Source organism: Atractosteus spatula (genome assembly GCF_055471065.1).
Source record: "Atractosteus spatula isolate fAtrSpa1 chromosome 10 unlocalized genomic scaffold, fAtrSpa1.hap1 SUPER_10_unloc_5, whole genome shotgun sequence".
Taxonomy (NCBI): Eukaryota; Metazoa; Chordata; class Actinopteri; order Semionotiformes; family Lepisosteidae; genus Atractosteus; species Atractosteus spatula.
The window spans coordinates 1,453,564-1,525,401 of record NW_028296625.1 but is presented as its reverse complement, the minus strand read 5'-3'; the positions used below and the strand labels follow the sequence as shown (position 1 = coordinate 1,525,401).

At 40.9% G+C, this 71,838-nt stretch overlaps 3 protein-coding genes and 5 non-coding genes across 8 annotated transcripts in view; 7 read left to right on the top strand and 1 right to left on the bottom strand.

Moving 5' to 3' along the window:
- Positions 1-3,912, top strand: part of LOC148812151 (uncharacterized) — an 8,788-nt gene extending 4,876 nt beyond the window's left edge. The window contains exon 3 of the mRNA XM_088908680.1: positions 3,842-3,912. Coding sequence (XP_088764806.1) covers positions 3,842-3,912 — 71 coding nt within the window. The remainder of the gene's footprint in view (positions 1-3,841) is intronic.
- Positions 3,913-11,369: 7,457 nt separating this feature from the next.
- LOC148812150 (scavenger receptor cysteine-rich domain-containing protein DMBT1-like) lies at positions 11,370-33,222 on the top strand. Its single transcript, XM_088908679.1, has 6 exons — positions 11,370-11,400; positions 27,649-27,963; positions 31,122-31,270; positions 31,426-31,561; positions 32,043-32,239; positions 33,073-33,222. Exons 1-6 carry the CDS (start codon positions 11,370-11,372, stop codon positions 33,220-33,222), a joined length of 978 nt encoding a protein of 325 aa, XP_088764805.1.
- Positions 33,223-36,184: 2,962 nt separating this feature from the next.
- LOC148812149 (antigen WC1.1-like) lies at positions 36,185-52,934 on the top strand. The gene is made up of 15 exons (XM_088908678.1): positions 36,185-36,206; positions 40,024-40,335; positions 40,954-41,268; positions 42,197-42,424; positions 42,573-42,671; positions 44,639-44,953; positions 46,312-46,614; positions 46,797-46,865; positions 47,182-47,493; positions 47,821-47,859; positions 48,099-48,245; positions 49,505-49,594; positions 50,362-50,433; positions 51,482-51,553; positions 52,843-52,934. The coding sequence occupies exons 1-15, from the start codon at positions 36,185-36,187 to the stop codon at positions 52,932-52,934; spliced, it is 2,487 nt and encodes an 828-aa protein (XP_088764804.1).
- A 4,137-nt stretch (positions 52,935-57,071) lies between these two features.
- On the bottom strand, positions 57,072-57,165 carry trnai-uau (transfer RNA isoleucine (anticodon UAU)). Its single transcript has 2 exons — positions 57,128-57,165; positions 57,072-57,107 (listed from the first exon to the last, which is right to left on the bottom strand). It is a non-coding gene; the product is annotated as a tRNA-Ile (tRNA).
- A 5,790-nt stretch (positions 57,166-62,955) lies between these two features.
- On the top strand, positions 62,956-63,027 carry trnaa-cgc (transfer RNA alanine (anticodon CGC)). The gene has a single exon. It is a non-coding gene; the product is annotated as a tRNA-Ala (tRNA).
- A 1,318-nt stretch (positions 63,028-64,345) lies between these two features.
- Positions 64,346-64,418, top strand: trnak-uuu (transfer RNA lysine (anticodon UUU)). Its single transcript has one exon. It is a non-coding gene; the product is annotated as a tRNA-Lys (tRNA).
- A 2,540-nt stretch (positions 64,419-66,958) lies between these two features.
- On the top strand, positions 66,959-67,030 carry trnat-cgu (transfer RNA threonine (anticodon CGU)). The gene has a single exon. It is a non-coding gene; the product is annotated as a tRNA-Thr (tRNA).
- Positions 67,031-70,969: 3,939 nt separating this feature from the next.
- Positions 70,970-71,063, top strand: trnai-uau (transfer RNA isoleucine (anticodon UAU)). Its single transcript has 2 exons — positions 70,970-71,007; positions 71,028-71,063. It is a non-coding gene; the product is annotated as a tRNA-Ile (tRNA).
- Positions 71,064-71,838: the final 775 nt, after the last annotated feature.

Below are 71,838 nucleotides of genomic sequence, written 5' to 3'. Positions count from 1 at the left end.
AATGAGAAAGGCACTACGATGTAGATAATGCGTTGACATATGCACAGACACACAATATGTCTCGTTCTTATCCTGTTTCAGTTTATGCTTAATAGGAGTGGAGCAATTCCTCCTGTTTCTCATACTAATATATTCTGACCACCACTGAACATGTAGCCTGGCTCTGATTCAAGAACACCTCAGATGTTCAGCCCTTTTTTTGTTTGCTGGAGATTACGATCAATAAATAACTTTTTTGGGAAAAAACAATTTATCAAACACATAGGCAGATTTTCAAAAAACAAATTAGAGTTGACAAGGTGCCCCTTTGGAATAGTCATCAGAAAATGACAGGAAAGGAAAATTATATAAGCTCTCTCAACGTATGAGAGATTGGCATCTGATTGAAGAAAATCTACCTTTCTCCCCGTGGGGGAATTGAACCTCAGTTTCTCACATGACAGGTAGGGATATTCACCACTGTACTAACAAGGGGGGCTTGCTTCGTGCTTGGAGGCATTTCCTCTTATAGTTACTACTGTTTCAGGTTTCAGCATTTATTTTCATTCCTTCCAGTGGAGCGCATGAAAATGTGTTTCCATTTGTGCCATCCTTACTTCTCCTCTGCTATCATCACTACTCCTTCTCTTGCACTACAAACACCTAGAGAGTCGGTTCTTTCAGCATAATTAATTCGGTTTTCAAAGGCTGGAAGTAGGGCACAAGAGTCGCGAATGCAAACAGCCTTTTTAACTGCTTCCACTGGGAATTGTCATTCATAGACACTGAAGAATTTATTTCTAAGGCAGCAGGTCCAAATGATTTAGCAATTTAAAGGTTTGAGGAAAAATGAAACAACACTTTTCCTTTGTGGGGCAGGCACACAACCACATGAAGAGAACACCATGATCAGCAGGTTTCAAGTCGCAATGGATTTCTAATTCATCATTTTAACCACTCGGCCACAACTTCCACGAGTGCCCCCACTCCCACCGCTGCTACAATCCAACATGGAGTGCAAGATGGCATCCGAAACCTTTTTCATATTTGATCTCTGTTTAAAAACAAACAAAAAATTACAAAATACATGCTAGCAGTCAGACAGGCCTCAGAGGATTTAAGGGTGGCTTAAAGTTTAAATTATAAAGTCTCCCTGTCCGGACATGAAAATGGAACTTTGTTAAAAAAATATAAATAATGGAGAAATATGTACAAGGATTTTTGAAGCTGCACCACACTGCAGTTTGAATAGCAGTTTATTTGTTTTAGATGAAGGAATTGTCTTTGATTTAAGCTCTTACAAATGAGATGAAAAAAACACCCCTGAAGTCCTGCAGTTGAATATAATGCCATTACATGTCAAAGCAGTATTTCACTTCATCCTACCATTCCAACACAAGGAGTATGTGGAAATGATCATACGCTATGATACGTCTCTGATCAAGTTCAAGTTTATTTGTCAAACCAGCCATATACAAGTATAGAGAGGAGCGTGATATTGTTCTCCAGGTCTATGGTGCGAATACATACAAGACACTGACTAGCCAATGCTATAGACAATGTAGCCATAGACATTTCTGACAGGGTACATAAAGTCCAATGTGCATAGTACAATTTACTTTACAGGATTGTGCAAAGAGTTGTGCAAAGAATACATCAGACAGTATGCCTGACATTAGGCAAAAAAGAACTTAAGTTTCCAGATTTGGAGTAAGTGCAGGAGGTACCAGGGTGTTGAGGAGCCTGACAGCCTGTGGAAAAAAGCTGTTACTGAGTCTGGTGGAGCTGACCCATATACTGAGATACCCTTTACCAGATGGTAGGAGGGTAAAGAGGTTGCAAGAGGGGTGGGAGAGATCCTCCACAATACTGGAGGCTTTGTGTGTTGGCAGTGTTTGTGGTATATGTCCTGAATGGTCGGAAGGGAGGCTCCAATGATGTTTCCTGCTGTATTGACAATTCATTGTAGGAACTTGCGGTCTGAGACCTTACAATTCCCAAACTGAACAGTGATACAGTTTGCCAAGATGGTCTCGATGGTACCTCTATAGAATGTGGATAGTATGGGGGGGGGGGGGGTGGTTTGCCCTTCTCAGTCACAGCAGGAAGTGGAGATGTTGTTGTGCTTTTTTAGCTAGGGAACTGGTGTTGATGGTCCAAGTGAAGTCATCTGTGATATGCACACCAAGAAACGTAGTACTTCTAGTTGTCTCTGCAGGGGAGCCGTTTATGTGCAATGGGGAGTGATAAGTGATCAGTGGGGAGTGTTCAACAATTCAGTGGGTTATCAGTCTCTACAGTTGTAAGGCACCTTGAAGGTACACCCCCATGATTAATATTTGTGCATCAGTGAAAGGTACACTCTTGGACAACCTTGAAGGAAACTAATGCTATTAGACATTGGAAGATCTAAAGAGTCTCTTAACACCACTTCTAGCAGCAAACTTAGTTGTTCCCAGGAAGTCTCCCCCATCCAGGTACTGACCAGGTTCACAGCTGCACAGTTTCAGTGCATTTTCAGTTGTGAGTTGCAAGGTGATGTAGCTGCAAAAAATGTTTAATTGGCTGAGAATCAAACCCAGGCCTCTCCTATGACAGGCAAGAATTTTACCACTGAACCACCATGATGATCTCTAAAAGGTTGTACTCAGACATTTTTTACACTCAGTCCTGGACTGTGCGGTCCAAAGGGAACTTTTGGACAAGTGAGAATATTCTCCTATCTGTAAATTTTATTCTGCTAGTGTTGTATAGTGCAGCATTCGGGAATATTCCAAAACTGAGTCAGATCGAATGGTTTAAGAAAACCTGTTCAACTGGAACATGGAAGAATAAAAAATGATAAAACAGTTCCTATGTTAAAACTGAAACAAAACAACAACAACAGAACTGCAGTACATCACACTATAAGCAAAACAAAGACAATAACGTTATGACAGAAAAGAAAACATAGAAGCTGTTAAAACATAACAAAAGAACTGGTATCTGACATCTGTGCTATTGGAATCACATAAAACAGAACCTGAGATCAGTCCGGTTTCGTTCTTCCTGGGGTATCAAGCCAGTCACTAGTTGGTGCTTTTCAACAGGGCTCCACGAATGGTAGCCTCATGTGAAGCCAAATCACCACAGGTGACTTTGATTTGCCCAGCACAAGAGCATGCCCGGTTTTCTGAAGCAGCACTGGGTTACAAGGAGCGATGCTGTTCTGGCCCAAATCGGTATCCACTTGCTTGTGTCGGTACTGCAGTGTGAACTCCCAGATGAGTTGAAAATGTTGGATTGGGAGAAATGGCAGTGAGGCCGTTGCTTTCTGGAGAAAAGATGGATTCAGTGTTTAGTCTCTGCTCCTGCTGCAGTGAGGGGGATGGTTCAGGGATGAAGTCTAAGTCCTGGCTTTCCCTTGCAGAGCTTCACTGGAGAGGCTGTGCAACCCTGCATGTGTCTGCATCACTGATGCAGACCGGTGTATGGGGTGAGACAGGCAGGTTGTCAGTGCTGCAGACAGAAGTGTATTCTTGAAGAGGCATATAAGCAGTGCTCTGTGGCAAGGAAAACCTGTCCCTGCTATAGCACACTCTAAAATGACAGTGCAAGCCTCAGAGCTGTTGCCCTGCTCTTGCAGTGTCTTACAGCTCACCCCATCATCATCTGTAGCCAGGATGTTGAATGGGCTCTCGTTTGGTGAATACACAGGCCTCTCACAGTGCACCTCTGCATCTAAATCATTGGTCACTCCTGTCAGCATAGGGACCCAGGGGCTCAGGTTACTGACACTAGTACTGTCAGCACAGCTGGCTTAAGGCAGAATTCTCATGCTGCTGCTGTCATCTGTCAGCTGGGGCTCTTCCTCCTCTGGCAGTCTGTGGAAGCCAGCTGGAGATGGAGGAAACTGAGATTGTCTCTGAGGTGGTGATATCCCTTCAGTTGTAGAGGACACTGAGGTGGAGGTCCTTTAAGCTGTAGTTGTACGGTGATGTGCTACTGGAGCAGTTATTCATGAGAGTGTGTGGGTCTTTCACAGAGGGTCAGGACAAGCCCCCTGCCTGAAAGTCTCCTGTGTGCATTCACAGGTCAAGAGCCAGGCAGGGGGACAATGGACACAACAAAATAAAAATAAAATAACTACAGTGGTACTAGAAGGTTTGTGAACCCTTTAAAATGTCTGAATTTCTGCATACATTTGACCTAAAATGTGATCAGATCTTCATCTAAGTCATTAAAATAGATAAAGACAACCCAATAAAACAAATAAAATACAAAAGGATATAACTTTTCATTTATTTATTTATCATAAAGTATTTTAGATTAAGCGGCATGGGACCCTATGTAAAATATTTCCACTGGCCCTGATCATGGTACAAAATTTTAATGAGCACCTTTAAATGCATTTCAAAAGCTGCAACATCTGACAAGCTAATTTTTTGATTCTCTGAAAAACCCAAATCGCAGTGTAATTGCTCGGCCCCTTGTAACTTTTCCTTATTGCTACTACCAGTATTCACCAAGCCGTACGCACAACCTGCAAAACAGATTCCTGTCCAGATAACGTAAGGCGATAAGGTGTGCTTGTTTCCGTTCAATTACCCTACTGTACAAAACGGATTTAAACCTTCTGCGGTCACCGCCCTCCATATTCCGTACCACTGTGACCACTGTGTCATCTGTAAGAACTTCTGTGTGGCTCTGTAAGAGGCCTGAGATGTAATTTAAAAAATCAGCAGCATTTATTCTCCGGGCTGCCTTCTAAGTGAGAAAAGCAGGTTATTATAGCTGCCGGAAGACAAACACAACTGTACAAAGGACCTACACTTGGCAAACATTCATCCAATATTCTTTGGACTGTTCCATGCACAGCATTTATAGCCTGTACATGAGTCTATTCTGTCAAGATTAACAAAACAAAATTCTTCATAGTGCCCCGTTGCTTTAAAATAATGAACTACTAATTATTATTAAATTATACGTCCTATCATAACATCGCACAAGTTCCAGGAAAAGTGAGGGGTGTCTATTCACATTGCCACCACCACTATCCTGATTCTCATTGTTCATCATAACCAGCTCTCGGTTTTCAAAGTTATCTTTATCAGGTTCTACTACAGTACCCCTGACCATTAAATTATTTTCTACTCCAGCATTCTCATTGTGTGGATCGGATTGGTCATGTGGAATGTTGTGTCTCTGAATCTTTTGTGTCTCAACAAAAATGCTTTTGCAAGATAAATTATTTTATTAACATACTGACGCTTGATGTTGGTAAGGGGTCAGTCTTTAAACCACTTTTAAAACCGCATGTTTAGTCATTTACATCCATCAGCATTCAGCGCATTTGTACCATAAAACGCCATTGCCAGGTCGTGAAATGCTGCCTTTAGAGCTGCATTCTCTGTAGAAGTTATGTCAAAAAGGAAAGTGGTAAACGACTGGACTTTTTTTGGTAGATCGGTTGTACATCTGCAAAAACAGATTTTAGGCACTTGAATTCTCTCTTTTTACCCGTTTCATTAGTGCTCACCATAGCTAGTAACTGAGCTATGCAGCTCACACACTTTAAAGCATTACCATTTAGCAAGTCTCTAAACCCACTACTAGTTCTATCCAAAGGTTTGGCACGTTTTTAATCCGGACAGTGTTTTGTTAACTAAGGCCTTCCATGAAGAAATGCTCCACTGGGCCTAGTGTCTGCTCCCCCATTTCTCCCACATCTTTTTCCACTCTCGAAAATGCTGCATCTGTGTGATTAAGAAATAGATATTAAGGATTAGTCAGCAATGCTGAATATATCAAAAACAGAAAACTGGGTTACCTAGGAACTTTTAATTATGTTAACATTCCTCCAAAAGAAGTAACTGTTTAAGTGATATGGAACCAAGTTCATGTTTGTTTTGGGGTAACCTTTTAATTGTAACTGATGAAAGAGATGTTTTAAAATGCAACTTGGCACCGCTTAAATAATACTAACCTTTTTTCATGGTTGTGCTGTGCCTTACGTTTTGGGCTCCACTAACATTATTTGAAGCCGGAGCAGTGTCTTTATGAATGAGAAAAAAAAGGGTGTTAGGTGTTGACCATGATACCTAATACCACAAATTACCAAGAAAATAGAAAACTGATGTAAGCAGGACATTTTTTTAATTAGTTAAATTCCCCTTTAAATGTGATTGATAAAAGTGTGTTTTATAATGCATCACAGACAACTCTTTTGTAATACACACTATTTGTCAAAGATTATTTAGAAATGCTCTGCTTCTCTTCCGCACGTTAATTCCCCGTCGAGCCTGCTGCCTGCGGCAGTTGTATAACAGGAGCATCTAATGGAAATGAATAGGTACATGCTCTCGTTAGCAATGGTGTTAAGTTCTCTGCAGCTGACACTTGTGACGCCATTTATGTTCGCTACAGCCATTGGCTTATATCCAGACTCACTCAGAAAGAAAAGAAAGAACACTGTCCACAATACAGATGTACACGGTTGTAATTCTTACCCACTGATGACGGAGAGTTCTGACGACTCCAACACCACAGATTTATTCCCTGTTGAGCCTGTCGCCTGCGTCAGGTGTATATCTGCGTCAGGTGTATATCTGTAATGGAAACGATATGGATGCATGAGACACGCTATCGCTAGCAAAGCTGTAATTTCACTTTCAATAAGACGAATGTACATACCCAAGAAAAATTCATCGTCATCCATCAAGTCCTGCAGTGCAAAGCTTCAAAAAAGGGAATCTTCCACTGTCTGTATCTGCTCTTTGCATGCCACTGTTCTATTTTTCTGAAGTCCAAATATCTCCCAAGACTGACAGACTCGGACACTGCAAGCCAAGTCCTTATGTAGGTTTTTAGGTCACTTCACTGTCCACGCCCGAAACCGTAAAGTTCTGAGAGATGTGTTTTTTAGAGATATGAACCCTAACCCTTTTATGACCTAGCAGTTCCAACTGCAGAGAAGTTGTCAGTAAAATGTAAAGATCTAAACATTCCACAAAAGCTTTACATTTTTTAATCTGATATAATTTTGCACATAATTTTCTTTTTCTTCCCCCAAATCATGAGGTTTGTGGTTGGGGTCTACTATAGCACCCCAACCAATTTAAAAGTGTTTATGCTTAAAATTAGCTGGGGTGTCCGGCATAAACTACCGACTGAGCTGTCTGGACCAGCCACTGACTGCCGCGAAGATGGCCTCTTTGAATGAGGAACATGTCGTTGAGGAAACTGAAGTGGTACATTATTAGTAATATTTTCTGATGGGGGTTTGTTGTTTCAATCTATGGTTAGGTATGTTATTTTCAACACTTGGCTTTTTCGCCAGACAGTGCATCAACCCAGATGGACTTCAGATTTCCTGTCCATTCTGAAAGTGATTCCGGTGATGAGGAACTGACAATATCTGACATGAAAGAGTCACTACAAATGGTAAATATTTTAGGAAAAAGCACAAGTTAAAGTTAAAGTCTTAAAAGTTACAGACATCCAATGACTGTATAACTGATTCATTTGTGCCCAGTCACTGGAAGCTTTAATGCGATTCTTTTCCCATCCTTATTTCTTTGTTCCCATGAATTTACTCTATAGTAAAGGAAAAGTAAAAGCTGGCAACTGCAGGTATTCTTTGTCTGTGATGAACTGCTTGTGCAGAGAGTTATATTAGCTTTACAGGGGGTGTAGTTTGGTGGTAGCGCACATGCCTTGCAAATGTGAGGTTCTGGGTTCAATTCCTGGCATTTCTAGGTGTTTTGTGTTACCACCCTCACATAGCAAACGTCTTTGCTTGTGTTCAGAGAGAGCCAGGTTTATACAATTAAATCTAGATACTCTTGAAGTGCTACAATGTTGCTCTACTGCTTTAAAGGTACTTCCAATGCATTTAGTCTTGTTAACTATCAAATGATTTTAACTAATTTAACGTCATCTACAAGAAAGCCAGAGAAGGTCTTCCGATTTGTCTTGGCTGTTAAAGAAGCACCTGTTTAATCTCAGCCGGGATTTCTTGAGAGCTCGTTCAGCGAGCAAGTCCTCCCTCTGGACTCCGCACTGAGCTGAAAACTGAGTGAGCTCCTCACTGCGTGTCCTTTACTGTTACATGTGCTCTTGTGTAGATTATCTACATGCAGCACAGTGACAAGAACACCTTGAACGTGTTCCGTATGGGAAGGAAAATGATAAAGAGAACGTGTAAAATATCCATGGTACAATTAAAAAACATGAAGGACAAAACAACGACTTTTGAAGATCACAAGAGATTCAAGAAACACAACCATCCCCTTGAATGCTGAACTCTTAAGTTAAAAGACTGATTGTTAACCTACAAAGCGAAGGACATGACCTGTAAATCTCTTCATGGTTTAAAGTTTACGAAATAAAACAATTTCTTTATTTCTTGATAGATGATTTATTGAATTTAAACAAAATCACAATTAAAAACCTTTTGGGTTAAACTGTTATACACACACTCTGACGAAGACAAACATTAGTGTCTTCCAATGTGTGCACGCCCATTTCTCAAAAACAAAAAAAAAATTAATTGAATTTAATTTATTTACTTTTTATGCTTGCATCGTTTTTTAATATTTCCGTAAAATCTTGTCTTCTTACTAGTCTTGATATACATTTTTCGAACATGGTGCAATAATTTTGTTATTAGTTTCAGTTTTGGAAAATTGCGGCCAGAAGCTACCGAAACTGGTAATGTTCACATAATAGCAGCATTTTGGGTGGAAAAAGGTATTTCTTCATATGAATCCTAACACTTTTATGGGCGGCATTCTAGGACTTCTCACTTCAGATACAGCTGTCAATACATCATACATTTCTACTCCATTAATATCAGCAGTGCTATTGCTACCGAACAGTAAATATAGATCTTGGCAATACTTCATGAGATCATTTTTAGAAAATTGTTTATTTTAAGTTTTCCAACAAATCTGAACTGTAATTGTGAAATATTACAGCTGAGAATACAAAAGGAATATGAAGATCAAATTCAATGTGTGAAAATGATTTTCTTGGAAGTTGCCGATGTTGGTCATTATTGATCAATCTAGGTGGTATTGAATTACTAAATTGATTACTTGTTGTAGCTAGAAACGTGCAAAACACTTGCATTTCTTCAAAAAATCAAGATGTTTTAGAGAAAAATAATTGAGTTTTGGCAGAGATTATGTTTACATGGGAATCACGAGAAGTGAGCCACTGGGCAACTACCAATCTTCCGCTTAAGAGAAAAAGTTACAAGAACTAACATTTTGCCAAGTTATAAGAAGACATAGCTAGAGAAATGTGGCAGTGAATGAAGAAGGCAAGGACAGGGTTCAAACCCATAATCTTCTTTTTCATTGATCTTCGATCTTTGGTGACACCTTACCACTTGGCACCGTGCTTTCGTGCTCCAGTAAAACCAGCTCCAGCTCAACCTAAATGGAGGCACACATGTTTCCACGGTAAATTTACTCCTGCTCCCAAACCAATATGGTGCAGCGATATCTGAGAATGGCACTGTCACTGCATGTGAGTCGATACCATGTTCAACCAATGCTAGTAATATTACTGTTGTAACAAAGGAGCAAGAGAGGTGCAGTTGGTAGAGCTGGCGACCCTTAAGTTCAGAATTGTGGATTCAAGGGTCGTTTGTGTCTTTTCTGATCCCTTTAAACTTTTATAGTAGGACAGTGCAAGAAGGACGTGACAGTGTACAGTGACAACCCAATGTCTTATGTGCTTTGTGTAATTCAGCTTTCTTACTGCTTTGGGGCTCGATTCAGATATCGCTGTAAAAGCAAGGGGCAAGCAAAGGTTTTTCTAAATCGAGGGTGATCTGCTCACAAGTAAGTTTAAACACCTGAGCATTTACCGTTTGAAGACAACACTTTGTTGCAATACTTTTGCTTCTTAATTTCACATAATGGTATTTTAGCGGGGCAAAGTAGTCTAGCCCTTGTACAACTTTGATCACTGATTAGAGCTTTAAGTTACGGCAGCTAGAGTAGTAGTAATGGCAAGATCATATTTGGAGTCAAGCATTTCTCATTTCTTATGCAGAGCCGTCGACTCGGAAAGCACTGCCGAGTGAAATAAGGAATTGTGGGTTCAGATTGCTTTAACTGAGAGCTGCCTTGGTCTGTTCATACTGCCTACATGCTTTGAATTGCTGGCATTTTCTGCAAGCGTTCCATTCTGAAGTTTCATGAAATTCCTTACATTTGAGACAACACATTTCATTTGGGTTACCTAATTCATAGTGCAAACTGTATCTGCATGGGAATCCTGTGGCTCATGAAGCCGTTTGTTATTCTGTTGTGAGGTGTGAGGGGCATAATGCAAATCAAGCTGGTGAATAGAAAATGAAACAGGAGTCACTTCTTGAGCTACGAATTCCAGTTGCTTGCTTTCTTCTGTTTCTTTTATATTTCAGTCATTCACTGTCAGCTAGCACTGGAACAATTCAAGAGAGGTAAAAACAGAAGCTGTCGGGAGTGGGATTTGAACTCCACACCCAAGCCAGCTGGAAAGACACATGTTCTTGAGTCTGGTGCCTTAGACCACTCGGCCATCCTGACAAAAAAGACCAAAAGGTGTGCTGAATGCACCAGTAGTTGACTAAACTGAGTTTCTTTGCCAAGTTGCCTTGAATGGATCATGGAAATCAAATATACGGATGGATTCAGAGTGTGCTTTCCAAAGATTGTGTAACATTTCCTTTGCTAGGGCGCAGTTGTCTTCCCAATCTTGATTACCTAAAACCAGGTCCCATCAGTTTTAGCTTTCCTTCCTGGGGAACAAAGGTTGTTTTCAATATTTCTAATTTTGGTTTCAAGATTGCAATTTAGTGTGAAGCACAAAAGCCAGCTGGATAAATCTCTTACATGTCATTTATAATGGCCTTTCAACTAATAGCCCGTGCACGGATCAGACCCCAGCTGTTGGTTCGAGTTACGTTACCCTCTGCAACATGCAGATGAAAAACTAAAATCTGCTTCTTCATTATATACACAGTGAGCAAATTTTTTGAGCCTACAGCCCCCTGCGAACTCTGTATTTGATTGTGGTACAGGACCGGTCTTGGAGAAATGAAGTGAGGAGGGTGTGTTAAAAGGCTCGCAGTATCCATGGGAGGGCTCAAACCACCAGGCTTTCATTTAAAAGCTGAGCCACAAAGACTCAAGTACAGCTTTACACTTCTCGGTCTCAGTGAAATTGATACATTCGGTGAGTTTCCGGAGATTAATTTTTTTAAAGGAAAACAACCAACAGCAGGTGAGATCTGCTGGATTTTTTTCATTCTGTACAGTGATTACTAAAGGGTACCCTGTGAAAATATGAGTTTTGATGAGAAGGGATGGACATACAAAGTCAGCAGACTTGCAGAATTGGAGGGACGGTGAGGGATGCAGGTCCAGCAGCAGCAGAACCTGATCGGTATTAATCAACTCTGATGTGAGCACTGAACTTCCTGATGTTGAGTCAGACATGCTACCGTTGCACCACAAGGTATTGTCCAAGGTTCGTTCGAGGGGTTGGAAGAGATCTGAGCACAGCTCCCCTATTTACAAACCAGATTTTTATACCACACACATTTCACATCTCCTCGCCATGTATGCATGAAACTATGGCATATCCCAAATATTGAAAATGATCAACTTGGTGAATTTCCTCCTACTTTCATTAATTTGAAAAGAACAATCTGTGTCCCTGGATCTGTTATCATGAACACCACCGTAACTTCTTTACCTTCAATCTTCTTTCCGGTTCATGCCATGTAAAATAACATAATCAGTGGAGCTACAGTACTCCTGCAGTTCCAGTGGCGCAATCAGTCAGTGCTTGGTAATTATAACATAGTGCTCAGTGAAGACATGACAAAGTCGTGAGTTTGAGCTTCATCTAGAGCAGCATGTGTTTCTGTCTGGACAGGTAACCAGTGATCCATGTTTTTTAAATGGAGATGGATCTTCTGTTAATTGCGCTCCTGTTGGGAGAGGTCAAGTTGTTAAGTTTACGAGGTGATGGTAAATATCCTGTCCAGGAATATCGGGAGTGTAGGGGTTGGATCTGTAGATGTAGTGAAGACAACAGTGGTGATGGTGCATCTGCGCTTTGTGTGAGAGCCGGGCAGGAAGAACAATCTGTGGTCTGGGAAGAAGAGACTCTCTTCAGAAGAGCAGCGCTCCTGACAGTAGAGAATTAAAAAAAAAATCTTCAGCTCCAGGGCCGCTGATTTTTCTCCTTTGGGGAATTGAAAGATGGTGTAGTATGTGACTTCGTAGCACAACGGTAGTGTGTCTGACTCCACATCAAAAGGTTGTGTGTTCAAGTCACGTCAGGGTGAGCTGTTAGCCTTTCAGGTTCTGCTTTGCTGGAAATGGATTTCTCATGGGGCATTTGAGTTCTAATAATGAGAAATGCTTCCAATTATATAGTGCTTTTCTGGACACTCCACTCAAAGCCCTCTACAGGTAATGGGGACTCCCCTCCACCACCACCCACGTGCAGCATCCACCTGCTTCAATCTGTACCATCAACCACCAGTTCTATCTCTACACCACACAAACAAATCGAAACGAAGTAACATTACAGTATAGGACACGCAGTGAGGAGTTCGTGCAGCGATTACTCTTGAAAACGACAAGAGAAAAGGCACGCTGTACATCTGCGAAACATCATTTCTGACTTTAGAAGTCAAACCTACAATCTTATGATCCAAAATCAGATGTGTTATCCTTTAAACCACTGGCCCATCACATACCTGAATTGCCCCATAGTGAGCTCTGCACTGCTACTATTAATACACCGCCTCATCTAAAATGTGAGAGACGTGTTTTCTACATTTTTATTAGTTTTAAAATATAATCTATTTAAAACAGAAACAGGGTTTATGTGTTGCACTGAAATTCCGATTGATTTCGAATTCAAAGAAAAACTGTTTTCTTCCACAACACCGTGAAATTATCACGTCCTCCAGGCTCTACTTCTCTCTTTAGATAGTAAAGCAGACTTTGCTGGGTGAGCATTTGCTCCAGTAAATTAGGTCACGTATCATGTTAAATCACTTCTTCTAAACACAACATTTCCAGGTGCACGTTTTCTCCATGAGAAAATACATTTTTTCCTAACAAGATCTTGTTTTTTAAATCAAAGAATACAGAAAGAAAAAAAAACAGTGTCGCAAAAGAACTGTGTTGCCCTTGGGAGATGTCAAGCGCATTGGACATAAAAAGTGCCAGATAAAAGCCATTTCTCTTCGTTTCACTTAGTGTCGGAGCTGCCATTGCATGTAAAGGAGGCAACTTGCTCTTGGAGCATGTTCAGTATGCATTGAGCACAGATGTCTCTGAGCGGTGCCATAGCTTAGTTGGCTAAAGTGCCTGTTTAGTAAACAGGAGATCCTGGGTCCGAATCCTAGCAGTGGCATTCTTCCTAGCTTGTTGTGCAGAATGTATGATTTTGGACAATGACATAAAGCTTGATTTAGTTTAATGCAGGTATTCATTTGCTTTCTGAAACAACTTTTTTCCTGAGAAATTCCTAAAGCTTGCCAAGTTATATGAAGACCTAGATAGAGAAACATATTGATGAATGAAAATGGCACAGACAGGGTTCGAAATCATGATCTTCTTTTTTGGTGATCTTTACTCCTGCTCCCAAACCAATATGTGGCTGCGATATCTGATAATGGCACTGTCACTTCCAGCTGTCAGCCTATGATACCATGTTCAACCAACACTAATAATATTACTTTTGTAATAAAGGAGCAAGCGAGGCACAGTCGGTAGAGCTGGTGACCCTTAAGTTCAGAATTGTGGATTCAAGGGCAAAGTGCAAGCAGGAACGTGACAGTGTACAGTGACAACCCAATGTCTTATGAGCTTTGTGTAATTCAGCTTTCTTACTGCTTTGGGGCCTGGAAATATCGCTGTGAAAGAAAGGGGCAAGCAAAGGCTTTTCTAAATTGAGTGTGATCTGCTCACGAGTAAGTATAAACACCTGAGCATTTACTGTTTGAAGACAACACTTTGACAAAATACTGCTGTTTCTTAATTTCACATAATGGCATTTAGACGGGGCAAAGTAGTGTAGCCCTTGTGCAACTTTGATTAGCGTTTGTTATTCGATTTTGAGGTTTCAGGGGCATAATGTAAATTGAGCTGGTGAATAGAAAATGAAACAGGAATCACTTCTTGGGCTAAGAAATCCAAGAAGCATGAAAACTCTCAGGTTTTAACAGTGCAGAACACTCACAAATCGCAGTGTTGCTGCTTTTTTCTGCTGCTTTTATATTTTGGTCTTTGACTTTTGAATGTATACCTTACCGGAAATCTTTCTTCACTTACAGACAGCTCAAAAAGTTCTTAATGTAGAAATCGGAGCCCATTTAAATGTTCCTTTCTGCTAATCACATTTAAGTGTTGATGAAGCATTTTCCTCCCCATCATGTTCTTGATAAGCGGTTTCTTTGTTTCCTCCTATTGTCATTTTCAGCGAGCACCACAAGACAGGAACAATGCACAAAAAAGAAAAAAAGCTGTTAGAAGTGGGATTTGAACCCACGCTTCCATTCAGAGACCAGAACACCCAACCAAGATGAAAGATGTTAGTTCTTGAGTCTCATAACTTAGACCATACAGCCATCCTGACAAGCAAAGACAGAAGGCATGCTGAATCTAACCTTATCTATATTTATCACTAATATTTACAGGAATACTAGCATTAAAACAATCAGTAGCACTATCATCATCAATACTCACATGAACACTAGCATTAATATTAAAACTACCGATTGTACTCACACTAATATTAACATGAAGACACTAATATTAGTATTAGTAGCTGTCTGTGACGTCACACCGCTCTTTGTGATGAAGGCGAGACACAAGCCGTGAACAGTGACGTGGCGCCTGTTGCCGTGGTTACCATACTGATGATTTGTAAACAGTGGAAAAATGTATCTAAAATGTTACCTACACAAATTTATCAACATGGAATATAATTTTTAAGCTCTAGCATACAATTCCTAAACAATCATTTGAATAACAATTCTTTAATTTCGGATTGAACATTATTAACACTAAAGGCACTATGGTAATTGATCGATATAGGCAGTATTGACTGTTTTCTAGATATTTAAAACAGGGACAAAATGGGAAAAGAATCAGTACTCGCCAATCAGTGAAGTTAATAGTTTTTTTCTACGGCTCTTCAGTTGAATTAATTGATTGTCGATAGATAAGTGATCAATATCTCTCCTCTGAGCGCTCAGCGTGCCTCCCGCGGTCTCGCTCTCTGATCCCGGCGCTCTGGCTGGTGTCTGTGACGTCACATCGCTCTTTCTGATGGAGTAGATCGCGTCTCCGCTGGAGGAGACTCCAGTCCGGAGCCCGGGGAGCTTTTCTTACAAATATAATATCTGCAATAATAAAACTTACCAGGCTGTGAGGAGAGGCGATTCATAACAGCTGGAGAAGAAGAACGGCAAACCGAGAAATGAAATTCATTAAGCAGGAAAAAAAAAGATTTACTTTACAGACTATTGCGTTGTATAGCGTAATCCCGTAGAGCAGAAGAGAAAGACCACAAGTCTGTGTAATAAGCGCTTTTAAGCGTTTTACATGAATCTCCACAGAATAGAAGCCAGGAGGATCAGACTCCTGATCCTGGAAGTTCAAGGGCATCTCCTGGTTTTATTTCCATTCGAGCTCTCAGTTCCTCATGCGGTTTGATGATTGAATTAACTGTGTAACTGTTATCAGACTCTCTTTAACTGTATATTTATAAGACTCTCCGTGAGAGACGTGTGGGAGACGCTGAATTCCAGGGCTGGTGTGGAATCACACACAGACAGGTCTTCTGTGTGATCTGAGTCCCACTGCTCAGAGCTACAGACTGGTTAACTGGTCACTATTGTAGATACGCCCATCGGTCTGCTGCTGATGATCATAATACACTGATAAGAGTGGCAATACTGCTGTTCATTAAATAAGTAAAAATAATAATAAGAGATAATCATATATTGCTCAATTGTCTGTCAAACACTTCTGACAGAGGTTTGGAGGCTGACTTACAGTAAAGACAATGAATCAGGACAGTACTACTGAAGGGCTGGAGGGTCCCAGAAAGGGTTAAAAGAAACTTCTTGCTTCTGACCTGGAACAGAGCCCACAGCTGCCAGATCAGTGACCCAGTTCACAGAGAGGAGAACCAGGAGCTCTGCTCTGTCTCTAAGAGGCTGTGAGGAAGGAGAAAAGGGGGAGATGTGACCTGAGTCCAGGCTGTTCTGTCTGATATTATTCATGTAGCAGCACTGATTGTCCGAATATCTTCTGGTTCTGGATTTTCAGATAAAGAGAAGGATGGAGATGAGCTTCTGTCTGTTCAGGAGGTAGGAGTTTGGAAAGTACTGAGGGTCCCAGAGCTCTGTGTGTGAGTCTGAGCTGTGAAGCTGACAGAGAAGGGTTTTTTTTATTCTGCATCTGAAATTTTTTTTCCTTTGCCAAGTGATGTTCCATCCCCTTCAGATACTCTACACAGACTGTCAGAGTGAGAGAAGTGGAGAGAGAGTTAGACAGATAAGAGCACACACAGCGAGAGAGACAGGAAGGGGGAGAGAGAGGAGAAGGAGCAGGAAGACAGTGCAGGTGTTCAACCACACTGTGACCACAGGATACAGGAGGCTTTTCTCAGCTGCTGAGGAGCTCAGGGCTGATGGCCACTCAGGCTCAGAGGCTCTGGCAGTAGTTAGGTCTGAGAGCTTCTCCTCATACTGACACTGGAGCTCTGAGAGTCAGCCTCCATTCTGACAGGAACAGCCCCTCCTGTTCAGCCCTGAGAGACACCCTCAGAGAGCTGTGTGGGGAGAGGACCTGTCACCCTGTTCAGCCCTGAACACTGGGATCTCTGTGTGTCACTCTGTTCAGCACTAGAGCTCCGAACACCATGATCCCCCTTGTGTCTCCCTGTACAGCACCAGAGCTCTTTGAACACTGGGCTCTCCTGTGTGTCTCCCTGTACAGCTCAGTTTTCAGCTGTCTCATCACACTGACACCCACAGCCTCACAGTACAGCCTGGCTTCCTGTCCTATAAGAGTTCAGAGCAGTAAAACCACAAACTCACTGCAGAGTCTGACCTTAGCTCCAGTAAAGCTCTGACGAAACAGGCTCATTTCCTAAAGACATAAAGACATGAAGCGAAGAGAAAGTGCAGTTTTATTGAAGATAATATGTCCTTCTGTTGTCATGTCATTATATGACATTTTTTTCATCCTGACCTAACAGGGATGTTGCCTTGAATCACAGCTGTTCGGCTGTATTAACAAGGACTGATTGTTTCTAATTCATCATTTTGTCATTTTTGTATACTCTGAAACTGACTCCTGCTCTTCTGCTCCTGCAGTTATTATGGTGAAGCTGCAACAAATACTACTCCTGCTATTACTCCTACTACTGCTAATACTCTACTATGACAACAGTTACTACTGCTACTACAACTATGACAGCTACTACTACAGATGCCACTGATAGAACTGCAACTAATAATATTTTACTGCTACTCCTACTGCTACTACTAAAGCTACTAGTACTACTGTTACTACTGCTGCAAGTACTACTGTTACTGCTACTACTGCTGCCACTGACACTTCTGCTACTACTAATAATGAGGAGGTGAGCTGTGTTCTCACTTTTCAGCCTGGGTGTATTAACAAGTACTGATGTTTTCATGTTGTTGTTTTTTTACTTTAAAACTGATTCCTGCTCTTCTGTTCCTGCTTCTGCAGTTATTATAGTGAAGCTGCAACACAGCTCTGCTATATTGTTGAATTGGCAGGGCAGGCTAAAGAGGTTTGGCATGCCATCACATATCCAGGCCAACTTCCACAGGTGCACTATTGAGAGCATCCTGACTGGTTGCATCACTGCCTGGTATGGGAACTGCAACACCCGGGATCGCAAAGTACTGCAGAGGGTGGTGAAGTCAGTGCAGCTCATTACCGGCTGTGAGCTACCAAACATCCAGGATATCTACTCAGCTAGATGTCTGAAGAAGGCCAGGTCCATTCTCAAGGACCCCAGTCATCCCAGTCACAAACTGTTTTCTCTCCTACCGTCCGGTAAACGGTACCGAAGCATTCGGTCAAAGTCCAACAGACTACAGAACAGCTTCTACCTCCAGACAATAAGACTGCTAAATAGCCAACCTGCAGCTCCTTCAGCAAATCACCTGTAATGGCTACATGGACACACAGTTTTCACTGTATTCAGCATAACCGCACTACTTGTATATATTGCATACACCATGGACACATACTCAGCTCTAGCTCTACCCATATTGAGTTTTATTACATTTTTATTACATCTATTATTATGTAACCTTATTTTCATAACCTCAATTTTGTGATTTTTGTGATTTTTGTGAGCTCGCGGAAAAGACACTTCATTGCCAGCAACTACTGCTGCACGCTGTATTGTTGTGCATTTGATAAATAAACTTTGATTTGATTTGATTTGATAGAGTTTAAATACAGCATAACTACTAATACTACTACTGTTACTACTGCTAATGCTTCTACTATTACTACTGCTACTACTACTGCTGCCACTGATACAACAGCAACTGATAAGATTTTACTGTTACTCCTACTGCAATTACTAATGTTACTAAAGCTTGTACTTGTCATGAAAGTGTTCTTTCCGGACCCTATGCAGGTGACACAATCCGGGGTAAAGTGAAGAAAACACAGGGGAAAAAGGCATGCAGGATACGGGAATGAAAACAGGGGGGCATGTCCATGGAGTGCTGGTGGTCGGGGGAGGTGTGGCCGAGGCAAACAATCCAGTGAAGAGCCAAAAGGGAAATCCAAAAACAGGGTAAAGTCCAAGGCCAGGCGATCCATCCGAGACAGACCATTAAAAAAACAGAACAGGATCGGGACCGGCAGGGGAAACGGGAACAGGAACAGAAACTAAAACCTTAGCAGGGTCAGGCGCATCCAGGTCCCGGGCTCGGATGATGCAGGAACCAACGCAGAGCCCGGATTAGCATCAGCGTCTGGCTTTTAAGGGGGAACTGAAAAGGGGCTGGAACAGGGAACAGGTGAGGGAAATGAAACTAACAAGGAAGGGCTGGAGCGCCCTTAAGAGGAGGAGTTGCGATCGTGACACTACTATTATTACTGCTGCAAGTAGAATTCTTACTGCTACTAATACTGCTGCCACTGACACTACTGCTACTACCACTACTACTAATAAGGACAAGGTGAGTTGTGTCCTCACTCTGATCAGCCTGCCGGTATATCAGGGTATCAGTGTTAGTTTAGCTCTACTGTGCTGTTAGAGAGTCTCAGTCTCACAGTCAGCTCCACTCAGAGAGACACTGGGGCCACAGCTGGAGGGGCTGGAACATCTGTGTGGACTGGAGCTGCACAGGGACAGACTCAGGGTCTGAGGGAGTCAACTGGAAGAGCTGCTGTCCACCAAGCTCAGTACAGAGGTGACAATCACTGTTGGGCTTTTCTTTCTTTTTTATTTAAATTATTGGGCTCTGTTCACAGCCACAGGACAGCCAGTTCTTATTCAGTCCACCTTGTCCCTGTATTTCTGTGCTGACCTGAGTGACCTCACTGCCACCTTGAGAACAGACTCTCCTCACACTGTCCTTGACCAGGACCAGAAGTCTCACTGCAGGACACCAGTCATTGGACACTGCCTAACAGAGACAGCAGGACACACAGGACCATATTCAGGACACCAGTCACACAGCTACTAAAACCATTGTCCACTGCAGTGACCATAGTGACTATAGGTGTCAGAATCTCAGAAACAACGTCATTACAGGCATTGTCCACTGTAGTGAACATAACACAGAAAACCAGAATTAAAACCGTCCATTGCAGTACTCCCAGCTCCCAAAAAACACAGGGACACTATCAGTATATCTACTGTCCACTGCAGTGCCCACAGGTTACAGGAACACATTCATTACAGCCACTGTCCACTATAGTGACCACAGTACCAAGAAACAAGGGAACACAGACAGCAAGACACAGGACCATAGTAATAGGTTTACTCCATGCTGAAAAGAGAAGAGAGAAAACACAATGTTTCGGCTGTGAAGCCTTCTTCAGGTGTGGAGAAGGTGTTCATAGCACACCTGAAGAAAGCTCCACGGCCAAAACGTTGTGTTTTCTCTCTTCTCTTTTCAGCATGGAATAAACTTATTACTAGTTCCTTAGCAGACTACGCATGGTGACGCAGCTACCCACCTGAACTACAGGACCATATATACATAATTGATTATCGATACTGATTTACAATTATAATACTTGTCTGCAACTGCAGAGATTTTTTAGTGTTAAAATCTGATCTCTTCCTGCCCCTGTAGCACCTGCAGCTCTGCTGTCTGTGTCTGTGTGTTTCCTCCCTGTTGGGAGTGTCTACAGGGAGAGGAAACAGTGATGTGGCTCTCATATATATGGAGAAGACTGAAAGGGCCCTGTCTGATTGGCCGTCCCGCCTGTGTGAGAGGTTCCTGCTGTCAGTCTGAAAAGGCAGTGCTGTGTGTGATTGGCGGGGTGGGGGGCTGTGTTGTTACTGGGGGGTCCGGGGTGCGGAGCAGCAGTTCAATTGCCCTGTGGGCTCAGGGGTGAAGACAGGGGTCTCAGCTGCGCTCTGTCCTGATGACAATGGAAAGCTGCCTGTTCATCTTCTCTCTCACTGTCCTGGTGCTGCACAGCTCAGTCAGTAAGTGTCCAGTCTTCTCTTGTCTGGATAGACAGACAACAACTGAAATTAAAGTTTCAGATGGAAAAGCAGCAAGAAATCGGTTGAAAAATGTTTAAAGTTGATTTTAATTTCAGCTTTGTGGGTACTTCTCAAACATTACCATAACTGTTTTTGTCTTGGTCTGTGAAATATAATTAGTTGTGTAAATAGATTTAAGGTTTAGATCTTTGTTTTTTTAATTACAGCTTTATGGGATTTAATTAAAATATTGCTGAATTATAAATATAAACTAATTGGAATTATATATTTTTTCTGATTCTACAACTAAAGAAAAATATTTGCCTACAATAATTTTATTTTTTAAATCACAAGTATCAATAATAATTTCACCTTCATCAATGTGTAATTTTATAATGTTATAGTTTTAGATTGAAAAGGAGCAAAAAGTAATCTCTTGTATTCAGAGATTTTATTTTTCAAGAAGCTTTGTGGGAATTTATCAAACATTCTCTAAATCTTTTTTTTCTGAGTTTGAAAGTTTGGAAATAAATAACTGTCTATAGTATTAAAATTACACATTTGATGCTACTAATTCAACTCTGATTTCCCAGAACAGTTTCACTTCAATCACTCATGTCTCCAGTACAATGTAAGTGTCAGTTAACTCCATATTAACATGTTAGTAATACACTATTTCACACTCTGAGAACAGGGTTGGGAACTAGGTTTGTGTCAGGCTGGGTCAGGACTGGAGTTTTGTTAGTAACATGTTACTCTGTACAGCAGAGGTTGGTCTGTATCACCCTCTATTGATTAATTTGTAAAAAAAAATATTTATTGTATAAAACCTTTAAGAAGTTATTTAACTTACCTGTTACTGTTATTATTACTGTTATTTCAGTGATATGCTGGACCACGTGAGAAATTCTTCATTTATATTAAAAAAGAAGAAGAATTAGCAATAAAAATGCTTTTATAATAATATTATATCATACAGGGTAATTCAGAAATATTTACCCTGGGTTGTTTTATTGTGTTTAATTCTGACTCCTCTGTGTGGTATTATTATAGACTTGTCCATTAACACAAGTCTTTTTTAACAATCGAGAGACATTCTGTAAGTAAGAATTCCATTGTACCAGTACATGTACCGGCTACATATGGCAATAAAGTTCAAGATCAAGTTCATTAACAGAGATAGCTGGAGTAGTATTGAGACACTGATATTTTATTAATACATACAGGAGCATTAATGGAGATCAGTGTGTTTTTAAATACTGCAGTATAATAGATACACTGATATTTTATGTTTACAGACTGTTTATTAATAGAGATACAAATGTTATTAAAGACTGGAGTATTAATACTGATAAGTGTGTTATTAAATACTGGAGTATTATGAGACACTGGTATTTTATTTTACAGATTCATTTATTAATAGAGATCAGCGTGTTATTGAGGACTGGAGTATTATTAAGACTGATATTTTATTATTATAGATTGGAGGTAAATGTGTTTTAATCTCTTAAGTATTAATGCTGTCATTATGTGTATTCAGACAGCCCAGGTTTCTATCGTTAAGCTGTTTGATATTCAGTTGCTGTGAAAACAAATATTTCCTGTGGGTGTTATAAGAATAGGTTCCATTATGATAGGACATTATTAGTGTGAATTCTTCACTTTAAAGACATGCAATTATGTTTTGAAAATATAAAACACTGAAGTCATGGGACAATTGGCTCTTTTCAAAGTGTTAAAATAAAATTGATATTAGTATTATCTGGTTTGGTTGTAGCAAAAGTATGATGTGTCTGATGAAGGTTACATTCTTTATTGCTTTATAAGTTATATAATACAGAATTTAACATCAGCTGTGAAAATCATTAGTATTGTAGGTGTATTCTTATTAACTGGGGTCTTATCAGAAACTGAGGTGTAACAGCAATAATTTAACAGCTACAGGACATTGTTGCAAACAATTAAACCTTTTCTGGATGTTCTGGCTTATGCTTATACAAGGTTTGAATGATATTTAACAGCTAAATAATTTAATTTTTGTTTTAATATTAGTTACATAATGACAGGGGTTATTTTGTATATTTTGAAGTTTTAATTAGAATGCTTTTTTATTTGTTCCGTGTACATTAAAATCCTTAAATTATTAAAAACAAGGGTATAATATGGGTAATACAAATACAATTTTTAATTACATAATATCATACAAATTAAATCTTGAGAAATTAAACAGGCAATTACTTAGAGATTCATAACCACAGGACTCGATTTTTTATTTTTGAGCAGTATCTCAGGACACCATCACAATAGCACAGTTGGTGTCAGTATACCCATCTGGTAATTTTGAAAAATGTTGTTCTTTAGTATAATTTAATCAGTCAATCATGTTGACAGGTAAGGGCTAGAGATACATTGTGCACACAGAGAATGAGAATATACACCTCAAAAACATTTCAGCACAACATGTGAAGCCTTGTCAGCCACTCAGCACTGTAGTAACCACAACTCATAGATACCCAGGAACACTGGCAGTAGAGCAACTGACCACTCTAGTGACCACAGTTCCCAGAAACACAGAAACATAGTAATTATAATGACCACTTTAGTGAGCTGTCTGAAGGCCTGGAGTCATTTGAATCACTGATCATTGTAGTGACCACAGGACTCAGACGCCCAGGAACAAAAATCCCAGTCCTCTGAAGTTATAGTCATTATAGCCATTGACCACTGTAGTGACCACAGAACCCAGACACACAGAAACACAAATTCCAGCCCTCTGACGTCACATACTCATTATAGCCACTGTCTATTGCAATGATCACAGGTCCCAATAACACAGAAACACAAGTTCCAGGAGTTAGTACAGTCACTGTCCAGTATAGGAACCACAATATCATGGAATGCAGGACCACAAGTCCCAGCCATCTGAAGTTCTACATTCATTACAGCCACTGGCCACTGTAGTGACCACAGCTTCCTGAAACACAGGAACACAAGTCCCAAGAGTTGGAATAAGGAGCTCCCCCCAGAAAAATACAGGAACAGTCCCAGCCTACTGTCATATAGTCATTTAAACCACTGTCCATTGTAGTGACCAGAAGAATTTTAGGTTGCATGTTTTTTTTCTAATTTAAAAATCAGCTTAATGGGTATTTCTTAAAATCATAATGCTATAAAAATCATAATTGATTTTAATTCTGGTTCTATAAGTAAGGGAAAAAAATGAATTGTCTTAAAATATTTTATTTGTTGCATTAATAAGAATTTTCACCTCCACCAATGTACAATTAATCAAAATCTCACTTCAATTTATGGCCTGTAACCTATTTGTTTTTAATTAAGTTGTATAAATTATGTTATACTCATTTAAACACAATATTATGGAAGCTTAGTAGCATCACAGAGAAAAAATATTTTTGCTTTCAAATGAGAAAAGTATTGTGATTATATGAGATAGCCATGTTATGTAATTTACCAAACCGCTTTATAGCATATGGTGTCATGGGAAGCCAGAGCCTACCCAGCAAGCAACGGGCACAGGGCAGGGTACACCCTGGATGGGGCGCCAGTCCATCGCAGGGCCAGTGCAAGCCAATCATGTAACGAACAGTTCTTTCCGGACCTTATGCGGACGACACAATCCAGAATAGTGAGGAAACACTGGGGAAAAAATCATGCAGGAATATGGGGATGAAAACAGCGGGGCATGTCCATGCAGTGCTGGTGATCCGGGGAGGTGTGGCCAAGGCAAACAATCCAGAAGAAATCCAAAGGGAGAATCCAAAAAAGCACAAAAGTCCATGGCTGGGTAATCCATCAAAAACAAGGAATTAAAAACAGGTGCCAGGTCTCAGAAGTCTCTTTATTCATATGCATATGGAAGTCTGGCTTGCAACCACCAGACTTAAAAAATAAGTAGCTGAAGATGGTCCTTTATACCTTAAAACACAAAGAGTTACTATGACATTCTAAACACATGATGAAACAGCAACAGCTGCCAATTAATTATATCTAAGTTACTAGACTAGACAACAGTTAGTTCTTTTCATATTCTGGGCCTACAGCCATCTTACCAAATACATGTCCTTATCTTACTGACCAAGGACAGGCAGCATCTTTATATACATTTGAGCACAAAGCCTACGTCAAGCCACTAAACTGCATAGTTTGCAAAAACATACAAAAACAAGAAAATGATATTATTATCCCATTTCCTGGGCATCTCTCTTATCTCTTCAAGAGCCTTGATTGGCGACTGCATCTGGCTTTTAAAGGGAGACAGGAAGGAGGCTGGAACAAGGAACAGGTGCAGGGAATGAGGCAAATTAGGCAAACGAGGAAGGCTGGAGCGCCCTTAAGAGGAGGGTTTGCGATCATAACAGTACCTCCCTCCTTTCCAGGCGGCTCCGAAGCTCTAAACAGAAAAAAAAGGATGGAGTCCGGACTGCCAGGGTGCCATCCGTGGGGTCCAGGTGTTGGCTCTGCATTCTGTAATGTTCAGTTCTTTCCGGGTAATCCATCAAAACAAGGGATTAAAAACAGGTGCCGGGTCAGGACTGGCGGGAGGGAACAGGAACAGGAGCAGAAAACTAAAAGCACGACGGAGCCAGGCGCAACCAGGTCCCACGATGTGGAAATCAGATGCAGAGCCTCGAGTGAAGTGAGCGCCTGGCTTTTAAAGGTGAACTGAAACGGGGTAGGAACAAGGAACAGGTGTGGGGAATGAGGCAAACGAGGAAGGGCTGGATCGCCCTTAAGAGGAGGGATTTGCAATCGTAAATAATTCATACAAGGGGACAATTTGGAGGCCATGGTAAAGGCCGAGGGGGGAAATTTGGCCCAGACACCGTGATAACTCCTTTATCGAGAAACGCCTGGGGATCTTAAATGACCACTGAGAGTCAGGACCTTGGTTTAACATCTTATCCAAAAGACAGCACCCTTTACAATATAGTTTCCCCGCCACTATACCAGGACATTAGGACCCACACAGACTGCAGAGTGGGTGCCCTCGCTGGTCCAACTAACACCACTTCTAGCAGCAACTAAAGCTTCCCAGGACATCTCCCATCCAGGTACTGACTAGACTCAACCCTGCTTAGCTTCAGTGGGTAGCTACTTTAGAGCTGCAGGGTAATATGGCTGCTGGCCACAATATGAGGCAGTATTTTGTTTAAACTTGATAGATAATTTCTGAAAAAAGATTGCCTACTATATTAATATCTTGGATTATATACACAATAAGGCCTATTAGGCCTAGGAGAGTCCCCATTACCTGTAAAGCACTTTGAGTGGAGTGTCCAGAAAAGCGCTATATAAGCTATATAAAGTGTAAGCAATTAATTAATAAAATTGTCTTGTGTACAGTAGCATTGACTTTAACATAAGAAAAATATTGTCACACTCTTCTTTTTGGAAAAAAAATATACAGGAGCACATGTACTGTCTTTTGCATACATGAAGTATAACACCCTGTGATTGAGCATTCTTGGGTTAAACACGTCGTTTTTGCTATATCTGTGGAAATTAGAAATGACTTAACTTATGCTACTCCTGATGTGAAAAATTTCACATAGGTTTTAACCTGCTCTTTAAACATTAAATGGAATACCTTAACTATGACTTGATAGTAAAACTTATACATGCTGTTGACTTACTGTTGCTGTTATTTTTAACAGGTTGAGAACACTGTATAAATGTATGTGTATACTGCATTTGGCTGATATTACACACCAAAAGTAATTGTGTTTTCAGGTTAGCTTTCTGATTAATAATGATAGAGATTATTTTTCTGATATAACCAAGTTTAAATAAGAATATTTTTTTTCAAAACTTGTGCGCTGTGCTTTTTAAATATATAATCAAATGCAAGATGTTAATTGTGGACAGAGAAAACTAAATATTTAAATAATTAGTTTTAAGCTGTTTCTCAGGACAACATTGCAATAACATAGTGAGTTATTGTGGTACAGTTCAGCATATAATATGATTATGATAATGAATAATTCAATCAGTGAATCATGTATTTCATGATCTTGAAAGTTCAAAGCTGAAAATGTTTTTTTAAATATACATGTTTAGTTTCCAGAGCAAAAAATGTCTGAATGAAAAAAATAGTTTTAAAATTTGTAATATGCAATAGAAATAGTCATATTGCAAACTAAAGGTGAATGAACACTTCATATTAAAACAAATGTAGTTAAATATTCACAAGAGAATGAGAATATACTGTACACTTTACATATATTTCAGCACAAGCTGTAAAGTACTTGTCAATTATGAGAAGTTTTTTTTTTCCAAATTGTACTTTCTTAACTCTCATGTTCAAATACAATACTTAGTAACTCAACAGTGCTTAAATCTCTTACCTGATACAGACTAGAGGACTAGTTATCATGTAGTTAATACATGTAGAGGTCTGTGGCACACATACTGTACAACAGATGAGGTATCAGCAATTCAGCACTCACTACACAACAACTAACCATGTGCTGCTAGACTCTTCAGTATCAATCACACAGTCAAGTCAAACAGGAAAAACAAAATAAAAATACAAATACCAGGTGTGATTCTAATATGTGTGAATATAAAATATCCTGTAGATGTAGTTATAAGATTGTTGGCCATATACAATTTCTTGTATTATGAATTTGTCTTTTCATATACCCCAGCTTGCTCTCCATAAGACACCCAGACAGCGAGAGAAGCTTGGGGAGAGTGCGCAGGGTCAGCCGTTTATACAGCACCCCTGGAGCAGTTGGGGTTAAGGGCCTTGCTCAGGGGCCCAACAGAGTAGGATTCCTCTACCAGCCACAGGATATGAACTGGCAGCTTTCTAGCCACAGGCGGAGATCTTTAGCCACAGAGCCACCACATCGCCCTCTTAAGTCTCTACGTTATAAATGACATTGTATAAATGTATATTGTTTCTCTCTGCAGGCAGTGCTGATATGAGGCTGGTGAATGGTGCCAGTCAGTGTGAGGGGAGAGTGGAGATATATCATGAGGGACAGTGGGGGACAGTGTGTGATGATCACTGGGATCTGGATGACGCTGTAGTGGTGTGCAGACAACTGGGCTGTGATTCTGCTCTATCAGCACCAGGAAGAGCTCACTTTGGACCAGGAGCTGAACCATCCTGGCTGGATGATGTTTCCTGCACTGGGCAGGAGTCAGCACTCAGCGACTGTAAATCAGCTGGGTGGAGAGTGGAAAACTGTGGCCATCATGAGGATGCTGGTGTGATCTGCTCTGGTAGGATAGTTTATATTCATTTTGTTCCCAGTAGGTCCAAATTGTGATATTGAATATATCAATCAGTTTCCCTCTTTTCTACCATCTTAAACTAGAACACACTAAGATATTGTCTTCAAGAAGTATTATTTTTCTATTTTGTGAGGAGATGAGTTTCAGGTTCTGGACTGAACAATTGTTCCCAGAAAACTGTCAGTCACCTGACCAGTTATTAAAGGACAACTGTTTGGTGATGATTTCAAACCAGGAAGCTCATATTTCCAAGGGAGAAACCTTTATGGGAGAGACTTTTGTGGAAATTAGAGTTTCTGTGGTGCAAAGTTTAGGGAATGGATTTTGTGAGCGCCAATGATCTATGAGAGTCTTGAGCATCTGTCACAATTTGCAGTACAAACAGTTTATTTCAATGGTGTTAGTCGCAGTCTCAGTTTTATTCACAACTTTAAACCATATTATTTACATTATCTCTGAAATATATCATAGTTATCAAAGTTACTCTCCATTTCCAAAAAAAAAACTATCCATTACCCTCATAATTCAGTACTCAGTAGACTAGCTCACCAGCCTGTCTCTCACTGTGCCTCAATCCCACCTTCATGAGTTCTGATACAACCATGAACAAATCTGTTATCCAATAGCAATATTAGTGTAGTATATTTTAAAATAAAACACAACGATCTATTGGAAAACATGGCTGTGTGGATGATTTGCAATTGGTTATTCCAGAATATGTAGAACTGGATAACGCAACCTGCATCCCTGCAAGACTGAGCAACAGACAAGCTTACATTTAGCTAAGTTATGTTCATTAGTGTGCAACATGAAAACGATCTAGAAATGTAAGTCTGTAAGGAACAGAAAAGACAATAAGAAAACACAAAAAGTCTCACAGTCTCAGAGAAAATTAGACAGAAAATACAGACAGCTTGACTGTACACCAGACATTTCACATAAAGAGCAGTTGTCACTAGTATTACGATATATCACAACAGATGAAAAAGAAGTACATGAGAGTTTCCTTGAATTTGTTGAGGTGGAAAATACAACTGGTGAAGCACTCACTGAATTGTTGCTGGAAAGACAAAACAAATATGACATTAAAATTGAAGATCATAGCGGGCAATGCTACGATAATTGGGCAAACTTGAGGTGTGTACACAGAGGAGTGTACAACATGCTGCTGAATCCTCCATCGAAGCCAAGAACTTTGAAAATACTGAATTGGCTGTACAAAATGTTTGCAAAGTCAGCAAAGCAGTGGGGTATTCTCCAAAGCCATCTGCAACGATTAAATTTGAAATCACTGACAGAAACAAGGTGAAGAACGCATGCTGATGCCACAAAAGCAGTGTTTGAGGAACTACCGGAGCTTAGAGATGCAATGCTTGATGTTACTGAGCAGATTACGTGATGCTGAAACCCTGTCTGAAGTCACAAGCCTTGTTAAAACAATCGAGACATTTGACTTTGTAGCGAGTTTGGTAATTTGGAACACTGCACTATGCACAATTGACCATGCCAATGTAGTCCTACAATCACCAAAACTTAACGTGAGAGACACACTTCATGTTGTCACATCTGTGAAAGAGCAGCTGTCAATATATCGACAAACAGCATTCCAGGATGCCATTGAAAAGGGAAAGGATCTCACCCGAAAAATTGACATTTTGCCCATCTTCACAGAGCATCGTACATGACACAGAAAACAATTTCCCAGTGAGACATCAGTGAATGAGCCTTTGAAAGGAGAGGAAAAGATTAAAGTGAACTTTTTCAATTGCTTTCTGGATACTGTCATCAGGGAGAGAGAAGAATGTTTATCTTTCTTGAACGAATTCAGACATCTTTTTGGCATTTTGTTTAAAATAAAAAATACAGAAGATAATTCAACTGAAGCCTGCAACAGTCTTGCATTGTTTTAAGAAGACATTCATGGCAGAGATTTGGCAACTGAATTAAACTTTCTGTCTCATCTGTTCCCCAATGAAGTCAACACTCCGTCTGAAGTATTGCAGTATTTGGTCAACAAAGATATGAAATCTGCATTTCCAAAGCATATCAAGTGTTTTTAACAATTCCAGTTGCCTTCGCCAGTGCTGAACACTCGTTTAGGAAGCTGAAATTGATCAAAACTTATCTTAGGTTCACCATGTCACAGGAAAGACTGTCAGCTCTGGCTTTGCCATCTATAGAGAACAGCACCGCAAAGCAGGTGGATTTCAGTGATATCATTGCTAAGTTTCCTGCGATGAAAGCGCGACAAGTGAAGTTGTAAGGTACACCCATGTTTTTCACTTTTAAATAACTAGTTACTAATTATTGTTAGCCCATTTTAAATCATTCTGAATTCTGCTCTCTTGCTCTGTGTGCACTGGCAGAAGGAGAAGGAAGCTGGGAAGGGGGGTGGGCTTTTGTATTTACTTGCACCCGGGCCAATTATGGGTTGCGCCGGCCCTGGACTGCAGTTCCAGCTGGCCCAGAGGCAGATTCTCAACGGCAGAGTGACTGCATGTCTGTTTCAGATGTGTCCAGAATTGATTTGCAAGATGAGGTCTCAACACAGCATTGTCTATAGATAGAAATGAACAAGAGCAGCTCTCTAAGCTCATTCAGGTAATTAAATGATTTCTGGTTTACAATTCAAGACTGGAACTCTTACGTCTTCACTCCTCATGATGAGGAAAAAAAGTTTAAAGATTAGCTCTTTCTAAAGAGTCTTTAAAGGCTTCTTTAAGACACCGATGGTCCTGTATTTACTTGTAATGCATTGTTGCCAGGAGCTGAGTGCTAAACCCAGGTGTGTGTAAATAGAGCTGAACTCCATGACAGTGAGTGTTTCTCTGTGATCTGAGAAGAAGCACAACTCTGGTCTTGTCCAGAGGTCCTGTCAGTGCCCAGGTCAGAAAGTCCTGCTCCAGCAGTGCCAGGCTGTGACAGTCCTGGTGCTGTCTAGAGTTTCTCAGTGCCCAGGTCAGACAGTCCTACTCCAGTAGTGCCAGGCTGTGACAGTCCTGGTCTTTTCTAGAGTGTGTGTAAGGGGTCAGACTGGTCAGGGACAGTGATCTGTTTCTTTGTTCTGATATCCCTTGCTCATTGAGGTGTCACACTAGTCAGTGACAGTGATCTCTGTTATTGTTCTGATATTCCAGCTCATCGAGGGGTCAGGCTGGTTGGAGGCAGTAATCTCTGCTCTGGGAGAGTGGAAGTGCAGCACGGAGAGACCTGGGGCTCAGTGTGTGACTCTGACTTTGACTGGCAGGATGCAGAAGTTGTCTGTCGAGAACTGGAGTGTGGGCCCCCCTCACAGTTGCTGAAAGGAGCTCATTCATTCATTGCCCTGGCACTGGAGCTCCTCTGTCCAGACCTGTCCCTCCCCCTTCCCGAAATAGATAGATAGATAGATAGATACCTCACGGGATCAATAAAGTATCTATCTATCTATCTATCTATCTATCTATCTATCTATCTATCGGGAAGGGGGAGGGACAGGTCTGGACAGAGGAGCTCCAGTGCCAGGGCAATGAATCTCAGATTTTCTCCTGTCCAAAGTCATCCACAAAATCACAGAACTGCACCCACGCGGGACTGAAGTGTTTTGGTAAGAGCAGGATAATTGATTTAATTTATTTTTGTAATGTAGCTCCTACATGAAATTAACAGAAGTTTAGGAGAGAGACAACCCTCAACTCTCGCCAGTCACCTGCTCACTGCAGCCTGTCCTTCCCAGCACTCTTTGGTCTACAGCCCCTCCCCTGACTCAATGTCAATACAGCAGGAGCAGGAGCCCTGTGTCTCATCCATTTTTTTTCTTCAAACATGAAATAACAAATATAACTTGGCCATGTTCTGTTCTGCTCCAGACATCATACAGCAGTAAAGAGCTGCCCAAGTCCCATTGGTCACTGGTACAATAACTCTGTCTGAGTCAGTACTATGGGTTTAATCAGTGAAGAGCTCTAGAGCCCCATTGATCAGAGGTACTAGGTTGTATACTTGAAGGCAGAGTTGAGGGTTATTGCTGGAAGTTGCAGGAAGCTCAATGTGCTGTGACGCTACTCTCTCCCCTATACTGTGTGCAGGATACACAGGGTTCAGGCTGGTGAATGGCTCAGACTCCTGCTCTGGCCTAGTGGAGCTGCAGTACGACAGTAAATGGTGGACTGTGTGTGACCAGTACTGGGACCTGAGAGACTCCAGGGCTCTCTGCCAACAGCTGGGCTGTGGGGAGGCAGTAGCAGTGCCAGGACAGGCCTGGTTTGGACAGGGCAGTGGACCAGTAAGGGCTGATGTGTTTGAGTGCCGGGGCAATGAGAGCCGTCTCTCACACTGCGCTGTCTCTTCATGGGGGAGAGCAGGGTGCTCTCATGGACAGGACGCAGGAGTCATCTGCTCTGGTGAGAACCAACACACTTGATAATTAAATGATGTTAACTACTTAAAAAATATGAACTGTGTGCATGCAGCCATTACATGCAGAATGTAAACACAATTTTGACTCGTTGCAGATGCTCCACTTCCATTAATCTGTTGGATTCTAATGAAAAATTCTCCTTAAAATTCAAATTCCATCCATCCACTTCCTAACGGCATTCATCCAATTCAGTGTCACGGGGGAACTGGGATCTATCCCAGCAAACAACAGGAGAAAGGCAGGACACACCCTGGGTGGGATATCAGTCCATCGCAGTGCACACACAGACACAAACACACTTCTATTCTTGGACCAGTTATCCCAGAATTTAATTAACCTGGCAGAATGATTCTGGACTGTGTGAAACAGAAAAAAGAATATGCAGGTTGTTAGTGCTATGAGGCAGTGATGTTAACCAATGCCACCCAATAAGGGAAACATGATATCCAAACATTTTGTTGAAAAACTGTTAATGATTATTTTAAAAGAATGCTTCTTGAGGTTGAACACATGGATGTATCATGTTAATTTTACTAAAAGATAAAGGGTCAATCAGTCAGGTATGAACAAATTTTCTATCCTTTCACCTGGACAAAATAAATTCTCCATCTCTGTGGGCCTGTTTTATGGTACTGATGTTGACTGACAATAAAACGTGATGATCATTCATTTTATAGATTCATCCCTCTCAGCTCTAGAGGGTGGAGTCCGGCTGTCAGGAGGAGGGAATCACTGTGATGGCCGGGTGGAGGTTCACTACAACAGGACCTGGGGGAGACTCCTCCAGCACTCCTGGGGCTACAGCGAGGCCTCTGTGGTCTGCAGACAGCTGGGCTGTGGATCTGTAGTGCAAATATCCAACTCCTCTGTGTATGAGACAGGCGACAGTGCTGTGTGTCTGACAGGTATTCAGTGCTCTGTAGTACAAGTCTATAACTCCTCTCTCTATGGGACAGTGAAAGTGCTCTGTGTCTGACAGGTATTCAGTGCTCTGTTGTACAAGTCTATAACTCCTCTCTGTATGGGACAGTGACAGTGCTGTGTGTCTGACAGGTATTCAGTGCTCTGTTGTACAAGTCTATAACTCCTCTCTATATGGGACAGTGACAGTGCTGTGTGTCTGACAGGTATTCAGTGCTCTGTGTTACAATTCTATAATTTCTTTCTGTATGGGACAGTGACAGTGCTGTGTGTCTGACAGGTATTCAGTGCTCTGGGGACGAGTCTCACTTGATGAACTGCAGTTCTCCACAGACAGTCAACTGTAGTGCTGGACAGGAAGTGTCACTGCTCTGCTCAGGTAGGATTCATTTGGTCTGTATGAAGGTTTTTCATAAGTTTAATAAAATATTTTTACTGTGTTATCTGTTGCATTGCCCTGGTAGAAGTGGCCCAGAGCCAGGAGGTCTGAGTAAAGCAGGCTGAGCAAGCAGACAAAAGTGAAACTAAAGCCAGGCAGAATAAAAATAATCACCTCCTCTACCTAAACACCCAGATCCTTCTGCAAAATCGTTCCTTGAGAGATCTACTCAGTCTGACTGCTTTGGCATTCTTTCCACTCTTCAGTGAGAATCACAGTTCTCACTCCTACATCAACTGACATCTTGCCCTCTTTAAAAGTAACAAATGGAAAGAAAATACCTTAAAGAGCTCTTCTAAAGACCCTCCCTCTTTCCAAAACCCAGTCAACAACCTATTCTACAAAATTAACCCATCACACCTCTTAGCAGAATTTTCCCACAACATACCAAAAACCTGAAGATGACTGAATCTGTGCATTGAGATAAGAAAGAGCAGCTTATTTTATTTTGAAATCATTAAAGATCAACAATTAACAATTAACTTATTGTGTAATTTGGAAGGCAAATGGTTACACCCACAATTGCAATTAACTATTTGTAAGGGTTGTGGAATCGTTTCCTATCAATTTGGCTAGAGCTTTCATTTCTAATTACTATTTAGAATGTCTCAGAACAAAATCAGAACACAATGCATAGGCACAAAACATTAAACGTAACTGATACATAACAAATGTGCTGTGTATGAAATTAATTCTGTGAATTGAGTATTAAGATCTTGACATGCAACGCCTAAATTATTCACATATTTTAATATTTACAGAGAAAACAATGCAAAAATGTAAAAAATCAGTATTATAATGAGTTGTGATGGATAATGGAAGCAATATTACATACTGCTACTGAAGGTGAATAAATACTGAGAATCTGTGAAGCACTTGTCTGTTGTGAAAGACAGAAGTCACCTACTGATGAGGTGACTAATCAGTACTATCAGTACTGATATAGACTAGTGGTCAGTCTTATCATGCAGTTCTTAAATGTGGGACTCTGATGCACAGATACAACAGACTGGAAAAGATTCAGCTTTCTCACACCACAGCAGCTGACCACTGTAGTGACCGCACCTCCAAAAAAAGCGGGAATACAAGTCCCAGCCCTCTGTAGGCACATTGTCTCACACTCACTCACTGTACTGCTCGATTCTCCAATGTCTCACATACAGTCACTGTGCTGTGCTGCTAGACTCTCCAGTATCTCACACACAGTCAGGATGTGAACACAGGTTTGTGGAGTGAAAGGTAAGATGGTCTCTTGTTCACCCGCAATCCAGTCATACAGGTAAAAGAAAATAAAAATAAAGGTTGTGATTTTAATGTAATGTGTAGCGTTTCTCTCTCTCCAGGCAGTGCTGATGTGAGGCTGGTGAATGGAGCCAGTCCCTGTGAGGGGACAGTGGAGATTCACTATAAAGGAGAGTGGGGGACAGTGTACAGTAATAACTGGGATATCAGTGATGCTACAGTGGTGTGCAGACACCTAGGCTGTGGATCTGCTCTTTCAGCACTAGGAGGTGCTCACTTTGGACAAGGATCTGGATCAGTCCTGTGGCACTCAGTCTCCTGCAGCGGTTCAGAATCTGGGCTGAGGGAATGTGGAAAACAAGAAGCAAAACAGTTAAATCTCCCTCACAATGTGGATGCTGGAGTGAGGTGTTCAGGTAGGAGGAACTCCTCCACTGATCTAGAGTCCATCATCATGTCTTTCTACCTATGTGGGGACCAGAGGTACAAATACAGAAGACAGGAGACTCTGTCTGAGACTCAGACTGTCTGAGAGCTACAGCAGGACAAACACCTCCTGTCTGCTGTCTCTCAGGGAGGGAGAAGACACTCTTTCACTGAAAGCGAGATCAAAGCACAAGAATTCATATCATAAGACAGTAAAACGAACGATTGATTGAACTGAACAAATCAAAATCCCGGACCCTGGATCTGTATGTCAAGGGTTTCAGAGTAGTGACTTGGGTTACAAATCCAGTCTGTCCACCAAACAATGTAAATTATCAACCCCTTTCATTTCTCAAATAGTCTTGTTCTCCACTTTACTACTCCCTCTCTCTATAGCTATTTTTAACAATGATAACAATGAACCTGATAATTAACATTTTTTATTAAAAAAGCATTATATACTATTATTTATATAGTGCACATAACTATAAGCAATACATAGATGCCATAAATATGATGTAATCAATGTAATTGATGTAATTAATAAATATATTGTAGACATATTGCAAATTCAGAAACTGCACTCTTCAGTTTGAGAAAACTCTTCTCTTATCTGTGTGTCTCTGCAGCACGAAAACAGGAAGCCTCTGTCTGTCTGAAACAATAGCTCATCCTGTCTGTCCAGGACATTTAGTGTGTCTGTATCTATTTCACTGTGTCTTTAAATTTTTAACACTGGTGAGTAGAGAGTCTGCTGGGGTTCCAGTGTGCTGTGGGGTGAAATGTCTGCTTTCCTGGTGTCAGGTCAGCCTCCACCAGGTCTTCAGTGGATCTGGTCAATTTTAGGTGTGTTTTAATTGTATTTCGGTGTCAGGCGTTAGTAGGTCTGGTCAGTTTCAGTTGTGTTTTAATGGTGTGGTGTCAATTGTCAGTGGATCTGGTCAGTATCAGGTGTGTTTTAATGGTATTGTGGGCTCAGTGTCGTGGAGCTCAGTGCTGCAGTGCACTGTGTGTTCAGCTGCAGTACCAGCTGGCCTAGGAGATGATTCTCACTCAGAGAGTAGTGAATGTCATTCTGGTTCACATGAATGTAAATGAAAGATGAACTCTTAGTACAACACTGGATATAAAAAAATAACTAAAACAGTTTTGTTGGGCTTATTAGAGTAATCCAGTGATTCATATTTGCGTCTAACCTCACCCATATTGTAATATGGGCTAGATTATACTGGTGAAATTCTGAACCATTTTCATGATGGGGAATTAAAATTTTAAAAATGGCTCTGTTTAAAGACCTGTTTAAAGAGGTTGGAGCATGTTCTCTGTACCCAGAAGATGACTGAAGACCCTGATATATGTAACTGGTGCTGGAAACTGTGAACACCAATAAACCCTGTCTATGGTGCTTTTTCTGGAATCACCGCCTCACATAGGGTCTAATCACCACCCTCTATGGGAGACCAACCCAGCTTCCATGACAAAACCCAGGTGTGTATAAATAGAGCTGAACTCCATGACAGTGAGTGTTTTGATGTGATTAGATATTATGTGGATAAGCACAACTCCTGTAACGAAAGCGTTCTTTCAGGACCCTATCCAAACAACACGATCCGGAGTAGAGTGGGAAAAACACAGGGAAAAAGCATCTGGGAGTCAGTAATGAAACAGGGGGCGTGTCCATGGTGCGCTGGTGTTCAGGGGAGGTGTGGTCTAGGCAAACAATCCAGAAATAAGTCCAAGGGGGAATCCAAGCGGAGGCAAAAGTCCAAAACCGGGCTTCCATCTGAGACAAACTGAATAAAAACAGGAATCGGGTCGAACCGGCTGGGGAACGGAAACAGGAACTAAAACCTTAATAGGACCAGGCACTTCCAGGTCCCGGACTCGCCTGGTACGGAAACCAATGCAGAACCCAGAATAGAGTTAGCGCCTATCTTTTAAAGAGAACTTAAAAGGGGGCTGGAACAGGGAGCAGGTGCAGAGGGTGAGTAGAAAACAAGGAAGGGCTGGAGAGTCCATAAGAGGAGGGGTTAACGAACGTGACACTCTGGTCTGGTCTGCTCCAGAAATGCCAGGTTGTGACAGTCCTGGTCTTGTCCATAGTGTCTGTCAGTGCCCAGGTCAGAGGGTCCTGCTTGATTCTCTTGTTCCACGGGTGGTTCTCTTTTTATCAGTTCATAAATATCTATGCTTATATCATATCATAAATGCTTTATTTGCTGGAACTAGAGCTGAGTCTCTGACAGTCAGTCTGAATGCTGACCTGTGTCTCTATTGTTTCTGGGAAGAGTTTTACAGATGCTCACTGGACTCCTCAGTAGTATCTCTGGCCCTGGTGATGCCAAAGAGACAGAGATGAAAATCATACACTCAGACACAGCTACACTAGCCATTCTGTGTGTACAAGTCTCTTTCATTTCTTACTCAAGAGCTGGAAATAGACCCCACACTGCAATTTTAGGATTAAATAGCAAATAAGCTGAATCACTGAATCCTTTTGTACATAAAACAGCAAAATATCACTGTAAACCAAATATTTTTAATATTATAGTAATAATTGTTTGTGTTGGAAGGAACTTGAGAGATCTGAGAAACCCTCAACACCCTGGCAGCATCATATCCAAGAAAAAGGAACAAACTAATTTCATGATTGTTTTGTATTTTTTGTGGGCATGTTTTTATTGGAGAGGCTGTTATAGTGAAAATCACTATCAGGCCTCAAAATTATTGAAAGTTTACAGTTTCATTTATTGCAGGTCAATTGGATTCACTTGTATAGATTTAAATCCAACAAACCACCTCCAAACCTGACAGTTTTATGAGCTACCACAGCACAAGAGCTACAGAATGCAGGTTGTTTACAACTTGTACACATAATCTGATGACCTTCATTGTTGCTAAAGCTACATTTTTCATCGTAGATCTCGGCATGAGACTTCAGTTTCTCTGACTGCTATTGAGACTTCATGAGCTGCTCCTGTTGTCTGTCTAGATCTCAGCCCTCCTTCTTTCTCTCTTAAGATCTCAGTTTGTACTGTAACTCTCTGATTGTCCTTCTGCACCCCCTCCTGGATGAAAGGGTGCTGTGGCTACACTGACCTGCCTATATTAATATATCTAAAAAACGAAACTGAGTTTATTTAACAGTTTATGTGTCTGGTAATTTAGAAATGCTACAGAAACTTTTAGATGGACTAACAGATGGTTTCAAGCTGTTTTCAGTTTAGGATTAAAATATTTAATACAGAAGATCTACACATAGTTATCTCTTTACATTTACTTTAGTGTATCTTTGATATGGCGGGCCCATGAGTGGAAAAGGAGCACAGCAAATTAATTATGTCTGGAGCCTGGGCAGCGGCGAGGACTAAGGCATTTATTGGATGATGATAATTGAAAACAGAAGGAGGACTGGTGGAAGGCTGAGATGTGCAGATGAGGCAAGAAGGAAAACGGCAGGCAGGAGAGATGTGCCTGGAAATGCAGATGGGTCTGGGATGAGTGGCAAGGTCTGGGAACTGGAGCTGGGAGACCAGAAACTGGGAAAAAACTGTAGTTACCTCCTGGAAACCTGAAATAGAGAACAAACACACTAGGGTTATTGACTCAATGTCAATGTCTGAAAGGTTCCTCATTGCTTAAATAATAATTGCTTACATTTATATAGCACCTTTATGGACACTCCACTCAAAGGGCTTTACAGGTAATGTGGTCTTTCCTTCACCACCAATGTGCAGCCCCACCTGGATGATGTGACGGCAGCCATAGTGCACCAGAACACTCACCGCACATCAGCTCTCAGTGGGGAGGAGAGCAGAGTGATGAAGCCAGTTACGAGAGGGGGGTTATTAGGAGGCCATGATTGGTAAGGGACAATGGGAAATTTGACCAGGACACCAGGGTTACACCCCTACTCTTTTCAGGAAACGCCCTGGGATTTTTAATGTCCACAGAGAGTCAGTACCTCAGTTTTATGTCTCATCCAAAGGATGGCATCTGTTTACAGTATCTAGAAGGTCCCAGGACACAGGCCAGGCTTTTATACTGTTTTACAGTATAGTGTCCCCACTAACACCTCTTCCAGCAGCAGGCTTAGTTTTTCCCAAGTGGTCTCTCATCCAGGTACTGACCAGGCTCACACCTACTTAGCTTCAGTGGGTTACCAGTTGTGAGTTGCAGGGTGATATGGCTGCTAGCAAGGTCCCCTAACGAGGCTGATAAGCTGATTGTTGAGGATGGTCCTGACGAGCTCCTTCCATGTGTGGAATTCGCCATGGAATTTGATGGACTTATTGCAGGAGCACTGGGGCTCGTCAGGGCATCACAATCATGTTATGCAAACTATTAATTTGTTTTAATACTGCTACAATTTGTCAGATGCTTTGTGTATACCTGTGTCACATGTCTGGTCAAGTCTATTGTACTGGACATAGATGGATGTGTCCCTGACTGTAAAACTAGACTGAGATTACAACTACCACGCCAGAGCAGTATGAGACACTTTAAGCACACAGAGGGTTCACTCTGGTGTTTTTGATGAAGTACATGCTAGAAAGGGAACTAATAAGAACCTCAGTTAGTCTTGCAGCATCCTGAAGATTAAGTGTCAACTTCTCTTCAGGTACAGGAGTGCGGTTAGCAGGGGGCAGGAGTCTGTGCTCTGGCAGAGTCGAGGTTCTGCGATGGCCGTCCTGGGGTACAATCTGTGAGGCCGACTTTGACATGAAGGACGCGGAGGTCGTCTGTCGCCAACTAGACTGTGGATTTCCAGCAGAGCTGCTGAGAGGGGCTCATTTCGGAGAGGGGCAGGGGCTGTTCAGGACAGAGGAGATCCAGTGTCAGGGAAATGAAACCAGAATCAACGACTGTCCCACCTCAACCAGGGAGTATCAGAGCTGCTCTCACAGAAACGACAGCAGCCTGGCCTGTACAGGTGAGAGCACTGCTGTCTGGACTGATCCCCAGCTGTGTAAATCAACTCTCATTCTGAGCAGTGTGGGCTAATTACTTCTCTTCCTCATAACTTTGCCTACTAACGTTGAGAGTATTGTCTGTTCTACTGTGTCATCATCTGGTTTAATTAAATACCTAAAGACAGAATCACACCTGATTTCTTTTTTAGTTTGCATATCCTTGCTTTTCAGAATATGTTTTGCCACTTTTTAGACATTTTAATTAGCATATGTTTTTGCCTTTTGCATTTCAGGGCACTGTATATTGGGCCTCAAGCTAATATCTTTGGATCCGTCAGCAAGCTGCAGCAGGCAGTGGTCTTGTGGTCATGTGATTTCCATATTGCTTGATTCATTTTTGTTTGTCACAGTGTGACAGATAATTACTCTTGTGTATTAAAGTTAAATATTATTCAATAATAATGTGTAAGTATGAGATGTTATTGGACAATGAATACACTGTAAAATCAACCATTATAATACTTAAATAATTGAACACTGCGTTCATACAGTACAGCTCCTGACTCCCCTGTCTTTTGTATAAAGTCTAGAGTGGTATTAATGCTCTATGGCTCCTGACTCGCCTGTCCTGTCTGCAGAATACAGTGGCTACAGGCTGGTGGGCGGCCCTGACTCCTGTTCTGGCCAGGTGGAGCTACAGTACCGCAGTGAATACAGGGCAGTGTGTGACCAGTACTGGGACCTGAGAGATGCCACTGTTCTCTGCCAGCAGCTGGGCTGTGGGGAGGCTGTAGCAGCTCCAGGACAGGCCTGGTTTGGACAGGGCAGTGGATACAGAGGGGTTGATGTGTTTGACTGCCGGGGCAATGAGACCCATCTCTCTCAGTGTGCTGTCTCTTCATGGGGCAGAGCAGATTGCCCTCACGGGCAGGACACTGGAATCATTTGTTCTAGTAAGAATTAACATATATTTATATTTTCAGAATTAATAAAGCTTCAAATAAAAGTAGGAGGTCAAATCGAAATCTCTCCCACTTACTCACAAAACAGCCAAATCTATTTACCTCCAACTCAGCTACACCAGACCAGAAGTTCAAAGTGCCACTGAAAGCAATCCTCTTACTGGAATCACCAAGCCTTCCCTTCCTTTTCAAACTGTCCTGACTTCCAGCACAACCATGGTCACCTCTCACTCAGACCTTTATTCCCATAATCCTCTCTCATTTACACAGAGGTCCAGCACAACTTCTCAAGACCTCAAGACCACCCATTATTCCATCATTTCCTCCATCCTTTTCTGCCCTCTCTTTTCCTTCCATTACCCACCTCTTCATGCTGTTCTACAGGAGCCTGCCCTGCAGCTAATTCCAGCTCCACCCTCCTTGTGTTATTAACACACAAGTCAGTCCACATTCACATTCCTCATTCACAGCCCTCTCCTCCACAGATGCCAATACTGCAGTTTGTGCACCATCTAGTGTCCCAGTCACCTGTTGAGGTGCTGAGAATCTCTCCATCCCCTTACACGTGGGCTCAACTGACCTGCCCAGCACTGGCACATCCTCTTCAGCCATGAGGAAGCTGCTGCACGGATGCAGTTGAAGTGAAGGAAGGGAAACTAGAAAAGATGTGCAGAGTTATGGGCACCCAGCCAGTATTTATACTGAACAGAGAGGAAGTTTGAGATTAGAACTTGTCCAACCAAATGTCTGAAACCATTTTGAAAATTATTAGGAATATGTTCAAAACAATGTGTTCTGATTTAATAAACTGGGATGTGTCATGCTAATTTAATATGAAAAAAATGTTGTTCCCGATAACCCTTATGTTTTATGATTCTGATGTGAGAATGACAGTAAACATTATGATTCATTTTTATAGGTTCCTCCCTGTCAGCTCTAGACGGTGGAGTCCGGCTGTCAGGAGGAGAGAGTCACTGTGATGGCCGGGTGGAGGTTCACTACAACAGCACCTGGGGGAGACTCCTCCAGCACTCCTGGGGCTACAGAGAGGCGTCTGTGGTCTGCAGACAGCTGGGCTGTGGATCTGTAGTGCAAATTTCCAACTCCTCTGTGTATGAGACAGGCGACAGTGCTGTGTGTCTGACAGGTATTCAGTGCTCTGTAGTACAAGTCTATAACTCCTGTCTGTATGGGACAGTGACAGTGCTGTGTGTCTGATAGGTATTCAGTGCTCTGTAGTACAAGCCTATAACTCCTCTCTGTATGGGACAGTGACAGTGCTGTGTGTCTGACAGGTATTCAGTGCTCTGGGGACGAGTCCCACCTGGTGAACTGCAGTTCTCCACATACAGTCAGCTGCAACACTGGACAGGATGTTGCCCTGATCTGCTCAGGTAGGAGCCACTCAAAGTAATTTTTGATTTTTAACATATACATATTGTAGGACATAAAACACAAACACTAAAATTCAAAACATATAATAACAGGACCTGGAAACAACAGTTAAAATATTGTAAGAAGTGATATTTGTACCTATTTAAAGTCTTAAGCCCATTAATTTGAACAGGTAAAAAGCTGGGATAAATGTTTCCTGAAATTTGAGTATGACTGTAGAAGAGATTCCATATGTTGTTCAATCGAATCATCCCATTCTGTAGAGATGCAGTGTTTAGTCATCAGGTTAATCCACTCCTGACCACAGATGTGAGGCCTGTACTTCTAATTCAGTAAGAGCTCCTTTCTTGCAGTTGTGAGCAACAGAGATAAAAACTAAGAATATCTGCATGACAAGTCAAAAGATTAGTTAAAACAGCTGGGAATGATGAAATCCTACAGCTTAAGGAAACAAAAATTGTATGCATTTCTTTTTTGAAAATGAATGATTGGTGGGCAATATCAGAATGTATGGATATAGATGCACTTCCTTCATCATGAGCAGAGTATTGAAAGGAACTGCTTTATTAGGTCCATAAAAACACTCTTCTTAGTTGTACTAATGATTGGTAATGTCTTATATTGATTGAGCTGGATTTCAGTGGATATCACAAGAAAATAAATATTAAAATATTCCGATTTCTAACAACTCTATTGAAGATAGAGTATCATGCTGTCACAGAATCCAAGTGCAATTTACGGCTGGAAGGATGTGCCCTTAAACATCTTGGGATGTAATATCTTGGGAACTATAGACATTATTAGAGGCCTGGTTCAGAGCTTGAATTGAAGCTAATCTCTTGGTTATAAAGCCTGAATCATCAGATTTCTTGTATGTCTTACTGTGTACAGTCACTTGAAAGAAATATGCATAACACGTTTCATTTTTCTTTCTTCAGAATTATTTTTTTTCATGTTGAGGCACTCTGAGAAAGATGAAAACATAAGCCTTGTCCTATGAGTCTACTACCTTAGATAGACATTTGAGACAGATTGAACAAATATCCCAAAAATGTCTGCGTATATTAAATGGAGACATAACCTGGAATGTTTTTTCACTTTCCCAAAAAAATAAAACAATATAAAAAACACTGAACTAGACAGTGCTGGAGAGGCTATATATATAGCATTTAAGCAGTAAAAAAGAAGACTTCTTCCTAACTGATTACTCGCTGATAAGAATCTGATTGATCTTCACTTGACTGACAGGCTGACATGAAAAGTAAAAGTAAGCTTGGCTTTTGCTAAGAATTTCCCTGAACATCTATAATAGGTCCCTAAGCCTGTGAATGGTCTGACTTCACTGACTGACAGCTTTTTATACCTCTGTTTGGATTTTCTATAGGAGGTATAATTATAGGCTAAAAATCTATAGTTTTTCCCTAGTTATAGAAAACTTTTTTTTATTATTTCTATAATATGAAATCCTCTATAATGCATAACCAGGCCAACCAGAGAATCACCCTGCATCCTAAATGAACAGAATATCATTAATATGATGCCTGAAAGAGAATGAAAACCTTTTATTTTAAATCTCCTTCACCAACTAGGGGAGAATGTATTTAGCCTGAGGACCGCACAAGGAAGGAAATCAGACTTTTCTTAAATTACAAGTCTGAGATCCCTCTTAAACAAGGTTCACGTTATTTAACTAGAATGTGAGCTCCAATTCTTCTCATCTCTTCTTTCTCTTATATTATATATTAATATATTATGCTTATATTTTATCCTGTGAATTTCGACTGATGACTCTAATGAGGAGGTAAACCAAAGATTCCCTTTGTTCCTCTGTGCTTACGAGTTCTGCAGCTGAGTAAACTACTACTTTTTAAACTCCTAATGTTTTTATATTCAACGATAGCTTGAATGGCACCACACCACCTATAATGATATATGTGTCTATATCACTGGGTATTGTCTCTCCTAGCCCAGCGCTCCCTCAGGCTGGTTGGGGCAGGTAGTGACTGTGCTGGGAGGCTGGAGGTTTATCACAATGGCTCCTGGGGGACAGTCTGTGATGACTCCTGGGACCTGGCAGACTCTCAGGTGGTGTGTAGACAGCTCCAGTGTGGGATGACCCTCAGTGCCCCAGTGCCGGTCTCCTTCAGCCAGGGAACTGGACCTATCTGGCTGGACGAGGTGGGCTGTCTCGGGAATGAGTCGTCTTTATGGGAGTGTCCTTCAGCAGGGTGGGGACGGCATGACTGTGGACACAAGGAGGATGTGAGAATCCTGTGTTCAAGTAAGTGGGCTAAATAATCCAGAATCTTAAATTCCACATTGGAATTGGATATGGTTTGCGTCTGGAGTGCTTAAATATATCTTATTGAGGAAAAGACTGAACTGGATGCAGAATTAATTTAAAAATAAATATTTATATACTGATGGAAAAAAGAAATGCAACATTTTCTGGAATACATATACTATAGTTATAATTTATGTACAAGCAATACAGCTTCTGCAGTGAGGCATTGCAACTTGCCAATCACACAAAAACCCGTTAGGTGCTGTTTTACCCAACAAGTTCCAGGTGGAACAAAGGCCTTAATTCAAAGGTTAGGTCACTGCATGAAAAAGGCCACACTTAGTCAGTTTTCTGTGCATTTCATAATGCCTCATATGTCACCAAAAGCAAGGAAGAGGGCCATTGGCATGCTGAAGGCAGGCATGTCATATGCCGGCTTTGCTAGACACTATGGAGTAAGCCACTCCACTGTGTCCCAGCTGCAGAGAAGGTTTCAACAGACTGGCAGGACAGATGACCATCCCAGATCTGGTCGCCCTTGAGTGACCACACCAGTGCAGAACCGACACATCAGACTGGTCCATCTGAGAGATCGTTTCAGATCTGCCACCCGTAATGCTGCTGAAACTGTTGGCAGACACAATGCCCACATCAGTGACAGACCCTCTGCTCACACCTCCTAGATGTCACACCCGACTGGCTTCGGCCAGACAGAGGCTGCGATGGACTTGTCAGCAGTGGCATCAGGTCCTCTTCACAGATGAGTCACACTTCAGCCTTTTCAACGCAGATGGGAGAGCCAGAGTATGGAGGAGGAGGTGTTGTGTTTCTTTTTTCCATCAATATATTTATGATACATCTGCACATATTGACATCCCAGTGAAAATAAATAAAGAGATAAAGAAACTCTGGCACTGAAGGTAAATATATGAATCTCGGTCCTCCAGTAAAATCTAGGTGCCAGGTCTCATGGCTCAGTCACTTAGTTGTGCTGCTGCTGAATAGGCAAGCTGATCAGAAAGTTGCTGACATTTTGGATCCAATTATTTTAATTCTCAAAGACTTAATGGAACATTTAATCCTACTGACACATCTCTCAGACAAAGCTTTGTGTATTACACTGTCCAGATTCTGAAATGAACAGGACCACACACTCCTGTCACCTTTATGTCAACTGTGTGATTGTACAGCTGTCCTTGTTTCATTATGTGAGTCAGTTATTACTGCATTAGTACAGGAAATGAGACTGGTAACTGTTCACATTTTTTGTATTCCGCCTCTAACCAGTTCAGAATGAAACTCTGGGCTCTCTTATTAGGGTTTGTTTCCATTGACTTTCCCTGCTGTCTTGCCAGATCACACTCTGATGAGGCTGTCTGCAGGCTGTTCAGGACAGGCAGAAGTTTACTACAATGGCACCTGGGGCAGTGTTTGTCAGAATGGGATGTCTGACATCACAGCTGCAGTGATCTGTAAACAGCTGGGCTGTGGAGACAAGGGCACCGTCAGAGAGACAAACTCCAGGCTGAGCCCAGATCCCAAATGGCTGGACTTTGTCTCCTGTCGCAAACACGACTCCACCCTGTGGCAGTGTCCCTCCTCCCCCTGGGGTCAGAATGAGTGTGAAGACAGGGAAGTGGCTGAGATCACCTGCTCAGGTACAGACTGGAGAGTGATGCTTTTTCAAGCAGTTCTTAAATTATTTTCACATGTTTAGGGCAAGGACTTTAAACAGAATTCTTGTCAATATATATATATAAACAAGTAAAATTAAATAAAAATAAATGTTACACCTTATTTTCAACAAGTTTCATTCTTATATGATTATTAAACTACGAAGGTCCTGGAAAAGAAGCTGACAGAAGCACTCCAGTCCCTCAGCAAGAGCAGCCTCAGCAGTACTGCCCAGGTGAGTCCAGTGAGCAAAACAGTCGGGCACACTCCAGCCCTGAGCTGAGGAACAGTAACTGTACTGTTCTCTTCTAGATTCACTCAATATCTCACTGATCTCTTTGGGAGTCAAAGTCATTAAGCAACAGCAACATTCTCTTCTACAGTCGCTCGGTAACCTCATTGCTCTCTTCTAGAGTCACTAAGCTGAGGACACTCCGTAAACTCACTGCTCCCTTCTACAGTAACTGAGCTGAGGGCACTCGGAAACCTTGATGCTCTCTTTCAGTGTCACTATTCTGAGGACACTCAGTAACCTCTCTGTTCTCTCTCAGTCCCACTGGCTCTGCGACTGGCTGGAGGCACAAACTGCTCTGGTCGGGTGGAGCTGTGGTATGAGGGCTCCTGGGGGACAGTTTGTGATGACTCCTGGGACCTGCAGGATGCCCAGGTGGTCTGCAGACAGCTGGGCTGTGGGGACGCAGTGAACGCAGCAATAGAGGCCTCATTTGGACCAGGGAGCGGCGCCATCTGGCTGGATGAGTTGAACTGCACAGGCAGTGAGCTTCATCTGTGGGACTGCTGTCACTCTGGACTGAATCAGAGCAACTGTCGGCACAAGGAGGACGCAGGTGTTACCTGTACAGGTGAGATTGGAGGGATAGAGGATGTTCAATACATTACAAATTTGAATTCATATCTCTGCATGAGTTTCTTGTTCTGTCATTGTCATTGCTTTAAATTAATCACCATTATAAACAGGGGTACCAATAAGATCCTGCTGAGCTATATACAGTAACCAGATATAATTAGTTCCCTGACAATCTAGTCTTCTAGTCTACATTTTGCTCTGTCTCTGACCCCCATTCATAAGCACTTTTGTCCTCTTGGACAAATGTGAAAGCGTTTCTGTTTGGACAGACAGTCAGACCATGTGTTTGTTTGCTCTAAAACAAGCTTTTTTTTCTTCCAAGGTTTGCCAGTTACAGAAGCTAATCTAACAGCAACAACAGGTAAATAACAAGGCTTTCCTGTCCCAAATCACCTCTTTTCTCCAATCCTGGGTTTTCAAAACTGGTCTGGTGGAGGAGGTGGGTTGACCTTCTGTTGGTTTTTGCTGACATCACAAAACGGGGACCCTGGAAAACTCTTAACAGATAGTAAGAGACGTCTGATCTAAGCTTCGAGGATTTGTATTCAACCAACACTGCATCTCCCCTTCTGAGTTCTTCTCCTTTCCTGGCTTTTCCAGTTGTCACTAAATCACCCAGACAGCCAAAGCAGGAGGCAGGAGGCTGGACTGTCCCGGCTGTGGTCTTCTTCCTGCAGGGAGCTCTGGTCTTTGTGCTTTTGGTCCTGCTAGTTGGGCAGCTGATACAGAACAGGAGACTGCGTAAAGGTAAGAAGTGAGTCCAATTGGGAAAACCCTGAGCAGAGCTTTGTGTTTATTACAGTGATAAGCTCATGCAGGAGGTCATGTATGTGCAATCTGGAGTTATAAAATCCATTTATTTGCAACTGTATATCCTGATAATTAATCTTAATGAGAAATAATCTATTCACATTGAATTTCAAACTATACATCGACCTTACAAGGTGAGAGATTCTTCCCAGGTGAAGTCAGGAAATCAGAGCTTCCAGACTGGGTGTCCAAACCTGTGCTATTCAGAATTCAGCTCTCATCATTTCACAATCAGGCAGTGAGATGTGTGCTGGCCTTCACAGAGCTCTTACCTGACAATAAACAATAAACAATGGTCCAGGGATTGCAGTCTAGTGAGATGATAGGCCAAGGTTCTGGGGATTTGAGTTTTGCATTTCTGAAAAACTGAGCTTCTTCTCCTTGTTCTGTGTGCTGGGAGTATTATAATCCCTGAAAAGTGATGCCATGTCTGTGTGGGGGAGAAGGGCGTAAGAAGATGTACAGTGTACGTTGTGTATTGTACACTAGCCCTGGTGCTTCAACGTGAGGTTCTTCAACAGTCCACTTCATTCTGTACAAGTGATTGTTGTTCTGGTGTGACAATTCTGTGTTCTCTTAAGGATCCACTTGGTCCCACTTGTCATTTTAGGTATTTGACAGACACTTCTGAGTGGTCACTCTTTTCACATTGAAATGACCTTCACCTTATTGCATCAGGAGACTGCTGCTGGTTTCTAGTTTGCCCCTTTTTCTGGAATGGCATGATTATGAATTGCATTGCTTTGTTGTTTTCACATTCACATTGTTTTCACATTCTATGTGGATGTAATCAAAGATCCGAGGTTCAACTCTGAGAAGTAATCAACCTCAATTATCCACAGAAGTATCACTCATGAAGTTAACCTGAGTGATTTGTGTTCCTTTAATGTATTCCTTTCTGCACTACATATGCACTATATAAGATATACAAATTAGAATTTCAAGAAGCAGCAACGGTCTTCCACATCTAAGTAGAAATGAAAAAAAGGAACTTATCCTTGAAAGATATGACAAATAATTTGTATTAAACTCAACATGTTGAATTGCATATTTGCTATTAAACAATAACAAATGGTTTTGTCTCCCTTCTGATAAAAAAATACCCATAAAAAATATAATATTAATAATAAAAATATGTTTTAAACTTTTTCTCAAGATATGCAGCAATGTGTCTGCTTGTCTGTTGTTTTCCAAAGCTTTAGCTGAAGCAAAGGTCAAGCCCATGAATGAAGCTCTCTACCAAGAAATTGACTTCACACTGACTGCAGAGGGAGCCCTCAGGAGAGGTGAGTGGACACACACACTGGCCATCAGCCAAAACAGCACCCTCTCTTGTACAGGAGGCAAGAGAACATGCCTCTCCGCACTCAGTATTACAGTCTCAACACTTGAAGAAACACACTGCCGCAGAATGTGTGTGCACAGGTTGTCATTGCTGACTCTGTGGACCAATTATTATAAGATAAGATCATTTTATTGGCCATATACAATTACTTGTATTAGGAATTTGTCCTTTCGCATACCCCAACTTGCTCTCCATGAGACACACATATACAGGGAGAGAAGCTTGGGATCAGAGCACAGGGTCAGCCATTTATATGGCACCCCTGGAGCAGTTGGGGTTAAGGGCCTTGCTCAGGGGCCATGGGATTCAACCGACAACCTTCCAGCCACAGGTTCAGATCCTTAGCCACAGACCCACCACACCGCCTTCACAGCAGCTGGAGAAAAATCTTCATTATTTTAATAACTGGATGTGAATTTCTTGATTAGCAGTGGATGCACAGCACTATTAAGCAACACATTTGAATATCACACCTCATAGCAACAGTGAATTTACTCTTAGGGGAACAGTGCATGAGGAAAGATAAAGACTTATTCTTGTTTAACTGAATAGAAATAATTCAGTGCAGCATTCATCCTGTCACTTTTTAAAAGCACAAACTCTGAGTTAGTGTTCACACCCTGGTTTTTCCCCAGTGGGAAAAGACATCAGATACAGTGAGGCTGCTATCTGACTGCAGGTATCTCTGCTCTGTCTTCCTTTTCACAGGGAGATTCCTCTCTGATGAGGTGCCCTCTGAATACGACGATTTGGAGGACAGTAAGGGAGACCCAGACCCAGGTAAACATAGCCCCCTTGCACATGTGTTTCTATCAACACCCTTAGAAGAAAACAAGTTTGTTGTTCGAAATCTCGGTAAATCAATTTGACAATGCAAAAGGCTCAGTGATGTCTTTGTAACATGCTTGTTATGTCACAGGAGTGGTAGTGTGATGTTGTTGGGTACATTAATGCCACCTTCAATAGTAAGTTCATTTTTGCAGTCATTTTCACTTGATCACTTTTTAAATATTTCTTTTCACTTAGTGTTATAACAAATCCTAAGTCAAAGTCATAATCCCACTTTCAACCCCAATGTCATAATTCTTTAAAATTGCAGTACATGATATGGGTCACTCATGGCTTTGTGAGTCTTATATCACCGAATCATATACTTGTCATACAGGGATGATGTGTCCCCATCAGTACAGTGGCACTAAGCATCAATCGGTCCATTTCACAGAAACTAAATAACTACTCATGAAAAAGTGTCACACACAGCTAAAGTAACAAATTGATTCCATTCCATCTTATATGTGTTTAATATAGTCTAAAACATTTTCATTTGTATGAAATCAAACTAAAACGTTGCCACTCTGTGGTCAACATAAGATACATATTTCCCCAGATCCTCCTCATTTGTATCTTCCTAGACACAATTCCACAGACACACACAATTATACAGCCACACATACAATTGATGACGACTTGCCTTCATATGTGTCAAGACTGTACTAAATGTGTTACACTTTTTTGCATATAAGTAATGATATTAAAATATTTTTTGTCTGAATAATGGACAGTTTCTCTACAAACCTTTTTTTCTTGGTTTCCTACAACCTATTGAGATATAGTGGGGAACAGATAGCTGCATCTACTAAAGAGTAAACTTTTCATTTTAGAGGATGAAATAGTTTGACGTAGTTAGGAGTAATTAAAGAAATTAAAATATAGAATCTAACCACATTCACAAGAAGTAAGAAGCAGAAGAAGAAAATGGCAGTGTGTTTATTGAAATTAATTTACTAGGTGAAACACATACTGTAAGTAATTGATCTCTTGTTCCCAGGAAAACTCCTCTGTGATGAGCTGCAGTCTGAATATGATGATGTGGAGAACAATGAGAATGATCCCATCTCAGGTGAGGGCTGTGGAAGCCAGGGGAGCTCACAGTAGGCGTGGGAGGTTCAACAGGTCTTCAGATAGTTCACAGGGAACCATTCTAAAGTCAACTAGACCCAGGACCAGACCTTAACTGTGGTTCAACTGTCAGGGGGTCTTCAGGGTTTAATCCCAGCACATTGAGAAAGAGGGTTTCTTACAGTGGGTCTGACTCAGTCTCTGGAGTCCCATCTGGAATCCCTGCTGAGAAACAATACATTTCTGAATAAACATCTATTATTCTATTAGTGTTTTCTATTCATATATTCTGTTTTCTATAGAGTTTATAACAGAAGTTTGGAAGAAAGATTTTATCCTAATCTCACTTGCTGTTCTTCTGAATTTAAATGTACCTATTGGGATGTTTTCACAATTAAACAATTACACAAATACAGCAGGGAATACCTGAGCATTTGAAAACCCTGGTAGGCATGTGTAACAATACTTATACTCATCTGAAATAGGGTATTAAACACAACAAATGTGTCATCATGGATAAAGTCAGACAGCTCTCTGAAGACTGCATATGAGGTTATTCACCAATCTCCCCTCAGAAGTGCCAGATGCTAACAGTCTATTATAGGAGGTGTTCCGTAAGTGTAATCCCTGACAAGGGAGGATTTACAAAATATTACATGGATGTAAATAAATATGATTTCTACTGGACTTTATGTACAGTACTATAGAAATTACAATATAACATTTTTAGATGTTTTTAAGCGAGACACATGATCTAAGACATACATCTGTTTTTGATGATTCTGTTTCTGTTTCATGGGGGATATGAAAAAATCTGGAGTGCACATATTCTGTATTTTTTAATTTTCTATTCTTGCCCTGACATACTTCTGGGCTTTTTTACATTAAGGGCTACTAGGTCTGAAGCAATGTACCCAGATATCAGAAGCTAGTTACTAGTGATTTTTTGGAATAAACTTTTGTATTCCAAAATGTGTACACTCTAAACAAAAGGCGAACATAGCTATAATTTCCTATATATCCTTTCAGTAAATAATTAATAATTATTAAATTCTAGTATTGACTTCTTTCACTAACATTTTCACATAATGGCAAGAATGCCCATTGCAAGTTTCTCAGTGTTGATTGTGCCACATGTATTTTGTCTCTTGACAGATGCTTCACACAATTTATATCTTTTCCACAACCTTGTTTCTTTGAGTAATGAGATCTTGAGGGTCTGTTTCTGTATGAAATACTCTGTTTTCTGTACCCTGTTCACCTCTTCTGCTGACTGTGTGTCTCTGGCAGGTGTCTCTGCCATTTCTCCTGAAGTGCAGAGTCTCCTGGCCACACAGTCCATTGAAGATGGATGTGACTATGATGATGTCGGAGTCTCCTGACCACACTACCCTCTGAAAAAGGATCTTAGTATGATTATGTCAGAGCACTGTGCAGCTTTGTAGAGGATTCATCCTGAAGTCAGATTAGAGTTTTTAACTGAGTAATACCATTATGATATGCCTTGTGTTTCTGAGTCATCCCTGTTAAAATACTGTTATATTTCCCTTAATGTATGTAGTTCTGTAGGTTATGAGGTGTTTGATTTCAGATTATCCAGTAACTGTACAGCTGAAAACCTGTACAGTACCCACACAGTCACTGTCCTAGTGAGACCTTGTTACTGTGTCTCCTGCTGTGTCTCTCAGGCTGTAAGACTGACCTGCACTTTTATACCTTTACATTGAGAGACACTGCACTACAACAGAAGGTCTATATGTCCTGCAATTCTGAGATAAGAACTGAATTGTGATTGTTGTTTCCCATTGTCTACTGATTACAGATGTGTGTCATTATCAGAACAAGTAGATACAACATTAATTAATGATCAGTTAATCTGGCCTGATTTCATGTCACTGCCACTTACAGAGTGCTACATATGGAAAATAATCTGCATACATTATAATTGCATCTGTATATTTAGATGCATAAAAGCATCTCACACACAGAAAAATGAAGAAAATAACTCTTACCACCATTCAACCCAGGACACAGCAGCGAGGCTCAAATTCTAGACTTTTCAATCTGAACTGATGACCCTTCCTTTCTAATGAGCTTTTCAAAGACTGAATGTAACCTACTGTATATGTTGTTGTTTTTTGTGCTGAATGATTTTTTTTTTAAATCTTAATTACTCGGATAAGACAATAAGACTAGTGTTGATAAGATGATTGTTGAGCAGGCATCTGAACACACAGAATGAAAGTCTCATTCCTGCTCAGTGGCTTTTCTGGTTCTCCTTTTAGTTTAATTTAGCTTTTTATATTTGCAGAGGAAATGTTTAATATGTTGTTAATCTGATTTATTTACTACACATTGAATGTACTGTATCACTTTGAATTAACCTTTTAAATAAAGCTTTACTTTTCATTGATCTGGTAAAAGTCATTTTCCTGGTCAGTAATAAAATAGTGAAAATGACAGTAGAATCTTGCACAACAATGTATCAAGCTAAGATTGTTTTCCTCTCTAGCAATTTAGAATTATGTTTTAGAGTAGTACAGCTGTGAGCTTTTGAAAGGACGTACATTGTGTTTCCACATCATACTTCCTGATACAAATAATGTTTCCATGATGATAGAACTTCACAGATCCAGCAGCTTGGTAAAGAAGTATATTAATACTGTAGCCAGATGATGAATATCAAGGTATTGAGTGCTCAGTGCTTCGGGTTTAACTTCCCTGGCTGAGGAAAGCATAGTGCTGGTAAGAGATCAGTGTCTTCACATCCCCTCCCCAGGGAGAAAATCCTGCAGCAGTGGTGTTGCAGTGGAGGGAGGGGATAGAAAAGAGGTGCGCAGCACCCTCTGTAGCCAGAGAGCTGTTATTAGCAGGGAAGCAGAAGTACGAGGTTAGAATTTGACCTCCACCTAAACTTATCTGAATAACATTATATACAGATGCAGCCACTCAGAACACACAGTATTTCTTCCAGTTAAAGTTGTGCGGTGCCTTATGCAATTCACTGGCCAAAGACGATCAATAGGTTGCACTTAAATGTTAGTGAAACATTTACTTCATTTATTCTGTTTCTCTACTGTGCATGTTTGAATCTACTTAATATTGAATATTAATATGGAATTTTACAACTAAGGCTAAATTTTGGTAGCTGAAAATAAAAACAGAAGTACTATATAGCACAATTTTGTTTTGATTTGAACCAATGTTTGCATCTCAATAATCCATTCATCCTTGAAAGAAGCAAAGACAGATGTGTTTTGAATCTCACAATGATCCTGTTCTCAATCCAAAAGAAAGGTTTAATGTGATCCCACTAGAAAAAAAGTCAATTTCCATCTGAAATGATGTCCCTTCAAACAATTTGTAATATCTCTAGAAGTTTATACAGTAGAAGCCTGGTTAATTGCTTAAATTTAAACTAATCAGGACTATGAGAATGAGATTTGATTTTGAACTGGGATTTAAATAAATAGGAACACTGCACTCCATTGTGCTTTTTGTATGACAAAAGGTGGGATTCCTGTGTTTTTGATAACTCAGTTGTTAGAGCGGAGGAATATAGTGGGAACAGTGAGGAATCCTTCGGTCTCTGGTTTGAATCTGGCTGGAAGAAAGGTGTTTTTTATTTTCTTTAATCAAAAAGTGAAAATTTGTCATTCACTTAGACGTCCAACGAAAGCTGAGTGAAAGGTGAAGAGCCTTCTGTTCTGAATTCTCCTCACGTTTTCTGGGCTTGTAGACTCCTCACTCTTCAGACTCCAGACTCCAGACTCCTCACTCAGATAAAGGTAGTTGTCGGGAGTTCAGTTCAGTGGTAGAGCACATGCCACTCATGTATGAGGCTGTCTCCATTCAGCAGGGTCATCACCCTGGATTTCTTCCTAAACGCGATATCTTTCCTTACTCGTGTGGCTTCCCTCGTGTGTGAATTTCAGCGCGACACATACACATTTATCTGTTTTATAGAGATTCTGTTTTAAATCAGTTAAAACGAAAGAAGCACTAATTAAATACATGTAGAAAACAAAAAGGGGCGATGTATTACTAGTAGTGGAGCTGAGCTCTCAGTAGTGCAGTTGATGTTGTTAAATCACTTATTATGTTTTTAAACCACTATAGTAAGCACTGGCATGGTGGTGTGTGCAATCCTACCCAACCTTTCTATCGACTGTATGAGTCTCCTGTTCCATCTCCAAATCTTTCCACACATTTCGCCTGTTTCACCACCGTTATCATTAGACTATAGCCACTAATACGAGAATACTGTTCTGAAAGACTGTCTTAAATAATAATGTTGAAAAGGGTAATGATAACAGTTTCTTCATTAAGGTAACCATACATTTGCCTGTATAGTACAACTTATTATCTGTATCTCCAAATCCCCAATATTTTCTCATGAGAAACAGAAGTGTAGAGTCAAATCAAATTAAATAATACAACAAATCTATTCAATTAACACCCAGATGTAACAGAACTCATTTAAGACTTACACCCCTTTAAATATGTATTTCCTTAATTTCAGATCTCTCCACCGGGATACCTGGAAATTCACAAAAGCATAATACAGCTACTAAAGTACTAATGTTAAAGATAACATTAAACTTTATTATTTAGATATCACACTTTTATTAATAAAATATGTATTGATAAAATTCCTAATTGTAATTGTACAATTGTAGTGTCTGGAAAGCAATTTTAGTTAAATATAAAAATAATTTTCAAACAAGTGGTGCATCAGTTCATTACTTAAGGACGATATTATTTCCACTACATTCAGGACAGTTCCAATGTAATCTATTGTTCCGCTTAGTCTGCTACTTCAGTAACATCTAATGGGCAGCAGCTGTTATTTTAGGTTTGTTGCAATTGAGAACAGGTTCAGTACAGACCTGCTGACACATTTCAGAGGCCAAGTTTGTTGCAACTGACCCGCTGTAGCTACCAATCAGCAACAAGGAGAAACAAACATCAGTTTTGCCTTTTTTTTAAAAAAAGGGAAACAGAGTAGTAGTTATTGAGGTCATTTCAGGTACAATGTAAGAACTAAAGTTAACTAGTCCCACAGTAATGCGTGGGGTCCTATTAACAGAAAAAAAATAGTTGTAACCCAAAAACACAACAAACACAAAATGAGAAGTCTTCCGGGAACCTAGGTAAATCCCTGTAGTTGTCTAACAACTATAAAAAAACAACCAAACGCAACAACTTCAAAAGAAAAAGAACATTTAAAAACAAATCTGGGGAACAACAAAAACAGAATCTAATGCAAGAGCTTTATTAAGTCTTCAGTGCTCCACTCACCTCAGTAGACCTCTCTCATATATTTGTGTGCAGGTCAACTGGAGGTACACATTCCATGCTGAAAAGAGAAGGAAACACAATGTTTCAGCTGTGGAGCCTTCTTTGATTGTGACTCGAAATAAACCTTTACCTTTACTTGTTCGTTTGATGTTAATTTATCTCCATCAAATACCTAAGAGTATCTAAACTCGACAGTTGCTTTCAGTAGCTAAAGACACTGCGCCAGGTGAGGCTTGAACTCACAACCTCGACATGACTCCGCTGTGCACTGCTGTATAAGTACCGCGCGCTGACCGATTGCGCCACTGGAGCTGTGCGAGTTGTGCTCCTCATACAGACTGACGCTGCAGAAACAAAGGGTGAAAACGGTTTCGGTTGTGGATCCATCTCCTCATGGGGAAAAGCAACAGTAAAATAGCAAGGAAAATACAAGAAAAGAAACTGAAAGAATTGTGCTAACAGCAAAGAGGGACGGAGGGAGGTGGTCGGACAAGTAAATCATCCCGGCGGATTATTTGTAGGGACATTTTTGAGTCAATCAGCACACGGATCTCTTCATGTGCCTTAAGCTGTGCAGTTTGTATTTTCGATGTCGATAGGTTTCTTCAGAAGTCCAGTAAATTGACAATAATGGAGAACTAGCTGACGCACCCCGTCGTGAAGACCCTCTGTAAGGTGATTGCACGTTTCATTTTCAAGTCGCCTCCTTTACACGCAATTGCAGCCCCGACAATGAGAGAAAGCATGAGAAATGGCTTCAATTTCAATGTGAATCGCAGTACAGGCTCGATGGCTTCACATCTTCCATCGATCACATAAAATTGCAGTAAAGCGCTCTAAATATGACTCTGAAGTACTGGGAAAGATGATTATTTTGAGCGTGCCTCCCAGGGTCTGCTACGAGGCTGAAGTTGGCTTCTTATTCGCCAGCTTCTTCGCGTTTTTCGTTCCACCTTAAATGCTGCTGCTGTGATGTTATGTCGCCTTTCGCCTGTAGATGGCTCTCGTCGATCAGTACTAATCCGGCTGGAATACTGTAGACATCCTCAGTGAAAGGGGATATCCAAATAAATAGCGACTGTCCAAATTATATTTTTGTATGGAATATATTTCAGAAAATCGCAAACCAATTTTGAAAACTCACCATAACACGGACTTACACTGGGAAAAGGTGATTGCACTTTCTGCTTATTGCTACGGCCTTCCCCCCCAATTATGAAAATGTCTCACAGTTCTGACACCGACGTGTGAAAGACAATGTAACAGACTATCAAAATCCTGAAGTACAAAAAATTTTAATGCACCAGTTTTTTAAATATGACCCTCTGATCTTGGCATGTCAGAATACATTGGGAAAAAGTATGGCGCGAATTGCATGAATTGCAATGGCACACATTGTTGAGAATATCACTGACCTTGCCGATATTTGCAGGGGATACGAATATTTTGTACATGTTGAACTACAACATGTAAAAATTGAGCTCCTTAGTCAATATCACTGGGAATGTCCAATAATGACGAACATCATTAGCTCCAAGGAAACTTAGACTCGCACATGGAGTTTTATCTTTGAATGGAGGGTGGGAGAATTCATTTATACTCTCGTTGCTCATTAGCTAAATTATTTTAAAAATATGACACAGATTTGTTCGAGAAACTTGTAATCGCCTTAAAGAGAGTCTTCTTGAAACTGTTCTCATACAACCAACATACAAATTACACATCTTAAGGAACATGAAGAGAAATCCTTGTACTAAATAACCTAAAACTGTTGCTGCAAATTATCACCAAGCTGTTTTATGTGTCTGACCACCTCTTTCCTACTTTGCAAAGAGCACAATTCTTTCTGTTTCTTCATCGCTATTTTACTGTCTCTTTCCCCCACGTGGAGATGGATCCACAGCAGAAACTTTAGGTCAGTTCCTGTTACTCTGTCCGATTGAAAGAGCTGTATTAAAGGCACTCCCATCTCTGCAGGAAAGTTATTGCTGCTCTCAACACAATATACTGCAGCCAAATGTGATAGCGATACTGTCACTGCCTGTGGGCCACGTGTTCCTGCTGTCAGCCTATTATGTCATGTCCATCCACACCCAGAAACATTACTGCTGTAGCACAAGAGTTATATAGGTGTAGTCAATACAGCATGAATCTCTTAATCTCAGAACTGTGGGTTCAGCCCCCACATTGGGTCCCTCTGTGTCAATTTGATCCCCCCAATCCTCCTAGCAGGACCTGATGGCGTAACAGTGATACCCAGTGCCTTATATGACCTTTGCGTAATTCAACTTTCTTTCCACTTGATTCAGATTTTGATCTGAAATCATCGGCCAAACAAGAGTTTGTCTAAACAGAGGGAGATCTGCTCACAAGCAAGTATTAAACACTTCAGCATTTACTGTTCGAATACCACACTTTGTCAAAACACTGCCGCTTCTTAAGCTAATAAGTAATGGTTTTTGAGCACGCATTGTATTGTTAATGCTTATATTAAAAAAGCATAAATTCACATAATGGAATTTGGACTGAACAAAGTAGTCCAGCCCCTTTACAACATTACATACCCACTGATTAAAGCTTAAAACTACAGCAGCAGGAGTAACAATAATGGCAACAACATGTTTGGAGTTCGGCATTTCATTTATTCTGCGGAAACATCGTATCGGAATGAACTGCCCGAGATAAAAGAGTAATTGCGGCTTCAGATCGTTTTTACAGAGCATTACGTTGTTCTGTTCATACTGACTATACGCTTTAAATTTGTCATTTACTGCAAGCGTTGCTTTTCCAGGCTTTTCGGAAATTCCTCGCATTTGAGCCAGCACTAAAATATTTCATTCCCGTCGCTGAATACATCGTGGAAACGGTATTTGCAACGGAATGCTGTCACACATGAAACCTTTTTGTTATTCGGTTCTGAAGTTTGAAAATGAAAATAAAACGGGGGTCACTTCATAGGCTTGAAAGAAGTCCAAGCAGCATAAAAACCCGCGAATTCTCACAAAGGCTGCACCTTTCTTCTGCTGCTTTTATAAATCAGCCTTAAACATTTGAATGCATACCTTACTGCTGCTAATCACATTCACGTGTTTACGAAGCTTTTTTCTCTCCGTTATGTTTTTGCTAGTTTCTCCGTTTTCCTCGTACTGTGATTGTCAGCGAGCACAACAAGACTGAAACAGTGTAAAGGCAGGTAAAAAAGACAGGGTAAAACGCCTGACTGTCGGGAGTGCGATTTGAACCCGTGCCTCTATTTGGAGAGCGAAACACAAAGCTTAAAAGACACGAATATGTGAATTTGCTGTTTTAAACCGCTCGATTATCCTGAAGAAATGTGTGCTGATTGCAGTAGTTGCATCCGATTTTCCGTAACTTTAGGACGATTGATACGACTGGTTGAACACAATTTGTGGCGTTTAGCATGACATGGAAAACGGTACCGTAGCATTCGGGTCCGGACTACCAGACTCAGAAACAGTTTTTACCCCCGCACTATCAAACTATTAAACTCCCAGCCTCTCTCACTGTGACCTCACCTCTCACCTATGATCTGAATCTCACAGTGCCTTTTTTCTTACCAAAAACCCAAACACACATTGAAAATCTACCTCTACCATACATGTCAAAAGTTCACTCCCCATAATTTCTATCCCTTTATTTCATTCTTTTGATGCATGTTTTTGCACATAACCTGTTACCTTTTTGTTGTTTTGCACACTGCCTGTTGTTGTTTTTTGCACATCGGCTGTTGTCTCTGTCTTTCTTTTGTTATACAATTGTATTGTTGTTGTGTTTTTTTCTTTGTACTACTTATGTCCGAGAGCTAGCTAAATAGCATTTCGTTATACCATATACCTGCGTATGAGTATAATGACAATAAACTTGAACTTGAACTTGACATAGTCTTGCAGGCAGTATATTATTTTATCGTTTACTCGTTTAAAAAAACACGGTCTTCTCGTTCCTAAGTCAGATTTTTAGTGCTTTCGAACGTTACTTCCAACCTGGACTGACAGCTCACCCGATCTGTTTGTGATCAGACCATGGAGTGGGGGGCTGTACCAAGCGCACGTTCCTTCCCAATGCTGAGGCGATCATTCGGAAGATGGGTGTGAAGAGAGACAAGCTTTGTCGACTAAAAAACAAGGCAGGATATGCAAGAATACTAATCACTGGCGACAGTTATGCTCTCTTACTATTGAGACTCCTACATTGCGATTTTTTTGAAGACTTTGAAACTAAAGGAAAGCAGTGACAAAAGAAACAGGCACAGGCGGGGTTTGAACCCACGATCTTCGGTTTACGAGACAGACGCGTTACCACTTGGCCACCGTCCCTTTGAGTAAAGGGGGGAATAATGTTGTTCAAATTATTTTTTTCTGAATGTGGTTTACATCGCCTGGAGGCAGCAACAACAATAAAAGGGATACTTAACAAGGAGATACGCTGTAGCAGTGCGACTCCAACAGATGCTCCTGAAGAGACTGGAGGTTTAAGTCAGCTCCTTAGAACGCTCGGCCGCGTTACTCTCAACAGCGGCTCTTTAGCTCTTGTTGTTTGACCTAGTGGTTTTATAACGCGTGGAAACGACCGCAACTTCGTTTTCTGAGATGCTTTCTCTCACGTGGTGAAATCTCGACCTCTTTGGCATCTCTGGCTTTAGTTCTTCTGTAGAGCAGGCTTTCACACCTCTGCTTATAGTGCCCTTGAAGTCATTTTATTTTTACAGGAAGACGCATTCCCTAACGACCTCTCCTGTTTTAGAAATGCTTTATAAGGCGTGTTTGATTCAACGGACAAACAGTATACTAATTGTACAATGCAGATCTATGCGGCATTCGTACTGGATTTGACTGGGATTCTGAAATACTTCTTGCAAAGGTATTCAGACTTTCTAGAACCTATAATACAACCACAGACCTGAAACTCCCTAGCTTCCAATCTCTGATGTTGCTGTCCTTAAACTCGGACGTGATGTTCTGCAGACGTGCGGTGTCTCTTTACTCTCGTTGTTTTCAAAACGACCTCCATTGTCGGGCGCAGTTGAAGTGGAACTGACCTGACTGCACAGGAAAGTACGGAATGATAAAATGTTTCTACGGCTCAAAATGTCCCTTCAGACCCTCGTCATGTCTCTTTGAGGAACGGGCAGGTAGAGAGGTTTAACAGATGCTCATGATGTTTCACACGGGGTGTTACCTGTTGTAGTGTTTCAAAAGATGTGTTAACGGACCACAGATTATCTTGAAAAGATTTGGGTTTGTACTGGCTGGGATTCAAACCCGATTTAATTATTTGGAAGGCACCTGTAGCACCAACGCACTTCCGAGAAGCACCTGCAAATAATCACAATCCTCTCTCTCACCTACAAAGTTAAGGAGACACAGACGTCCAATGAAAACTAATTTTAATTCACTCAAGGCTCCACTCTTTTGTTGTGATGTCATTTTAATTAATATTAGCTTTGATAAGGTGTCGTTTTTGCCTCTTAAAGTAAAAGTCTGCTCCTTTCTTCCTGGTATAGAAATAACATGTTCCATCTTTGTTTAAAAACACCACTAAAAGTAAATTATTCAGCTCTAACGCCTGTGTGCATTGACAAGACATCTCAAAAGGACTTATCAAATAAGAACACGATCCTTCCTGTTACCATTCCTGTGGTTGGGGCGTTACAACATTTGCAGACAGGGCTTTATCACTCGAGTTGTACAGAACAAGTGTGCATCGGTCCATGAAAATCATCAGTAGTGCTGTTTTTCTATGCATAGTTTAATCAAGAGCACATAAAAGATGTAAAAAGCTTTCAAATAAAACAGAATTGAAAGACAGTCGAGTAAGGAGGTAGAAAAAAAGCACTCCCCCGTCTGGGAATTAACCACCGTCGCACGTGTGACTGGATACAAAAATAATATATTAATTTTTGCCCAGTCTCTTGAAGCTTCAATGCGATTATTTTTCCTTCCTTATTTCTTCATTCCCATTAATTTACTCTGTAGTAGAGGAAACGCGAAAGTAGGAAACTGCAGGCATTCTTCATGAATGGTGGATTGTGATCAGTGAGCATCTGCACATCTCTAAGTCTGTTCCACTACCTTTTCCATCGGGGATGTAGCTCAGTGGTAGAGCGCATGCTTCGCATGTATGAGGTCCCGGGTTCAATCCCTGGCATCTCCAGGTGCTTTATATTACAGTACTCACATTGCAATCTTCTGTTGAGTGAGAACTCTTTGCTCGTGTTCAGAGAGAGCCAGGTTTACACAATTAAACTCGACGTGCCGCAGAGTTGCGCTGCTGTTTTAAATGTACCTCATTTAGTTCTGTTAAATCCTAAATTATTTGAACTAGTAATTTAGTTCAAATTCAGGAAATCCAGAGATTGCTTCACACTTGTCGTGACTGTTGCAGAAAACACCTGTTGAATCTCACCCGGGATTTCTTGAGAGATCATTCAGCGAGCGAATCCTCCTTCTGAACTCCGCACTAAACTGAAAGCTTCACGAACTCCTCACTGCGTGTCCTGTACTGTTACAAATGCTCTCGTCTAGATGTGAAGCACAGCCATAAACACACTTTGAACTTTTTCCGTTTGTTTAGGTAAATGCAAAAGAGCATGACAAGTATTTATCGAATAAAATATCCATGGCACAACTCGAGAAAGTACTGAAGGACTACACATCGACTTTTGATGATTACAAGAGATTCAAGAAACACAACCGTCCGCACCTGGGTTTGGATCCTGAACGCTAGAGTTAAAAGAACATAAGCGACGGATATGACCTATAAACTCTCTTAATTGTCTTATAGTTTATGAAATAAAACAATTTCTTAATAATTTCTTACTGTTGATAGACGATTTATTGAATTTTAACAAAATCACAATTACAAACTTTTTCGGTTAAACTGTTATTCACATACTCTAACGTAAATAAACGTTAGTGTCTTCCGGTGTGTGAGCCAATTTCTCCAAAAAATATTTGTTAGTCTGTCAGGAGGCTGTGCAAGGTGTTAAGAAATAGAATTTCTAAAAGACAGGCTCCCTAAGCTTAACATCAAGGCAGAAAAAATGCTGTTTTCTCTACAGAAATGCTCTTTAAATTTCAGCACTGTTGCAACTCCCTTTATAAAGGGTGTGCACACATATACAACCAAGGCATTGAAAGTTTTTTTTTAATTATTGTTCCAAAAAATGTTCCATTTGTTTTCTTTTTAATGTTGTTGATTAAAAGATTGTATTAAATGTGAAAAAAAATCTGAATGTGAAAAAAGGTCAAAATGCTATTGAAAAAATCAGTAATGTGAGGAAAGATTAATTGCGGGAGCCCCTTACCTCCCCATGTCATGCTGTATTTCTCACTCATTCTACTGGGAGTGGTGCCGTCGCTTCTGGATAAAGTCTGTCAGTGGTCATTCCAGACGGGTCAGGTATGACTGCTCTTCGGCACAAGAGACACGTAACTTGCGAGGATCCCGACAGTGTCGAGTTTCTTTCAGAGCCCGGATAGCTCAGTCGGTAGAGCATCAGACTTTTAATCTGAGGGCCCAGGGTTCAACTCCCTGTTCGGGCGGTTGTACTGTTCTTAAGTCTATTGTGAATGTCATTCTAAATAGTCTTTTATCTTTCACTCTTCTAGCTTTACTGTGGTTATTTTAAATGTCCATTGCTTGTATTTTCTTTAGTGTTTCATTTCACAAACCGAAAATGTTCAAGTAGATCATGTTACTACACTCCACATAGATAATCTAATTGAAATCACAGTAGAGTACAGGACACGCAGTGAGGAGCTCACACAGTGAGTACTCTTGAATACGACAAGAGGAAAGGCACACTGCACATCTGCAGAACATCACGTCCGAGTTCACAGCGACAGCAGAGGTTGGAAGCGAAGTAGTTTTTTATTACTCGCTCGCTGAACGATCTCTCAAGAAACCTCGGTTGAGATTTAACGGGTGTCTAACGATCACGTTCAAAAAGGTGACGATAAGTTTTTTTTTAATTAGGTAGCCTTAATGGCAACACAGTGTGAGTAATCTTAAAGCAGCTGCAGATGGAGTAGCCGTAATGGCAACACAGTGCTTTGAGTTCGGCTTTTCTTATTTCTTCTGCAGAACCAGTGGTATCGGAATTTACTGATCCGTATAAGAAGCGCTTTCGGTTTCTGATCATTTTTATTGAGCGCTGCTCTAAACTTTACATTTGCTCGGGCTAGTTTTCCCCATGAAAAAAAGACATATCCCTAATTACATGATTTTTCATTTCATGATTTTTCTTATCAACGAGTAGAAATAAAATATATACTTCATTATAAGTACCACAGGCAAGATGGCTGGTGGTCTAAGGCGTTGCGTTCAGGTCGCAGTTACCCCTGGAGACGTTTGTTAAAATCTCACTTCTAATAAAGAGGTCTTTCTCGTTAGAGTAGAAACGATAGAAGCCTTAAGCGGGAAAAAATATCACAACATCTCGCATTTCACGTGTTCAATGTTAACTGTCTCAGTGGTTGCCTCGGTGATTGATGGCTCTTCTCCCTCGCAGGGTGACGGCAAACGTCGTCAGAGAGGGAGTCTCCCACGCACGGCTTTTCTTTATCAAGAGCTGAGACAACAGAAACAGACTTCAAACTGACATGAATTACTTCTTGAGCGTTTATGATCGTCTTTAAAACCTGAGAGCAGGTGAAAAAGTCTTTGGAAATGAGGAAATGACTGCTGACAGTAAACAGAGCTGACGCTCAGCTGCAGACAAGCGCTCCTCGTTAGTATAGTGCTGAGTACCCCCGCTTGTTGCGCGGGAGACCGAGGTACGTTTCTATGACAGGGCGCTGGTTTAATTTTTTAACAACCTGACTTCACTTAAAAAGTGTGTACTGTGTACTACGTTTCGGACTAGTTACTGCGGTAGAATATGGAGATCATCTCCAGCTTTGAGCTCAACTGCAACAAGAAGTCATGCTAAATGTAGTATAGTGAGTAGAAATCGCGAGACAACAGAACGAGAGAGTAGAAGGCGGGGATATATGGTGTAAGGGCGTGATCTGTGTAGTTAATAAAGTAGTTAAAATAATATAAAAACGTCTCTTTATTAAAATACACATTTATGGCGACGAGAGATGAGTGCTTGACGGACTCAAAGCGAGCAGAACACTGCAGATTTTAGTTCTCTTGCTGGTAGAAACGAACTTTTGAATTTTCGGACTTTTCGTTTAGCTTGCGCCATGGAAGATATGGCAGCCGCGCCGAGAAGCTTTGCTTATGCCCAGCTTTTTCCACCGCTTCCACTGAACCTCGGAGCTCCAGATTTGTATACGGAATACAAGATATGGATGGAGTCGTACAGATTTTTTTTTAAACAGCCAGTGGATATACAGAAGCTCAGGATGCCGTGAGACGTGCTACATTACTGCACTGTATCGGGGCTCCCGTGCAGCGGATTTTCGCCAACCTCCCTGGAGAAAAAGGTACATATGAACAGACTGTAGCTGCCTTAGACGCGTACTTTACACCGCGGAGAAATGTGGTTTTGGAACGGCATAAATTTAGGCAGAGAACTTAGTCTCAGGACGAATCTGTTGATGTTTTTGTGACTGCACTAAGAGGACTGGCTAAATCTTGTGACTTTGGAGTATTGGAAACTGACATGTTAAGAGATCAACTTGTGGAAAATGTGCACATAAGAGACTATAAATTGCTGCAGGAGGAAGGGCTGACTTTAGAAAGAGCTCTTACAGTCGCTAGATTCATGAAGCAGCTCAAGCAGAATCAAGAATGCTTTCTGACTACAGTGACACTGAACGGGACGCTCGCTCAAACTTTACAAATAAAAGCCGAGCAGCAGGACGCAGTCATGCTAGAGAAATAGAAGAACAGGGGACGGCTGACATTACATGTTACAGGTGCGGACTAACAATGCACAAAGCAGATAAATGCGGAGCGTGAACAGCAAAATGTCTACACTGTAAGAAAACAGGACATTATGCACATGTCTGCAGAACATCACGTCCGAGTTTAAGGACAAGTATCCCTTTTATTGTTGTTGCTGCCTCCAGGCGATGTAAACCATATTCAGAAAAAACTAATTTGAACAACATTATTCCCTTGTTTCCTTGAAGGCGCGGTGGCCAAGTGGTAAGGCGTCGGTCTCGTAAACCGACGATCGTGGGTTCAAACCCCACCTGTGCCTGTTTCATCTGTCACTGCTTTCCTTTAGTTTCAAAGTCTTAAAAAAACTCGCAATGTAGGGGTCTCAATAGTAAGAGAACATAACTGTCGCCAGTGATTGGTATTCTTGCATATCCTACATTGTTTTTTAGTCGACAAAGCTTGTCTCTCTTCACACCCATCTTCCGAATGATCACCTCAGCATTGGGAAGGAACGTGCGCTTGGTACAGCCCCTCACTTCATGGTCTGATCACAAACACATCGGGTGAGCTTTCAGTCCAGGTTGGAAGTAACGTTCGAAAGCACAAAAATTCTGACTTAGATACGAGAAGACCGTGTTTTTTTAAACGATAAAATAATATACTGCCTGCAAGACTATGTCAAGTTCAAGTTTATTGTCATTATACTCATACACAGGTATATGGTATAACGAAATGCTATTTAGCTAGCTCTCGGACATAAGTAGTACAAAGAAAAAAACACAACAATACAATTGTATAACAAAAGAAAGACAGAGACAACAGCCGATGTGCAAAAAACAACAACAGGCAGTGTGCATAACAACAAAAAGGTAACAGGTGATGTGCAAAAACATGCATCAAAAGAATGAAATAAAGGGATAGAAATAATGGGGAGTGAGCTTTTGACATGTATGGTAGAGGTAGATTCAATGTGTGTTTGGGTTTTTGGTAAGAAAGAAGGCACTGTGAGGTTCAGATCATAGGTGAGAGGTGAGGTGAGAGTGAGAGAGGCTGGGAGTTTAATAGTTTGATAGTGCGGGGGTAAAAACTGTTTCTGAGTCTGGTACTCCGGACCCGAATGCTCCGGTACCGTTTTCCATGTCATGCTAAACGCCACAAATTGTGTTCGTCCAGTCGTATCAATCGTCCTAAAGTTACAGAAAATCGGATGCAACTGGTACAGTCAGCACCCATTTCTTCAAGATAGTGGAGCGGTTTAAAACAGCAAATTTACGGTTTTGTGTCTTTTAATCTTTGTGTTCCGCTCTCCAAATAGAGGCACGGGTTCAAATCCCACTCCCGACATTCAGGCGTTTTACCTTGTCTTTTTTACCTGCCTTTACAGTATTTCAGTCTTGTTGTGCTCGCTGACAATCACAGTACAAGGAAAACGGAGAAACCGCTTTGGAAAAACATAACAGACAGAAAAAAGCTTCGTAAGCACGTGAATGTGATTAGCAGCAGTAAGGTATGCATTCAAATGTTTAAGGCAGATTTATAAAAGCAGCAGAAGAAAGGTGCAGCACAATGCAATTTGTGAGAGTTCGCTGTTTTTTATGCTGCTTGGATTTCTTTCAAGCCTATGAAGTGACCCCCGTTTTATTTTCATTTTCAAACTTCAGAACCGAATAACAAAAAGATTTCATGTGTGACAGCATTCCGTTGCAAATACCGTTTCCACGATGTATTCAGCGACGGGAATGAATTATTTTATTTAGTGCTGGCTCAAATGCGAGGAATTTCAGAAAAACCTGGAAAAGCAACGCTTGCAGTAAATGACAAATTTAAAGCGTGTAGTCAGCATGAACAGAACAACGCAATGCTCTGTAAAAACGATCTGAAGCCGCAATTGCTCTTTTATCTCGGGCAGTTCATTCCGATACGATGTTTCCGCAGTATAAATGAAATGCCGAACTCCAAACATGTTGTTGCCATTATTGTTACTCCTGCTGCTGTAGTTTTAAGCTTTAATCAGTGGGTATGTAATGTTGTAAAGGGGCTGGACTACTTTGTTCAGTCCAAATTCCATTATGTGAATTTATGCTTTTTTAATATAAGCATTAACAATACAATGCGTGCTCAAAAACCGTTACTTATTAGCTTAAGAAGCGGCAGTGTTTTGACAAAGTGTGGTATTCGAACAGAAAATGCTGAAGTGTTTAATACTTGCTTGTGAGCAGATCTCCCTCGATTTAGACAAACCCTTGTTCGGCCGATGATTTCAGATCAAAATCTGAATCAAGTGGAAAGAAAGCTGAATTACGCTGGGTACTGGGTATCACTGTTACGCCATCAGGTCATGCTAGGAGGATTGGGGGGATCAAATTGACACAGAGGGACCCAATGTGGGGGCTGAACCCACAGTTCTGAGATTAAGAGATTCTTGCTCTATGGACTGCGCCTATATAACTCTGGTGCTACAGCAGTAATGTTTCTGGGTGTGGATGAACATGACATAATAGACTGACAGCAGGAACACGTGACAGTATCGCTATATTTGGCTGCAGTATATTGTGTTGAGAGCAGCAATAACTTTCCTGCAGAGATGGGAGTGCCTTTAATACAACTCTTTCAATCAGACAGAGTAATAGGAACCGACCTCAAGTTTCGGCTGTGGATCCATCTGCACATGGGGGAAGAGACAGTAAAATAGCGACGAAGAAACAGAAAGAATTGTGCTCACTGCAAAATAGGAAAGAAAGAGGTGTTAGGACACGTAAAACAGCTTGGCGATAATTTGCAGCGACAGTTTTATGTTATTTAGTACACAGATTTCTCTTCATGTTCCTTAAGATGTGTAATTTGTATGTTGGTTGTATGAGAACAGTTTATTCTAAAGTCCTGTCAATTAACAGTGGAGAGCTACCTGGTGCACGTCTTCAAGAAGACTCTTTTCAAGGTGATTACAAGTTTCTCGAACAAATCTGCGTCATATTTTTAAAATAGTTTAGCTAATGAGCAACGAGACTATAAATGAATTCTCCCACCCTCCATTCGAAGATAAAACTCCATGTGCGAGTCGAAGTTTCCTTGAAGCTACAGATGTTCGTCATTATTGGATATCCCCGGTGATATTGACTAAGGAGCTCAATTCTTACGTGCTGTAGTTCAACGTGCGCAAAACACTCATATCCCCTGCAAATATCGGCAAAGTCAGTGATATTCTCAACAATTTGTGCCATTGCAATTCGTGCAATTCGTGCCATACTTTTTCGCAATGTATTCTGACAAGCCAAGATCAGAGGGTCATATTTGAAAATTGGTGCATTAAAATGTCTTGTACTTCAGGATTTTGAAAGTCTATTACATTGTCTCTCACACCTCGGTGTCAGAATTGTGAGACGTTTTTATAATCAGGGGGGAGGGCCGTAGCAATAAGCAGAAAGCACAATCACCTTTTTCCCAGTGCAAGTCCATGTTATGGTGAGTTTTTAAAATTGGTTTGCGATTTTTTAAAATATATTCCATACAAAAATATAATTTGGACAGTCGCTATTTATTTGGATATTCCCTTTCACTGAGGATGTCTACAGTATTCCAGCCGAATTAGTACTGATCAAAGAGAGCCATCTACAGGCGAAAGGCGACATAACATCACAGCAGCAGCATTTAAGGCGGAACGAAAAACGCGAATAAGAAGCCATCTTCAGCCTTGTAGCAGACCCTGGGAGGCACGCTCAAAATATTCATCTTTCCCAGTACTTCAGAGTCATATTTAGAGCGCTTTACTGCAATTTTATGTGATTGATAGGAGATGTGAAGCCATCGAGCCTGTACTGCCATTTCTCATGCTTTCTCTCAGTGTCGGAGCTGCAATTGCGTGTAAAGGAGGCGACTTGAAAATGAAACGTGTAATCACCTTACAGAGGGTCTTCACGACGGAGTGCGTCAGCTAGTTCTCCATTATTGTCAATTTACTGGACTTCTGAAGAAACCTAGCTACAACGAAAATACAAACTGCACAGTTTAAGGCACATGAAGAGAAATCAGTGTGCTGATTGACTCAAAAAATGTCGCTACAAATAATCTGCCAGGCTTATTTACTTGTTCGACCACCTCCCTCCGTCCCCCTTTGCTGTTAGCACAATTCTTTCAGTTTCTTTTCTTGTATTTTCCTTGCTTTTTTAGTGTTCCCCATGTGGAGATGGATCCACAACCGAAACTGTTTTCACCCTGTGTTTCTGCAGCGTCAGTCTGTATAAGGATCACAACTTGCCCAGCTCCAGTGGCGCAATCGGTCAGCGCGCGGTACTTATACAGCAGTGCATAGCGGAGTTATGCCGGGGTTGTGAGTTCAAGCCTCACCTAGAGCAGTGTTTTCAGCTACTGAAAGCAACTGTCGAGTTTAGATACTCTTAGGTATTTGATGGAGATAAACTAACATCAAATGAACAAGTAAAGGTTTATTTTGAGTCACAATCAAAGAAGGCTCCACAGCTGAAACATTATGTTTCCTTCTCTTTTCAGCATGGAATAAACCTTGACTTTTCCTTTGAAGCCCATGCATGCTGACGCAGCTCCCTACTAAAATTACCATCAGCTGTGTACCTCCAACTGACCTGTACACAAATATATGAGAGAGGTCTACTGTGATGAGAGGAGCACTGAAGACTTGAAAAAGCTCTCGCATTAGATTCTGTGTTTTTGTTGTTCCCCAGATTTGTTTTTAATGTTCTTTTTCTTTTGAAGGTGTTGCGTTTGTTTTTTTTTCATAGTTGTTAGACTACTACAGGGATTTACCTAGGTTCCTGAAAGATTCTCGTTTTGTGTTTGTTGTGTTTTCGGGTTACAACATTTTTTTTTCTATTGATAGGACCCCACACATTACTATGGGAGTAGTTAACTTTAGTTCTTACATTGTACCTGAAATTACCACATAAACAACTACTCTGTTTCCATTTTTTTAAAAGGCACAAGTGAAGTTTGTTTTTCCTTGCTGCTGATTGGTAGCTACAATGGGTCAATTGCAATAAACTTATATACAATAAACTCCGCTGAAATTTGTCAGCAGCTCTGTACTAAACCTGTTCTCGATTGCAACAAACCTAAAATAACAGCTGCTGCCCATTAGATGTTACTGCATTAGGA

What these genes read in the sequence shown, in the direction of transcription:
- LOC148812150 (XM_088908679.1), top strand. Translation starts at nt 11,370, where the DNA reads ATGCAGGTCCAGCAGCAGCAGAACCTGATCG. An exon ending in AGTGTGGGCCCCCCTCACAG is followed by an intron (nt 31,271 to 31,425) that starts TTGCTGAAAGGA and finishes CTATCTATCTAT; the next exon opens with CTATCTATCGGGAAGGGGGA. An exon ending in TTGGACAGGGCAGTGGACCA is followed by an intron (nt 32,240 to 33,072) that starts GTAAGGGCTGAT and finishes TCTCAGCTCTAG; the next exon opens with AGGGTGGAGTCCGGCTGTCA.
- LOC148812149 (XM_088908678.1), top strand. Translation starts at nt 36,185, where the DNA reads ATGTCTGCTTTCCTGGTGTCAG. An exon ending in TGTTGCCCTGATCTGCTCAG is followed by an intron (nt 42,672 to 44,638) that starts GTAGGAGCCACT and finishes TGTCTCTCCTAG; the next exon opens with CCCAGCGCTCCCTCAGGCTG. An exon ending in TGTGAGAATCCTGTGTTCAA is followed by an intron (nt 44,954 to 46,311) that starts GTAAGTGGGCTA and finishes CTGTCTTGCCAG; the next exon opens with ATCACACTCTGATGAGGCTG.